General features: G+C 45.8%; 2 protein-coding genes and 1 long non-coding RNA gene across 4 annotated transcripts; 2 read left to right on the top strand and 1 right to left on the bottom strand.

The window, feature by feature from the left end:
- Positions 1-9709: 9709 nt before the first annotated feature.
- On the bottom strand, positions 9710-24302 carry LOC109734670 (uncharacterized). 2 transcript variants are annotated; one of them, XR_002225894.4, is made up of 3 exons: positions 23818-24302; positions 22745-22856; positions 9710-10672 (listed from the first exon to the last, which is right to left on the bottom strand). It is a non-coding gene; the product is annotated as an uncharacterized lncRNA (long non-coding RNA). The 2 variants fall into 2 exon arrangements; XR_005759523.3 differs by lacking the exon at positions 9710-10672 and having other exon boundaries at positions 22599-22856.
- A 17011-nt stretch (positions 24303-41313) lies between these two features.
- Positions 41314-42333, top strand: LOC109734679 (protein FAR1-RELATED SEQUENCE 5-like). Its single transcript, XM_020293878.3, has one exon. It carries the CDS (start codon positions 41314-41316, stop codon positions 42331-42333), a length of 1020 nt encoding a protein of 339 aa, XP_020149467.3.
- Positions 42334-42468: 135 nt separating this feature from the next.
- Positions 42469-43410, top strand: LOC120966874 (protein FAR1-RELATED SEQUENCE 9-like). Its single transcript, XM_040393453.1, has one exon. It carries the CDS (start codon positions 42469-42471, stop codon positions 43408-43410), a length of 942 nt encoding a protein of 313 aa, XP_040249387.1.
- Positions 43411-52848: the final 9438 nt, after the last annotated feature.

Genomic DNA, 52848 nt, shown 5'->3' with positions numbered 1-52848 from the left:
CTAGGCTCAACAGAGAGGTCAGCACGCCGGTCTAAATCCTATGCGCGCAGGGGTCTGGGCCCATCGTCCATTGCACACCTGCACGTTGCGTACGCGGCCGGAAGCAGACCTAGCCCCCTTAATACAAGCGCGAGCTTACGGTCCAATGCGGCGGGCGCCGCTCAGTCGCTGACGTCAAAAAGAGCTTCGGCTGATACCACGATGCCGGTTGCCCATATCTTGTCCCACGTGGCGGTTAGTGCGTATAAGGTCAACGACCCAACTCAGATCAAATACCAAGATCTCGTTAAACGTGTTATTATGATGTAACCGCGGACGCCGACCAGGGCCAGGCCCACCTCTCTCCTAGGTGGTCTCAACCTGCCCTGTCGCTCCGCCACAAAGTAACAGTCGGGGGCCGTCGGGAACCCAGGCCCACCTCTAGCGGGATGGAGCCACCTGCCCCTTCAGCCCCCATCTCCAAACAGTATCATAAGTAATGTAACAGTATAAAGTATATAGCGTATGCCCGTGATCACCTCCCGAGGTGATCACGGCCCAGTAGTATAGCATGGCAGATGGACAAGAGTGTAGGGCCACAGATGGAATACTAGCATCCTATACTAAGCATGTAGGATTGCAGGTAAGGGTAACAACAGTAGTAGCAAGGACAGGCTATGCATCAGGATAGGATTAACGGAAAGCAGTAACATGCTACACTACTCTAATGCAAGCAGTAGAGAGAAGAATAGGCGATATCTAGTGATCAAGGGGGGGGGCTTTCCTGGTTGCTCTGGCAAGGAGGGGTCATAACACCGTAGTCGATCGGGGCAGCATCAGCGTCAGTCTCATAGTCTACCGGAGAGAAGAGGGGGAAGAAACAATGAATACAACACAAAGAGATGCATTAAGATGCATGACATGACATTTAGCGGTGCTAGGGTGAGCTAACGCAGTATTAGGCGCTACCGGTGAAGGGGGGAAACATCCGGGAAAGTATTCCCGGTGTTTGACGTTTTTGGGAAGATGAAACGGAGGAGGATTGTTGCATGTTCGTTATGCTAGGGACGTGTGGCTAACAAACGGGCTTCGGATTCGTCGCGTCGTTCTGAGCAACCTTCATGTACAAAGTATTTTCATCCAAGTTACGGTTTATTTTCTATGATTTATCAAAGTTTTAATGATTTTCTAGCATTTCTGAAATTGTTTAATTCGAATAATAAGCAGAATAAAGTTTTGTCACCTAGTGTTGAAATAGCCAGAGTGTATGACAGTGGGCCAGGGGGTCCAGTTAGCATGCACACTCAGCAGTTGACCAGTCAACATTGGCTGGTCAAAAGGGTCAGCGGGGCCTACTTGTCATTGACACAATGACTTGTCCTTTATTTTAACAAGGTATTTAAGTGAGGGGGGCCACTGTCATAGGGTAGTTACTAATTATCCTAAATAATTAGTTAACTAAACTAATTAATTATTTCACTAATATTTTCTTTTATTTACTTTTTTTAAGGGCCGACCCCACTTGTCAAGGGGGGTTCACAGCCGGCCTCCGGTGGCTGGGCAGCATGCACGGCCTCGCAGAGGAGGACCGGCGGCCATGGCCAGAAGCGGGCGGGGCCGGGCTCGGGCGGCAGCCAGCGGCGCCGGCGCTGGCGGGGCGCGGCAGGGGAGGCCGGAGGTGGTAGGCGGCGGCAGCCAGGCAGAGCAGCGGCGGCAGTTGCCGGTGCGGGGGCGCGCGGGCCTGCGGGCGGTAGCGAAGGCGGCCACCGACGCGGAGGCCTGCATGCTGCAGTGGAGGCGAGCTGCAGCTTCAGGCAGTAGTGGGGGAGGGTGGAGTACGACGGCAGCAGGCGGAGGCGAGGCGCGGGGCTGGAGCATGGCGAGGCAGGCGTAGGGTGTGACCGGGCGCGGTGCAGCGCGTGCAGAGGAGCGGTCGAGGCACGTGGCGTGGGCGCGGGTCACCGCCGACGAGCGAGCGGCAGGCAGCAGAGATGGGCGGAGCGGGCGCGGTCGGGGGCCGTGGCTGCGGGTGTGGGCGGCCGCGGCCGGTGCTGGGCGCAACCGCAACGTCGAGCTCCGCGGCGGTCGAAGCAGAGCTCGAGGAATTCCTCGCCTCGCGACGGGTTTGAGCCAACGAAATGTGGAGGCAACACCTACGGGTCACCTGGAGCTCATCGGCGCAATGCAAATGAGCAGAGAAGCTCAGAAGCGTGGAGCTATTCGGCCATAGCGGCGGTCGGAGCACGGAGCTCTTGGAACTGCGGCCAGAGGATGGAAGCGACACTTAGAGGAAAAGGGGATCGACACGGAGCTCACATTGATGCTTGGGGAAGGCTCGAGGGTGCCGGGGACGGTCGGAGCGAGTAGATCGACGCAATGACCGAGGAGGACGCCGGCAAAGGGAACGGATGCGGGCGGCGCCGCAGGTGTTCCCCGGCTTCGATCCGGTGATGTGGTCGATAGAGAAGAACCCGCCGGGGCTCCTGGACGCCTCGAAACAGCGTGCGGTGGCCGGTGGCCACATCTACGATTGCGGCGCGGTCATGGACGCGTGCGGGCGAGCTTGGGTTCGAGCGTGGGAGGCGATGGAAAGGAGGAAAGTGGCTAGGGTTGCGGGAGGGTCTCGCGGGTGATGTCCTTAACCACCCAGGGGACCGCGGGATGGCCGACGTGTGTCCATCGGTGCCATGGACGGCGTGCAGGCGTCCACCCCGCCTCTGATGAACAGAGGAAAGGGAAGGAGCCAGGGTGGACTGGGTCGCCTATTGCCAGCAGGCCATAAGTGCAAAGCAGTACTGCTCATTTTCCCTTTACCTCTTTTGTTTATTTATTTCTCCTCTGTTTGGCATTTAGATTAAGTCGCAAATGAATTTTGGTGAACAAGAAACTTGGCACATAAATATTGGGTCATATAATGGAGCTGCACACCAAGTTTCAAGTCATTTTGGAAAGGATAAATATTTGTTTATTTTAAATGGTTAAATTAAATGTTGTTTGACCCTGTTTTAATTATCTTAGGGAATATAAACATTCCCAAAAATGTTGGTTGATGTTTGTTAATTAGTTAGTGAATATTTGCAACCCAATGAACATTTTTAATTTACCTTTTTATGAAACTATAATTTCACTTGTTATTTGAATTTGTATTTGAACTTACTTTGAAGCAAGTGAGGTTTAGCAAAATTTTAATTATGATGACCCGACATGATTAGCAGAGGGTTGCTGTAGCTTAATTACCCGGGCGTCACAATTCTCCTCCACTACAAGAAATCTCGTCCCGAGATTTAGGAGCGAGAGTAAGGGGGAAGGGATTTGGTTACGAAATTCTAACTGGTTTTCTCGGTGTTGGTTTCTCTTCTCGATGAGGCCGATCCATTACATTGACGTCTTCATTCGTCTGCTTCAGGTCATCCTGATGAAGTCGTCATCCTTCCTTCAGGATCTCCATCGTACTTACGGAAAGCTAAGGGGGGAAAACTCGGGAAGGACGGAGCTCAACATATGTTAGGTAACTGGGGGCTATCTCAATGAATGTGGCATAGATGCATCTCTCGAGTTGAAATTCAAGAAAGTTATCGAGAGCAAGGTAAGGATGGGCAACAAGAAGCTCCAAGAGGTTAGGCAACCGTCCGTTGCCTGGAACAGAGGGTGAAAGGGGTTCAGAGCAATGGGAATAAGTATTGTGTCTGATACCAGTATAGATCACTAGGAAGGTGGCTCACGAATTACCTACGAAACCAAGAGTAAGGGATAACTTTGTCAACAAGGTGTACAGGAGAGTCAGTTTTCGATCCTGTGGGACTGTGGGTTATGGGCCCACCATGTGGGTTAAAAGTATGAAGGGCGATGACATCTTGCACGATCATGTGAGCAAGGCATGTCAGAGGATAGTCTGTCGGTTATGTCGCAACAACATCGGTACCAAGGGCGAGGGACGAAGAGAACCATTTTCCTGCTCGTTGAACGAGGCGGACCAGTAGGCAAAGTTCTCGTCCATCGGTGGTTACCGGAATGTCATCAACAAAAGTAACAGGGTCTTTCTGACAGAATTGTACACCGAGGTGTTTACAAAAGCAGGAGAATATTACTGCTTAGATCATATAGATCACATGAAAGGTTAAACCAAACAATGGAAAGGAAATTGTGATCAACAGATTAAACAGAACAACGAAAAGGAAATTGTGTTTAAACACATATTTAAGGGGTATATCCTTCCCAAGGATAAGTAGAGCATGATATCTGTGACAAGACATAATGCAGAAAACCCTTTAGGTAAGTGGAGAGAAATTTCATGACATTACCCCTACAACGGTGTTTAGATAATTGAGCAAGAAGCATTTAGCATTGGGCTTCAAATGTTCTTGTTGAAAATCGGAGTACCACAGACATGTTTTGAGATAGCATTGACATGGTCTTCGAGCAAGGTCGGACGTTGGAATACAAGGGATCCATCAGGAAAAATTTATAAAACAAGTCATCCAATTTTGTCATGGAAGAAAAAAAAGGTTAACCTTGTTAAAAAGGAAACTATAACACTAGGTCCTCCGGTCAGGTGTGCTAGGCATGACATCACCTTACCGGGTCTTATGAGGATCAATGTTATAATTCTTGAAAATATGTTCCAACCATCATATCTGACCGAGATTCAGATCTGATTGGTGTCAGGATACCTCAGACTTAGGGTGCCTGAGAAGAAAAGGTGCGACACAAATTGACGAGATGACATTGTAATATTCTCGGGAAATGAACTATGGAAGCGAGTTCCGAAACAAGAGTTCATCAGTAAACCAAGGAGAGGATGAGGAGGTAGCTGATGGACTCCAACAATTCATCAAGAATTTCAAAGGATGGATTTCCACAATTACGTGAACAAGGAGATAACATTTGTCAGATCAAATGATATAATGAGATATGCTCGAGGAAAACATACCCAATTAAACATCAGTTGAAAGGTGCACCCGAAATATGGGCTTATGTAGCATGACCGATGTTAGAATGGTGATTCGATAACCAATGGTCTAAAAATGAAATGTCGACCATTAACTTCAACGCAATAGGGTTACTAGAAGTGTTGAATTCACACCTCATAGTTCAATGGTTGGTAATCTAGTTAGAAACAACACGGGACCAAGATATGAACGGAGATGGCGAGAAGTATTACTGCATCAAGAATTTCCTAAGAGGTGGTGAAACTCTCACAACATTCTTGATATAGAAGATAGTAATACTACAAGGTAGAACATAACCTAAGCTAGATAGCAAGGAAATCAAGGTACAACACAAAACATGAACAAGTTTGTGTTGGGGGAAGGCAAGAATGTTGCCGATGATAACACAAATCAGCGAGGGGCAAGGATGGTATTTCTCATCATGAATTCAACTGATATCCTGGAAGAACTCAGAATGTCGATGATGATCATGAAAAATTTTGTCGAGAGGTTTCATGAAGATGTAATCGGTCGGCGATGACATCAAGTCAAAGGAATGATGAAGCGAAAGGTTACTGGCACCATGGGTACGACACAAACTTGAAATCAAGTTTGCTGTTCGAGGAGAAATGGTATGACGAGGAAGATCGGCGTAAGCTTAGCTCATCATCGAAAGTTGTGCTCCGGGGTTAAGGACCAGGTAGCACAGTTAAAACCGGCACGACAATGATATAGCCGAGCAGGCTAGGACTTACGTGATTGAGTTCAAATTCATAAGTAATGAAGGTTACCAAGAGTTGTTTAATAATGGCGAGAGCTCGATTCAGTTATCGGTGTCTTTGAGTGTTTAATAACTCAGAGCCCGTGAAAAGATTGGAATCAGTGAGAATGTAGTGCTTGATGAAGAACTCATAAGAAGTTATGCAGTTCCGTGATAATCCTGAGATACCAGGGGGTAATACTCGACGACAGATCAAAGTAGAGGTTGGACTGGGGTATTGCTCTGCAGAAGTCAAGTGCTTAAACTTGCATGAGAAATGGTATTTAAAGGAGAACATGGTCGGAACCACGATTGCAAAAGACCAGATCCCAGATATAAGATGAACTTATACCAAAGGAATAATTAATTTAAGAGAAGCTTTAATGATAAGATCTACATCGTGTCCATGGGCATGAACACAAAGGTTCGAGGTCGACTCCCACTTCTCTAATGCATAACCTTTCATTCACTTCTCGCCTTCGACGAAGTTCTGTTGAAATTTTATCTGACATAACGACTGTAGAGTATGACCCGTAGTTTACGGGTTTGCACAGATTAGAAAAAGGCATAGCTTCAACCCATCGGGGCATCTTAGAAACATATACCACAACTTCAGGAGTAATTTATACAAGCTCGAAAGCAGAGCATGGTTGAGAAAGCAGAGGATAAAATTTACCAGAGGCATTATGTATCCAAGGGAAGGCTCACAAAGTTATTGAATATGAAGGACGTTGTCAGATAAAATCCATTAAAGGATCTGACGGTCCATAACGGAGTTGATGTGAGCATCGGCACAAACCCAGAGGAAGTAACAATGCAAAGGCATTGGATTATAGAAACAACTGACTAATCCAGAGCTCAAATGCAAAGGAATTATGATTTTCAAATCAAGGGATCAGAAGCAATGTTCTGATTAGGGATGGATAAGTTGAATAGCCTTAGGGGTACAATCGACGACAATTGGATTGGTTGAGAACCAGCTCATGTTTAAAATGACGTCTGAGCCGGAAAGATAATTTTCAGGGAATAACTGATGATTGCGTGCATTCGCACTCATGTTGAATCAATAGGATCAAAATGACGGTGACAAAGGTGACTAATGAATATTTCCAGACATATGGGAAGCATCCATAATGCAAGCAGACAAGTATTTGCAGAGCAATAAGCTGCTACGGTATCGGAGGATCAAATAGTATTTCGAAGACTTTTGTGAAACACCTGAACAACTGGGAATGAGCGGATACTCGGTAAGTGCGAGGAATTATCCATAGGGGTACTCATGTGGTAAGAACTGCAAGGCAGTAAGCTCAAAGGATTTTTGAAACAACGGAGAGAATATCGGGGTATCTTGTAATAACAAGATCAACTGGGAAACATTGTATGAATGGCGAGTATATGTGGTTATCCATATGGATATAACAGTGGTAGGGAATTTGCAAAGGCGATGGGCTCAAGTGTCTCGGGAGAACATCGTAGAGTATCTTCGAAATCTTCTAGCGCAGCAGGCGATCATTTGTAACAAGGGCTCTCCGGGAGGAAGTAGTTACGAGAACCTAGAGTCAGATTTAGTAAAATCATTTAACCCGAATAGAAGAGAGATCAGAGTCCCAGAGTATAGGTCGAGGAATAAAAGATCCTACTACCACCCAATGGCGACGTGGGCCCGTAAGGCACACAGCCATGTTAGTAAAAGTTTTTTTTCGAGGACTAGACTCAACTTTGGCCAAGGAGTTGGAAAGGGGGGTTCCTACAGGCAGTCGGCTCTGATACCAACTTGTGACGCCCCCGATTCAATCGTACACTAATCATACACGCAAATGTGTACGATTAAGATCAGGGACTCACGGGAAGATATCACAACACAACTCTAAAATAAAATAAGTCATACAAGCATCATAATACAATGCAGGGGCCTCGAGGGCTCGAATACAAGTGCTCGATCATAGACGCGTCAGCGGAAGCAACAATATCTGAGTACAGACATAAGTTAAACAAGTTGCCATAAGATGGCTAGCACAAACTGGGATACAGATCGAAAGAGGCGCAGGCCTCCTGCCTGGGATCCTCCTAAACTACTCCTGGTCGTCGTCAGCGGCCTGCACGTAGTAGTAGGCACCTCTAGTGTAGTAGGAGTCATCGTCGACGGTGGCGTCTGGCTCCTGGGCTCCAGCATCTGGTTGCGACAACCAGGTAGAAGGGAAAGGGGGAAAAGAGGGAGAAAAGCAACCGTGAGTACTCATCCAAAGTACTCGCAAGCACGGAGCTACACTACATATGCATGGGTATACGTGTAAAGGGCCATATCGGTGGACTGAACTGCAGAATGCCAGAATAAGAGGGGGATAGCTAATCCTGTCGAAGACTACGCTTCTGGCCACCTCCATCTTGCAGCATGTAGAAGAGAGTAGATGGTAAGTTCACCAAGTAGCATCGCATAGCATAATCCTACCCGGCGATCCCCTCCTCGTCGCGCTGTTAGAGAGCAATCACCGGGTTATATCTGGCACTTGAAAGGGTGTGTTTTATTAAGTATCTAGTTCTAGTTGTCATAAGGTCAAGGTACAACTCCAGGTCGCCTGTTACCGTGGACACGGCTATTCGAATAGATCAACTTCCCTGCAGGGGTGCACCACATTACCTGACACGCTCGATCCCTCTGGCCGGGCACACTTTCCTGGGTCATGTCCGGCCTTGGGAGATCAACACGTCGCAGCCCTACCTAGGCTCAACAGAGAGGTCAGCACGCCGGTCTAAATCCTATGCGCGCAGGGGTCTGGGCCCATCGTCCATTGCACACCTGCACGTTGCGTACGCGGCCGGAAGCAGACCTAGCCCCCTTAATACAAGCGCGAGCTTACGGTCCAATGCGGCGGGCGCCGCTCAGTCGCTGACGTCAAAAAGAGCTTCGGCTGATACCACGATGCCGGTTGCCCATATCTTGTCCCACGTGGCGGTTAGTGCGTATAAGGTCAACGACCCAACTCAGATCAAATACCAAGATCTCGTTAAACGTGTTATTATGATGTAACCGCGGACGCCGACCAGGGCCAGGCCCACCTCTCTCCTAGGTGGTCTCAACCTGCCCTGTCGCTCCGCCACAAAGTAACAGTCGGGGGCCGTCGGGAACCCAGGCCCACCTCTAGCGGGATGGAGCCACCTGCCCCTTCAGCCCCCATCTCCAAACAGTATCATAAGTAATGTAACAGTATAAAGTATATAGCGTATGCCTGTGATCACCTCCCGAGGTGATCATGGCCCAGTAGTATAGCATGGCAGACGGACAAGAGTGTAGGGCCATAGATGGAACACTAGCATCCTATACTAAGCATGTAGGATTGCAGGTAAGGGTAACAACAGTAGTAGCAAGGACAGGCTATGCATCAGGATAGGATTAACGGAAAGTAGTAACATGCTACACTACTCTAATGCAAGCACTAGAGAGAAGAATAGGCGATATATAGTGATCAAGGGGGGGGGCTTGCCTGGTTGCTCTGGCAAGGAGGGGTCGTCAACACCGTAGTCGATCGGGGCAGCATCAGCGTCAGTCTCATAGTCTACTGGAGAGAAGAGGGGGAAGAAACAATGAATACAATACAAAGAGATGCATTAAGATGCATGACATGACATTTAGCGGTGCTAGGGTGAGCTAACGCAGTATTAGGCGCTACCGGTGAAGGGGGGAAACATCCGGGAAAGTATTCCCGGTGTTTGACGTTTTCGGGCAGATGAAACGGAGGAGGATTGTTGCATGTTCATTATGCTAGGGACGTGTGGCTAACAAACGGGCTACATATTCGGATTCGTCTCGTCGTTCTGAGCAACTTTCATGTACAAAGTATTTTCATCCGAGTTACGGTTTATTTTCTATGATTTATGAAAGTTTTAATAATTTTCTAGAATTTCTAAAATTGTTTAATTCGAATAATAAGTAGAATAAAGTTTTGTCACCTAGTGCTGAAATAGCCAGAGTGTATGACAGTGGGCTAGGGGGTCCAGTCAGCATGCACACTCAGCAGTTGACCAGTCAACATTGACTGGTCAAAAGGGTCAGCGGGGCCTACATGTCATTGACAAGACTTGTCCTTTATTTTAACAGGGTATTTAAGTGAGGGGGGCCACTGTCATAGGGTAGTTACTAATTATCCTAAATAATTAATTAACTAAACTAATTAATTACTCCCTTTGTTCCGACATAGTTGTCGTTGGGGAACTTCTCCGACCAGGTGAAAACAGGAAAAAGTACCAAACTACCCTCAATTTGAAATTCTTGTCGCCGGGGATCTTCGTCTTCCTCCATCGCTCCTCCCCTCCGCCAGGCTCCACCCCACTGCTGCAGCTCCGGCGTCCGTCCGCGCCGGCCGCAGCTCCCTCGCCGGCCGCCTTCCTCTGCTCCAATCAAGAGCCCAAACTCGTACGGAGCTCCCTCGCCGTCCGCCACAGCCTCCAGCCGCCCGCGACTCCTGGCCGTCGCGCCACCCGCGACTCCTGGCCTTCGCGCTGCCCGTGCTCCTCCCTGCACCGACCAGCAGCAGCGCCGCCCGTGCTCCTCCTCCTCCTGCCTGAGCCTTCCAGCTCCTCGATTCAGGCACTGGAGCTCCGGATCCGGCCAATTGACCTCCGTCCGTGCTCCTCCCCGCACTGACCAACAGCAGCAGCAGCGCAGCCTGTGCTCCTCCTCCTCCTGCCTTAGCCTTCCAGCTCCTCGATTCAGGCACTGGAGCTCCGGATCCGGCCAATTGACCTCCGCCCATGCTCCTTCCCGCATTGACCAACAGCAGCAGTAGCGCTGCCTGTGTTGCTGTTTGAATTGATCAAAATTGTTAATCGCCCAAGAAATTGATCGCCGGAGTTGTACCACTTCTTCTCGCCACAGACATAAATTGATCAGATGTGGTGATTGACCAGGACGTCTTCTCGCCAGTCACATCAAGCTTGAATTGGTCGCCAGAGCAATTTTGAATTGATCAGCAAGGAGCAGCCACTGTCCATCTGTCACCTGTCAAAACTAGCAGATCGACAGTAGGAGCAAGGATCAACAAGGATCAGCAAGGAGCAAGGAGCAGCAAGGATCAGCAAGGAGCAGAAAATTGACAAATTAGCAGATCAACAGTAGGTGAGCTACTCCATTTTTATGTGCTCCATCTGCTACAAGAAATTCAGTGTACTCATGCTTGTAATTGTACTCTTGCAAAAAATTTACTCCATGCTAGTACTCCAGATCATGATTAAGTACGCAAGAAAACAATGTTAGTTCTAGCACTAACTGTGGCTCTGCATCTGTGAGATCACTTCTGGTGTTAGTATTGGGTCATGCAACTTCGGCTAGGATGTTCTTGGTTGCTACTGCTACTGCTACTGCTACCGCTGCCGCTGCCACTGCGACTGCGACTGCGACTACTACTGCGACTCCTACTACTACTGCAACTCCTACTGCTACTCCTACTACTGCGACTCCTACTGCTACTGCTGCTCCTCCTGCTGCTCCTCCTGCTGCTACTGCTACTACTATGCAAGACATTTAATGATTTCTTTGTTGTATGTCTTGGTGCAGGTGCTGGGCAAGTTGGTAGAAAAAATAAAACCCTCAATGACCAGCAAAAATTTGCTGCTTATGTAGCATTGCATACATTGTGTATGAGTAGAGGAGGCACTTTTAAGAAAACTGATACGCAAGACATTGCAATTTTTTTTGGAGTGGGTGTTTGGAATATACAAAGAATTTGGAGGAAAGCAATGTTGCAAATTCAACAAGGTCAAGAGGTAGATGTTGCCGATCAGAGAAAAGGAAATTCTGGAAGAAAGCCTAAGGACATTAACCTAGAAAAATCCTAACAATCCCATTAAACAGGAGGTCTACTATTAGGTCACTAGCCTGGCAACTGGGATGTAGCCCTACCACACTTCATAGAAAGTTCATGCTAAATTTGATTAGGAGGCATACAAACTGTGTGAAGCCGGCTTTAAAGGAAAAGAATAAGATGGATAGGATGAAATTTTGTTTGTCGATGCTTGATGAGGCAACAACATCAACTACGAGGCCTAAGTTCAAGACTATGCATAATGTTGTCCATATTGACGAGAAGTGGTTTAACATGACAAAGAAGAATAGAACATATTATCTGCTGGATGGGGGGGAAGAGCCTACGAGGCCTATACACGGCAACTGTATTGGCAAGGTGATGTTTTTAACGGCCGTTGCTAGGCCAAGGTGGGACAACAAAGGAAACGTGACCTTCTCTGGGAAAATCGGTATCTGGCCATTCGTGAAAGAAGTTCCTGCTCAGAGGAGAAGCGACAACAGGCCCAGAGGTACAATAGAGACAAAGTCAATAAAGGTCGACAGAAAAGTGATGAGGGAGTTCCTGATAGAGAAGGTCTTACCAGCGATACAAGCTGTTTGGCCGGAAAGTGATGCTGGACAGACCATCTACATTCAACAGGATAATGCTAAGCCCCATATCTTGCCAGATGACCAGGAATTTCTAGCAGCTGTCGCAAAAACTGGACTTGACATTAGATTAGTACAACAGCATGCCAACAGTCCTGATTTGAATGTGCTTGACCTTGGGTTTTTCGACTCGCTGCAATCGCTGACAGATTGTCTGAGTCCTAAAACACTACAAGACCTTATTGCAGGTGTTTTGGAGGAATTTGAAGGCTATGATGTTTACAAGCTCAACAGAATTTTCCTAACTCTACAAATGTGCATGACTAAGATCATGAACCATGCGGTGGGAAATGGGTATAAAATACCACATGTTAACAAGGAAAGGCTTGACGGTCTTGGGCAGCTACCTCCAAGACTAACATGCCCGAAAGAGGTTTACACGAATGCCCTATACAACTTAGAGGTAATGGGGAGGGTTCAGTGATGAGGCTTGTGCTGCTTGAGATGAGGCTTGTTTAGGTGCTTGAGACGAGGCTTGTTCCGATGCTTGACATGAGGCTTGTTCAGATGCTTGACATGAGGCTTGTTCAGATGCTTGAGATGAGGCTTGTTCAGATGCTTGAGATGAGGCTTGTTCAGATGCTTGAGATGAGGCTTGTTCAGATGCTTGACATGAGGCTTGTTCGGATGCTTGAGATGAGGCTTGTTCGGATGCTTGAGATGAGGCTTGTTCGGATGCTTGAGATGAGGCTTGTTCGGATGCTTGACATGAGGCTTGTTCAGATGCTTGACATGAGGCTTGTTCAGATGCTTGAGATGGGAGATGCTTGACATGAGGCTTGTTCAGATGCTTGACATGAGGCTTGTTCTGATGCTTGAGATGAGGCTTGTTCGGATGCTTGACATGAGGCTTGTTCGGATGCTTGACATGAGGCTTGTTCAGATGCTTGACATGAGGCTTGTTCAGATGCTTGACATGAGGCTTGTTCAGATGCTTGAGATGGGAGATGCTTGACATGAGGCTTGTTCGGATGCTTGAGATGAGGCTTGTTCAGATGTGGGGTATGTGTAGTTCCTTGAGATTAGTCTTGTGCGGAGTGCATCCCATGTGAAATTACTCCATATGTGTAATACTCCATTTTGTGAGACTTGTATGTGTAACTCCATTTTGTGATCATTTTTACTCCATATATTTTTTCTCCATTTAGTGAGACTTGTATGTGTAATTCTTTAGTTTTCAGTTTAATTAATTAAAGGAAAGGTTTCAGTTTAATTAATTAAAGGAAAGGTTTCGGTTTAATTAATTAAATTAAGGAAAGGTTTCATTTAATTCTAGAGTAGAAGGACCTGTTGTTGTTGCTGCTGCTTTTAAGTTTCAGAAGACAAGATAAGAGAAGAGAGCAAGAAGAGAAGAGAAATCACTTTTGTTTCAAAAGTTACATTTGCTTGTGTGGAGTACTGTTGGGGAACGTAGCAGAAATTCAAAATTTTCTACGCATCACCAAGATCAATCTATGGAGTAATCTAGCAACGAGGGAAGGGGAGTGCATCTACATACCATTGTAGATCGCGATGCGGAAGCGTTGCAAGAACGCGGATGAAGGATTCGTACTCGTAGCGATTCAGATCGCGGTTGATTCCGATCTAAGCGCCGAACCACGGCGCCTCCGCGCTCAACACACGTGCAGCCCGGTGACGTCTCCCACGCCTTGATCCAGCAAGGAGAGAGGGAGAGGTTGGGGAAGACTCCATCCAGCAGCAGCACAACGGCATGGTGGTGATGGAGGAGCGTGGCAATCCTGCAGGGCTTCGCCAAGCACCGCAGGAGAGGAGGAGGACATGGAAGAGGGGGAGGGCTGCGCCAAAACTTGGGTTGCTGCTGCCCTCCCACCCCCACATATATATAGGGGCAAGGGAGAGGGGGGGCCGGCCCCCTCAGATCCAATCTGAGGAGGGGGTGGCGGCCAGGGGGGTTGCCTTGCCCCCCAAGGCAAGGGGGGCGCCTCCCCTTAGGGTTCCCCCAAACCCCCAGGCGCATGGGCCCTGGGAGGGAAGGCGCCCAGCCCACTAAGGGGCTGGTCCCTCTCCACATACAGTCCATAGGGCCCTCCGGGGCTGGTGGCCCCTCCCGGTGGACCCCCGGAACCCGCCGGTGGTCCCGGTACATTACCGGTGACGCCCGAAACTCTTCCGGTGGCCAAAACGGGACTTCCCATATATATATCTTTACCTCCGGACCATTCCGGAACTCCTCGTGACATCCGGGATCTCATACGGGACTCCGAACAACATTCGGTAACCACGTATATCTGTTCCCTATAACCCTAGCGTCATCGAACCTTAAGTGTGTAGACCCTACGGGTTCGGGAACCATGCAGACATGACCGAGACGTTCTCCGGTCAATAACCAACAGCGGGATCTGGATACCCATGTTGGCTCCCACATGTTCCATGATGATCTCATTGGATGAACCACGATGTCGGGGATTCAATCAATCCCGTATTCAATTCCCTTTGTCTATCGGTATGTTACTTGCCCGAGATTCGATCATCGGTATCCCGATACCTTGTTCAATCTCGTTACCGGCAAGTCTCTTTACTCGTTCCGTAACACATCATCCCGTGATCAACTCCTTGGTCACATTGTGCACATTATGATGATGTCCTACCGAGTGGGCCCAGAGATACCTCTCCGTTTACACGGAGTGACAAATCCCAGTCTCGATTCGTGCCAACCCAACAGACACTTTCGGAGATACCTGTAGTGCACCTTTATAGTCACCTAGTTACGTTGTGACGTTTGGTACACCCAAAGCATTCCTACGGTATCCGGGAGTTGCACAATCTCATGGTCTAAGGAAATGATACTTGACATTAGAAAAGCTCTTAGCAAACGAACTACACGATCTTGTGCTAGGTTTAGGATTGGGTCTTGTCCATCACATCATTCTCCTAATGATGTGATCCCGTTATCAACGACATCCAATGTCCATGGTCAGGAAACCGTAACCATCTATTGATCAACGAGCTAGTCAACTAGAGGCTTACTAGGGACATGGTGTTGTCTATTTATCCACACATGTATCTGAGTTTCCTATCAATACAATTCTAGCATGGATAATAAACGATTATCATGAACAAGGAAATATAATAATAACCAATTTATTATTGCCTCTAGGGAATATTTCCAACAGTCTCCCACTTGCACTAGAGTCAATAATCTAGTTCACATCACCATGTGATTAACACTCACAGGTCACATCACCATGTGACCAACATCCAAAGAGTTTACTAGAGTCAACAATCTAGTTCACATCACTATGTGATTAATACTCAATGAGTTCTGGTTTGATCATGTTATGCTTGTGAGAGAGGTTATTAGTCAACGGGTCTGAACCTTTCAGATCCGTGTGTGCTTTACGAATATCTATGTCATCTTGTGGATGCTACCGCGCGCTACTTGGAGCCATTTCAAATAACTGCTCTACTATACGAATCCGGTTTACTACTCAGAGTCATCCGGATTAGTGTCAAAGTTCGCATCGACGTAACCCTTTACGACGAACTCCTTTTCACCTCCATAATCGAGAAAATTCCTTAGTCCACTAGATACTAAGGATAAGTTCGACCACTGTCATGTGATCCATTCCCGGATCACTGTTGTACCCCTTGACCAACTCATGGCAAGGCACACTTCAAGTGCGGTACACAGCATAGCATACTGTAGAGCCTACGTCTAAAGCATAGGGGACGACCTTCGTCCTTTCTTTCTCTTCTGCTGTGGTCAGGTCTTGAGTCTTACTCAATACTCACACCTTGTAACACAGCCAAGAACTCCTTCTTTGCTGATCTATTTTGAACTCTTTCAAAATCATGTCAAGGTGTGCGTTCTTTGAAAGTATCATCAGGCGTCTTGATCTATCTCTATAGATCTTGATGCCCAATATGTAAGCAGCTTTATCCAGGTCTTCCTTTGAAAAACTCCTTTCAAACAACCCTTTATGCTTTCCAGAAATTTTATATCATTTCGGATCAACAATATGTCATTCACATATACTTATCAGAAATGTTGTAGCGCTCCCACTCACTTTATTGTAAATACAAGTTTCTAACAAACTTTGTATAAACCCAAAAACTTTGATCACTCCATAAAAGCGTATATTCTGACTCCGAGATGCTTGCTCTAATCCATGGAAGGATCGCTGGAGCTAGCATACCTTTCAGCATCCTTAGGATCGACAAAACCTTTCTGATTGTATCACATACAACCTTTCCTTACGAAAACTGGTAAGGAAACTTGTTTTGACATCCATCTGCCAGATTTCATAAATGCAGCTAATGCTAACATGATTCCGACGGACTTAAGCATCGCTACGGATGAGAAAACCTCATCGTAGTCAACTCTTTGAACTTGTGAAAATACTCTTTGCCACAAGTCGAGCTTCATAGACGGTAACATTACCGTCCACGTCCGTCTTCTTCTTAAAGATCCATTTATCTCAATGGCTTTCCGATCATCGGGCAAGTTCACCAAAGTCCAGTCTTTGTTCCGATACATGGATCCTATCTCGGATTTCATGGCTTCTAACCATTTGTCGGAATATGGGCCCACCATTGCTTCTCCATAGCTCGTAGGTTCATTGTTGTCTAGCAACATGACTTCCCAGATAGGATCCCTTACCACTCTGAAGTAGTACGCATCCTCGTCGTCCTACGAGGTTTGGTAGTGACTTGATCCGAAGTTTCATGATCACTATCATAAGCTTCCACTTCAATTGGTGTAGGTGCCACAGGAACAACTTCCTGTGCCCTGCTACACACTAGTTGAAGTTATGGTTCAATAACCTCATCAAGTCTCCACCATCCTCCCACTCAATTCTTTCGAGAGAAACTTTTCCTCGAGAAAGGACCCGTTCCTAGAAGCAATTACTTTTGCTTCCAGATCTGAAATAGGAGGTATACCCAACTGTTTTGGGTATTCTATGAAGATGCATTTATCCTCTTTGGGTTCGAGCTTATCGTCCTGAAACTTTTTCACATAAGCATCGCAGCCCCAAACTTTTAAGAAACGACAACTTAGGTTAATCTAAACGGTGTCGTCTCAACGGAATTGCGTGGTGCCCTATTTAAAGTGAATGCGGTTGTCTCTAATGCCTAACCCATAAACGATAGTGGTAATTCGATAAGAGACATCATGGTATGCACCATATCCAATAGGGTGCAGTTATGATGTTCGGACACACCATCGCACTGTGGTGTTCCAGGCGGTATTAATTGCGAAACACTTTCCACAATGTCTTAATTGTGCGCTAAACTCGTAACTCAAATACTCATCTCTATGATCATATCACAGACATTTTATCCTCTTGTCACGACGATCTTCAACTTCACTCTGAAATTACTTGAACCTTTCAATAATTCAGACTTGTGTTTCATCAAGTAAACATTCTCAGCATCTACTCAAATCATCTGCGAAGTAAGAACACATCGATATCCACTGCGTGCCTCAGCACTCATTGGACTGCACACATCAAATGTATTACTTCCAACAAGTTGCTCTCTTGTTCCATCTTACTGAAAACGAGGCCTTTCAGTCATCTCGCCCATGTGGTATGATTTGCATGTCTCAAGTGATTCAAAATCAAGTGAGTCCAAACGATCCATCTGCATGGAGTTTCTTCATGCATATATATACCAATAGACATGGTTCGCATGTCTCAATCTTTTCAAAAACGAGTGAGTCCAAAGATCCATCTACATGGAGCTTCTTCATGCGTTCTATACCAATATGACTCAAATGGCAGTGCCACAAGTATGTGGTACTATCATTACTATTTTATATCTCTTGGCACGAACATGTGTATCACTGCAATCGAGATTCATTTTAGGTGCAAGACCATTGAAGGTGTTATTCAAATAAACAGAGTAACCATTATTCTCCTTAAATGAATTGCGACAAACATAATCCAATCATGTTTATGCTCAACGCAAACACCAATCTCGATGGTAGAGGGAGCATGCGATGCTTGATCACATCAACCTTGGAAACATTTCCAACACACATCTTCATCTCACCTTTAGCTAGTCTCCATTTATTCCGCAGCTTTTATTTCGAGTTACTAACACTTAGCAACCGAACCGGTATCTAATACCCTCGTGCTGCTAGGAGTACTAGTAAAGTACACATTCATATAATGTATATCCAATATACTTCTGTCGACCTTGCCTGCCTTCTCATCTACCAAGTATCTAGGGTAGTACTGCTTCAGTGACCGTTCCCCTCATAACAGAAGCACTTAGTCTTGGGTTTGGGTTCAACCTTGGGATTCTTTATTAGAGCAGCAAATGATTTGCTGTTTCATGAAGTATCCATTTTGCCCTTGCCCTTCTTGAAACTAGTGGTTTTACTAACCATCAACAATTGATGCTCCTATTTGATTTCTACTTTCGCGGTGTCAAACATCGCGAATAGCTCAAGGATCATCATATCTATCCCTGATATGTTATAGTTCATCACGAAGCTCTAATAGCTTAGTGGTCGTGACTATGGAGAACCATCACTATCTCATCTGGAAGATTAACTCCCACTCGATTCAAGCGATTGTGGCACTCAGACAATCTGAGCACATGCTCAACGATTGAGCTTTTCTCCCTTAGTCTGCAGGCTTAAGAAACTTGTCAGAGGTCTCATACCTCTTGACGTGGGCACTAGTCTGAAATCCCAATTTCAGTCTTCGGAACATCTCATATGTTCTGCGACGTTTCAAAACGTCTTTGGTGCCACAATTCTAAACCGTTAGCATTACGCACTGAACTATCACGTAGTCATCAAAACGTGTATGTCAGATGTTTCGCAACATCTACAGATGACGCTGAGGTTCAGCACACCGAGCGGTGCATTAAGGACATAAGTCTTCTGTGCAGCAATGAGGACAATCCTCAGTTTACGGACCCAGTCCGCATAATTGCTACTACCAACTTTCAACTAAATTTTCTCTAGGAACATATCTTAAACAGTAGAACTAAAGCGTAAGATATGACATAATTTGCAAAGACCTTTTGACTATGTTCATGATAATGAAGTTCATCTGATTATTTAATGAACTCCCACTCAGATAGACATCCCTCTAGTCATCTAAGTGATACATGATCCGAGTCAAACTAGGCCGTGTCCGATCATCACGTGAGACGGACTAGTCATCATCGGTGAACATCTCCATGTTGATCGTATCTACTATACGACTCATGTTCGACCTTTCGATCTCTCGTGTTCCGAGGCCATGTCTTTACATGCTAGGCTCGTCAAGTCAACCTAAGTGTTTCGCATGTGTTCCGAGGCCATGTCTATACATGCTAGGCTCGTCAACACCCGTTGTATTCGAACGTTAGAATCTATCACACCCGATCATCACGTGGTGCTTCAAAACAACGAACCTTCGCAACGGTGCACAGTTAGGGGGAACACGTCTCTTGAAATTTTAGTGAGGGATCATCTTATTTATGCTACCGTCGTTCTAAGCAAATAAGATGTAAACATGACAAACATCACATGCAAATCATAAAGTGACATGATATGGCCAATATCATCTTGCGCCTTTTGATCTCCATCTTCGAGGCACGGCATGATCACCTTTGTCACTGGCATGACACCATGATCTCCATCATCATGATCTCCATCATCGTGTCTTCATGAAGTTGTCTCGCCAACTATTACTTCTACTACTATGGCTAACGGTTAGCAATAAAGTAAAGTAATTACATGGCATTTTCATTGACACACAGGTCATACAATAAATTAAGACAACTCCTATGGCTCCTGTCGGTTGTCATACTCATCGACATGCAAGTCGTGATTCCTATTACAAGAACATGATCAATCTCATACATCACATATATCATTCATCACATCCTTTTGGCCATATCACATCACACAGCATACCCTGCAAAAACAAGTTAGACGTCCTCTAATTGTTGTTGCATGTTTTACGTGGCTGCTATGGGATTCTAGCAAGAATGTTTCTTACCTACGCAAAAGCCACAACGTGATATGCCAATTTCTATTTACCCTTCATAAGGACCCTTTTCATCGAATCCGATCCGACTAAAGTGGGAGAGACAGACACCCGCTAGCCACCTTATGCAACTAGTGCATGTCAGTCGGTGGAACCTGTCTCACGTAAGTGTACGTGTAAAGTCGGTCCGGGCCGCTTCATCCCACGTTGCCGCCGAATCAAGATAAGACTAGTAACAGCAAGTAAATTGACAAAATCAACGCCCACAACTACTTTGTGTTCTACTCGTGCATAGAAACTACGCATAGACCTAGCTCATGATGCCACTGTTGGGGAACGTAGCAGAAATTCAAAATTTTCTACGCATCACCAAGATCAATCTATGGAGTAATCTAGCAACGAGGGAAGGGGAGTGCATCGACATACCATTTTAGATCGCGATGCGGAAGCGTTGCAAGAACGCGGATGAAGGAGTCGTACTCGTAGCGATTCAGATCGCGGTTGATTCCGATCTAAGCGCCGAACCACGGCGCCTCCGCGTTCAACACACGTGCAGCCCGGTGACGTCTCCCACGCCTTGATCCAGCAAGGAGAGAGGGAGAGGTTGGGGAAGACTCCATCCAGCAGCAGCACAACGACATGGTGGTGATGGAGGAGCGTGGCAATCCTGCAGGGCTTCGCCAAGCACCGCAGGAGAGGAGGAGGACATGGAAGAGGGGGAGGGCTGCGCCAAAACTTGGGTTGCTGCTGCCCTCCCACCCCCCACATATATATAGGGGCAGAAGAAAACTTAGGAGAGGGGGGGCCGGCCCCCTCAGATCCAATCTGAGGAGGGGGCGGCGGCCAGGGGGGTTGCCTTGCCCCCCAAGGCAAGGGGGGCGCCTCCCCTTAGGGTTCCCCCAAACCCCCAGGCGCATGGGCCCTGGGAGGGAAGGCGCCCAGCCCACTAAGGGGCTGGTCCCTCTCCACATACAGTCCATAGGGCCCTCCGGGGCTGGTGGCCCCTCCCGGTGGACCCCCGGAACCCTCCGGTGGTCCCGGTACATTATCGGTGACGCCCGAAACTCTTCCGGTGGCCAAAACGGGACTTCCCATATATAAATCTTTACCTCCGGACCATTCCGGAACTCCTCGTGACGTCCGAGATCTCATCTGGGACTCCGAACATCATTCGGTAACCACGTATATCTATTCCCTATAACCCTAGCGTCATCAAACCTTAAGTGTGTAGACCCTACGGGTTCGGGAACCATGCAGACATGACCGAGACGTTCTCCGGTCAATAACCAACAGCGGGATCTGGATACCCATGTTGACTCCCACATGTTCCATGATGATCTCATCGGATGAACCACGATGTCGGGGATTCAATCAATCCCGTATTCAATTCCCTTTGTCTATCGGTATGTTACTTGCCCGAGATTCGATCGTCGGTATCCCGGTACCCCTTTCAATCTCGTTACCGGCAAGTCTCTTTACTCATTCCGTAACACATCATCCCGTGATCAACTCCTTGGTCACATTGTGAACATTATGATGATGTCCTACCGAGTGGGCCCAGAGATACCTCTCCGTTTACACGGAGTGACAAATCCCAGTCTCGATTCGTGCCAACCCAACAGACACTTTCGGAGATACCTGTAGTGCACCTTTATAGTCACCCAGTTACGTTGTGACGTTTGGTACACCCAAAGCATTCCTACAGTATCCGGGAGTTGCACAATCTCATGGTCTAAGGAAATGATACTTGACATTAGAAAAGCTCTTAGCAAATGAACTACACGATCTTGTGCTAGGCTTAGGATTGGGTCTTGTCCATCACATCATTCTCCTAATGATGTGATCCCGTTATCAACGACATCCAATGTCCATGGTCAGGAAACCGTAACCATCTATTGATCAACGAGCTAGTCAACTAGAGGCTTACTAGGGACATGGTGTTGTCTATGTATCCACACATGTATCTGAGTTTCCTATCAATACAATTCTAGCATGGATAATAAACGATTATCCTGAACAAGGAAATATAATAATAACCAATTTATTATTGCCTCTAGGGCATATTTCCAACAAGTACTCCATTTAAATGAAAGAGAAGAGAAGAGGGTAGTAGGAGAGAAGATGAGTGGATTTAGAGATGAGAAGATAATTTAGAGAAGAAGAGAACAAGAAAAGTAGCAGGAGAGGAAAGGAGTGGGAGAGGAGAGGAGTATGGAGGGCACACGAGAAGGACACTAAACTACAGATGCAAGAAGAGAAAGAGAAGAGAGAAGAAGAGAGAAGAGAAGTCCTACTGTAACTGAAAAAGTTTCAGTTAAGTAACTGAAAAAATCCAGTTAATGAACTGAAACTTACACACTAAACTACTGTTGTCCTACACTACTGCTGTCCTACACTAAACTCCTACTATCCTACACTACTGCAGGTGCTATACTACTGCAACTGTTAAATTAACAGAAAAAGTTTTATTTAGTTTTACTTAAAGGAAAAGAATCATTTTAAGCTAATGTACCAAGTCAACAGAAGATTCATGACAAGATTAACAGTAGCAGAAGCTTCATGTGCTAAAATCTGAAGCTTCATGGGCAAAATTACAGAAGCTTCATGTGCAAAATTACAGAATTTGCCTATGGTTCTGTTAGGAAACCCATTTTGAGCAGGAGAGAGCAAAGCTTACCCTGCAGACCCAATTCCATCAATTTCAGGTAGCCTCCAGGTTGTAACAATTCACCCACAATTCTATCAGGCTCTGTCAGGTCTCTCTCTATGACATGCACCCATCGACCATCCTGTGCCACCAACAAATAAAGCAGGATATAAGCAAAAAATATCCAAGATAACAGTAATGCACCATTCGATCATGATGAGCAGCAGAATTGCATTTTTGGAGTAGATGAAACTTTTGTACTGTATCACTATTGGCTGGTACACAACCTCTGACAATTATAAAAAGGAACTTTTCTTCCTTAATTTGTTGTCTGAACTACTCCAAAAAATGATCAGCAGGAGTATGATTCACTGTGTGGAGTTATTATGAACAAAACCAAAAAAATCAAGTCAATAACCCGTTCAAGATTTTCCTATTGATGATATATCATTGTCGGAGTTGCTGTAAGCCACAGAAGAAAACAAAGTGGGTCCTCAAAGTAGTTGGGCATCTCATTAATTGTGCAAAGCTAGAGGACATCAAGTCTCTGTTGGAGCACGTTGAACGAGAGGGCATGGAAAAGACTAGAGAAAGAGATTACTCTTCCTCCTCTTTGCCCATTTATGAGTAATTTACAGTTCTGTCACCCATATGTTCTCCTTAATTTAGCCAGAAAGAAAATAAGTAATTTCGGCAAAACTTGCAGGGCAGCCCTGGCATGATTTTTGCAAGGCAAATAACAAACTTATCAAAACAAATTTCTTGCAGTTGCATAATCAGCCATGCATAGAAGAACTCTAGCCATCGATCGCAATGCAAGGCCTCGTGTTCTTTTAGTACTTGAACAAACCTTCAGTAAGACTCTCTACAGTCTACACACTACAAATCGAACAGCCCCGCTAACGCGGCCCTGCTTGGGAGCTGTATTACCAAGTTTAACTGAAACTACAACTACCAGCGCAGGTATACTGAAACTTAATTTCAATTAATCTGCCCCTCCCTCTCACTCTCCCTTTTAACTGTTGGTTTCCAACCAACCAGCAACAGAGAAGCGGCGTTGGGCAGGGAGGAAAGACTCCGGCGTTGGGCACGGGATTACTTACGTTGGGCAGGGGAGGAAGCAGCTACTCCGGCGAAGACGACGACGTGGGCACCGTGAGGACGAAGACTCTGCTCCAGATCCGCCGCTCCACTGCTCCGGCATTGCTCCAGATCCGCCGCTCGGGTGCCGCTCCACATCCATGCCTCCGCCGCCCAGATCCAGCGCTGGTGCTCCACATCCATGCCTCCATTGCATATTCCAGAGTAGAAGCTCGTCGCCGGCTCAAAAGATTGATTTTTTTACCTCCGTGGTGTGAGTGGAGGCAGGGTGGTGGAAAGGGAGAGGGAGAGGGAGAGGGAGAGTGAGGCCGGCGATGGGGAGAGGGGAGGGTGAGGCCGGCGATGGGGAGAGGGGAGGGTGAGGCCGGCGAGCGACGGGGAGAGGGGAGGCAGGCGAGAAGGGGAAGGCCTGCGAGCGGCGAGAAGCGCGAGAGAGCACGAGCGACTGAGTGCGGCTGGGCGAGTGAGTGAGCGAGCGAGTGCGAAGGCCGGCGAGGGCAAAATTGGAAAGTGAGGATATTTCTGTACTACGCAAAAGTTGAACTAGAAACCTCCAGCGACAACTATTTCGGAACAGAGGGAGTATTTCACTAATATTTTCTTTTATTTACTTTTTTTAAGAGCCGACCCCACTTGTCAAGGGGGGTTCACGGCCGGCCTCCGGTGGCTGGGCAGCACGCACGGCCTCGCAGAGGAGGACCGGCGGCCATGGCCAGAAGCAGGCGGGGCCGGGCTCGGGCGGCAGCCGGCGGCGCCGGCGCTGGCGGGGGGAGGCCGGAGGTGGTAGGCGGCGGCAGCCAGGCAGAGCGGCGGCGGCGGGTGCCAGCGCGGGGGCGCGCGGGCCTGCGGGCGGTAACGAAGGCGGCCACCGGCGCGGAGGCCTACAGGCGGCAGTGGAGGCGAGCTGCAGCTTCAGGCAGTAGTGGGGGAGGGGGGAGTACGACGGCAGCAGGCGAAGGCGAGGCGCGTGGGCTAGGCGTGGGGCCGGAGCATGGCGAGGCAGGCGTGGGGCCGGAGCATGGCGAGGCAGGCGTAGGGTGTGACCGGGGGCGGTGCAGCGCGTGCAGAGGAACGGCCGAGGCATGTGGAGTGGGCGCGGGTCGCCGCCGACGAGCGAGCTGCAGGCAGTGGAGATGGGCGGAGCGGGCGCGATCGGGGGCCGTGGCTACGGGTGTGGGCGGCCGCGGCCGGTGCTGGGCGCAACCGCAATGTCGAGCGCCGTGGCGGTCGAAGCAGAGCTCGAGGAATTCCTCGCCTCGCGACGGGTTCGAGCCAACGAAATGTGCAGGCAACACCTACGGGTCACCAGGAGCTCATCGGCGCAATGCAAATGAGCAGAGAAGCTCAGAAGCGTGGAGCTATTCGGCCGTAGCGGCGGCCGGAGCACGGAGCTCGTGGAACTGCGGCCAGAGGATGGGAGCGACGCCTAGAGGAAAAGGGATCGACGCGGAGCTCACATTGATGCTCGGGGAAGGCTCGAGGGTGCCGGGGACGGTCGGAGCGAGTAGATCGACGCAGTGGCCGAGGAGGACGCCGGCGAAGGGAACGGATGCGGGCGGCGTCGCGGGTGCTCCCCGGCTTCGATCCGGTGATGTGGTCGACGGAGAAGAACCCGCCGGGGCTCCTGGACAGCTCGGAACAACGTGCGGTGGCCGGTGGCCACATCTACGATTGCGACGCGGCCATGGACGCGTGCGGACGAGCTTGGGTTCGAGCGTGGGAGGCGATGGAAAGGAGGAAAGTGTCTAGGGTTGCGGGAGGGTCTCGCGGGTGATGTCCTTAACCACCCAGGGGACCGCAGGATGGCCGACGTGTGTCCAGCGGCGCCATGGACGGCGTGCAGGCGTCCACCCCACCTCTGATGAACAGAGGAAAGGGAAGGAGTCGGGGTGGGCTGGGCCGCCTATTGCCAGCAGGCCATACGTGCAAACCAGTGCTGCTCATTTTCCCTTTACCTCTTTTGTTTATTTATTTCTCCTCTGTTTGGCATTTAGATTAAGTAGCACATGAATTTTGATGAAGAAGAAACTTGGCACATAAATATTCGGTCATATAATGGAGCTGCACACCAAGTTTCAAGTCATTTTGGAAAGGTTAAATATTTGTTTATTTTAAATGGTTAAATTAAATGTTGTTTGACCCTGTTTTAATTATCTTAGAGGACTATAAACATTCCCAAAAATGTTGGTTGATGTTTGTTAATTAGTTAGTGAATATTTGCAACCCAATGAACATTTTTAATTTACCTTTTTATGAAAGTATAATTTGAGTTGTTATTTGAATTTGTATTTGAACTTACTTTGAAGCAAGTGAGGTTTAGCAAAATTTTAATTATGATGACGCGACATGATTAGCAGAGGGTTGCTGTAGCTTAATTACCCGGGCGTTACATAAAACTTCTACCTTTCAAAGGAATCTCAAGTAGGGCCAGTTGACTGATTGCAGCATTGAAATCCATCATATTATTAATGTCACCAGTGCCAACATTCCTGTTAGAGGGATATCTGATATAATTGAAATCTCCTGTGATGATCCAATCAGATTCAACAGGCATCTGGATGTTTCTGAACCAATCCAGAAAGTTGTGTCTACCTTCATTATCACAAGGTCCATAAATATTTGTTAGGATCCAAGAATCTCCTGTGTGGACTGAAATAAATCTAATGGAGATGGAGAAATCATTTTTGAACAGACACTCTCCATGAAACATATTATCATTCCATGCCACAAGCAATCCCCCAAAAGCTCCCACAGAAGGCAGGTAATCAAATTTGTTTATTCTTTTGGGGCAAAATTTTCTTAGATAGGAACTGTCAAAGACTTGTTTTTTGGTCTCTTGCAGACAAATGACTGAACATTGGGCCTCATCAATCTTATTTGAAATGGCTAGCCACTTATCACTTGAATTTATGCCTCTCACATTCCAATTCAATATACTCCAGGATTTATTCATTTCAGATTAAGCAAACACAGATCTAGGGTAAAGATCACTGCTCAAAAACTTAATGTAAAGCAGACAATCAACACTGATATAGTCCCATAACAAGTAGCATCTTTGACAGGCCAATAGTGCATAAAGGAGTTTCATTACAAAAGTGACCAGAAGCAAATAACTTTTGTATAGATTGCTAATCATTGCCAAAATTGGACCTACTACTAGGTCAACCCTCCTTGATCTCAACATCTTCATTCCTTTCCTGCTGGTGGCTTTCCTCCTCTCTTGACCTTCTTTTGCAGGAGGTTCTCTTCAGTGAAGACTTTTGGGTCCACCTTGCAGTAAGAGGAATTAAGATTCTTAATTACTTTGGAGTTGCAGACAGGAGGTTTAGCAGAGCAGGCCATACAGTTATTATCATGACAAGATTTCTTCCTATAGCCCTTATTTAAATGCTGCAATCTTTCACTTCTTCTTACCTCAGATTCAACTAGTGGCACTCTGTCTTTTCTTTTTCCTTTGGCAGCAGCAGGACTGCAGAAGCTAGCATCTTCAGCCACAGGTGGAGGTTGGACTTCCTCCAAGCCAAGATTCTGCAACTGAGAGCATGAAGGAGCCATAGTTACAGGACAAGTAGAAGTAATGAAGAATACAAGATGATGAGATTGTTGAAACTCTTCACAGATGATATGCCACATAGGGGATTGCAAGAACCCTTTTGCCCAATCAAATTTATCAGGGGTCAATAAAGTAGAGCAAATGAAATCCATCCAATCTAAGGGTACCTTGACTGCTGTGGTGCCTTCTGTGGTGACAGAAAAATGTTGCTCCCAAGCAGAGTAAAAAGCCATTTCATGTATGTCAGAATTTGCAGTAGAGCCAGCAGGGACATAATTAGCTAAATACTTTCCTTTGATATTAAAACTTGGGGGTGCTGAACAAGTTGAGGATGAGGTGCAGGTGACATTAATACTTTCTAAGGTCGAATCTGGTTTGGAAGAAACATCTGAAGAATAGTCCAGGATTTCAATTTCCTCATCAACATAGGAGCTCTGGTCATCTTCTCTGATCATAGTAGCCAGGATTTCAGAAGGAGAAGCTAGCTGAATCATAGGATCTTCACCCTCAGCAAGATTCAGGTAGAAAAGAGATCCATCCTCTTCCACCAAATTCATGTCAACTGTTAGCTCATTTTCAACCCTGGGAGAAATAACTTGGGCTTGGATGTTAAGACCAACAAGAGATGACTGAGGTAACACTTGGTTAAGATCAAGATCAAGTCTGACATTTGTTCCCACAGAAGGCAGCAGGTTTATAAAGTCCAGGGGAGTAGCCACGGCAGGTTGAGCAAAAGCAGGCTGAGCATGTGGCTGAAAGGCTTCCTGTGGCAAAGCTGGCATGGGCCCAAGGGCCAAATTGAGGTCTGGAATACCAACTTGGGCCTGGCCCATTAAGTTCAAAATCTCATTTCCCTCCAAATTTGGCTGTGCATGGGCTTCAAGCATGTCAATGTCCACCCCATTGGATCCCACAGAGAGTGTTAAATCACTGTTCATATCCATATCAGGAAGATTATTTTGGTGCTGCTCATCCAAAGGCTGAAACAGATCAGCAAGATCCATGAATTCCCCCTCTTCCAGCTCCTGGTCAATGAGATCATCATTTTCTGCTGGCATTGCCCAATGCCCCCAGCCAGGAAGCTCCTCATCATCCTCCTCTTGATCTACATCCTCTGCATCATTCTGCATAGCTTGGTGATGGAAATTTTGAGGATCACCTCCCATAACATCTTGAGCCTGGTGTTGCTGAATAGGCCCAACAAAATGGTTAAGCTGATTGGGATGGAAAAATTGTTAACAGGCTGAGGATGAGGATTGCCATCAACAGGTACTAGATCTTCATCAGGTGGGCCTCCACCCAATGGCTCTTGCTGGATAATGGCAACAGGTACGGTCCAAGATTCTGCATTGGGATCATCAGATTCACCCACAACAATACTTATAGGAACATCACTCATGTTTTCAACTCTAATCTTAACCATCAGGGCTGCTTGAGTGCTCCTAGCCCTGTCCCATAGCAGCAGCTTACCAAAACTTCTAATAGAGTTTGCTAGTTCATGCATTTCCCTCTTATCAAATGGGAAGCCAACCAACAAAGCCCAAATATCTCTATTCAGCTCAAGGTTTCTCCAGTTAAGGCCCTGATTATGCCTCTGTAATATAATATGAACATCACCATGCACATGAGGGCTTTGCAGAACCAGAGCATCACGATCAAAAGGCGATCTTAATCTAACATAAGCTTGACCAAAGGGGCACTGGCAGATCTCATGAAACCCTAGGTGCTTGACTTGAGTAAGAAACTCACCAAGGATCTGCCTCACATTAGGAAAATGAACTTGCTGGTTGGGCATAAGAACAATGGTAGCTATAGCCCAATCTTCATGCCGAGGCAGAGCAGGGTCAGAAATTACCCTCACTCTAGCAGGTCGCCCCTCCACTTGGATTGCTTGATGATGCGAAGGAAGAAACGGAGTCGGATCAAACGGGAAGTTGGCCATGGCGCGCAAAACTAGCTCTCCCTCCTGCTCTGAAGATTGCAGTAACCTGCTGATGGTTAGCGGCGGTGGAGGTGGAAGAGGGGAGGAGCGAGCAAGATGAGGCTCAGAAGCAGAGGAATTGGTAGGTGGGGGAATAATATTGGGATCTTGATTGTCGGGGCGATCGATAGCATTCCTCGATTGAGGCACTGGAATCGCACCATTAACGAGGGCTGCAGCGGCAGTAGCAGATACTGAGGTAGTCAATTGATTTGACAAAGCGAGGGAGCGGAAGCCCGAGCGGCAGTCACTGGCAACATGGCCCCACCTTTTGCAATTATGACACCAGATTTTATTCTTGCAACCCGATCTCTCATGGCCCTTTAGCAAACAACGGACACATAATAAGTTGGGCCAGGCCTCGCCAGAAGAATGGGCCGCCAAAAAACTAGAGCCAACTGCTGGGCCAGTTTGAATTCGCTGATTTGCCGCCTCATTATTGCCCGTTTCCGGAAATTGAAGCCGATCAAAGACCGTAGTAACTGCCACCATTGATTGAGCGGGGCGAGATCTACGGTTCTGAGGTTGAATTGAAGCTTGGTTGAAGAATCTTGGTGCACGAATTGCATCAGCAAAAGAATTCACATTTCTTGATCTCGAGACTAAGGTCCACCCATTGTCTTGATCAGGATCAGTAAGGGAATGAAATTTAGGACCATTGGAACCCCAAAGGAGAAAACCAAGATTGAATTCAGGCAAAGAAACATTCCCTCCATTATAGATCGCAAAGCCCACATTGATCGAAGAGACAGAGAACTTGAAAAGATGCTCACGCAGCTTGCGGACCTTGTATAGAGAAGCTCGACCACCAAAGCACGAAAGAAGAATGGTACCTACCGATTCCTCTGTGAGATGAATCTTTGATCTGGTAAATTCTGTCACCAGAAAGAATTCCCTCTGACCATGCTCTGCCGTGAAGTTGATCGGCAGATTCATGGAGGAGCGGATGCGGTCCTCGAAGGCATGCCCTCGCTCAAAGCAAAGGTCAGACAGCGGCATGGCTAAACTGGAGAGAATTTAGATAGGGATTGTGGTGGCCGTCGCAACCGGAGTGGAGAATGACGGGAGATGATGCGGTGGCCGTTGTGGCCGGAGTGGCCAGCGACGGGAAGGCTAGGCGGTGGCTGCCGAAGGCTGTCTCTCGGACTCTCGGTGAAGACGCATTGTGCCTCAGGTTTCCCTGGGAGAAGGAATCGGAAAGAGTTGGCAAGTCCGGGGTTAAGATTGTGAAGCTAGGAGACATCGATCTTGAAGCCTACACTTTAGCCATGGAGAAGTTGAGAGATGTTAAAGTACTGTTTGAACCAGTGTCCACCGTGCGAATGGTACGGGATTGGCTGACAGAGAGCTCGTTGCGGATTATGTTGAAAACCCCCTTTTAACGCATTTTGCGTCAAACCGTCGATGAAATGCAAATATAAGCGACTCGAGCAAGCGATTTGGGACATCTGTACTATAGTACAAGTTTCACGTTCCGGTTTTGAGAACCTTCTAGAGGGTTCCCGACCAGTTTTTTTTTGCAGGTTTTGGGAACCTTTTATAAGGTTCCTAAACCGGATTTTTATTTTTATTTTTCTTTCCCTTTTTGTTTTTTCTGCTTCCTTTCACGTTCCGGTTTCGAGAACCTTCTTGAGGATTCCCGGCCAGTATTTTGCAGGTTTTTGGGAACCTTTTATAAGGTTCCTGAACCGGATTGTTTATTTGTTTCCTTTTTCTTTTTCTTTTTTCTGTTTCCTTTCATGTTCCAGTTCCCCATCAGTTTTTTTTTCTGGTTTTGGGAACCTTCTTAACTGGATTTATTTTTCTTTTCCTTCAACAAGGTTCCTGAACCGGATTTTGCTTTTGCTTTTTTTCTGTTTCCTTTCACGTTCCGGCTCCCCGCCAGTTTTTTTTCTTGTTTTGGGAACCTTCTTAACCGGATTTTTCCTTTTCTTTTTATTTTCCTTCAAGAAGGTTCCTGAACCGGATTTTCCTTTTCTTTTTTTCAGTTACCTTTTTTTCTTTTTCTTTTTCTGTATCCGTTTTTTTCCCTTTTTGATTTTCCTGTTTTTCAAGTTTATTTTTTACCAAAATTTGTTCAGAATGCTTTACAAAAAACTTGATTTTCGAAAAAATTCCACCTTTTAAAAACAATTGTTCATAAAAATAAAATTTCCTTTTTTCAAAATATCTTCACGTATTAAAAAAATAATCATTTTTTCATAAATTTGTTCGCTTTTTCAAATTTTGCTGGGTAGGTATAAAAATGTTGGCATGTTAAAAAATGTTCATATGTTGAGAAAATGGTTGCATTTTCGGAAATTGTGCGTGCTTTTGAGTTTTGCTCGGTTGTTTAAAAATTGTTCCCGTTTTCAAGAAAAACTCACATATTCAAAAAAAATTGCCTTTTCATACATTGTTCGAATATCGAAATTTTGCTCGGGAGTTGAAAAAATGTTCGCACTTTCAAATTTCATTCAAAATTTCAAAAATTCCCCGTATTCAAATTTTTCATAGATCCAAAAAATATTTGTGGTTCCGAATTTCTTGGTGTTTTGAAAAAAAATCTAGCTTTTTGAAAAAGTTTCAATGATTCAAATTTCCATGCTTTCAAAAAATATTTGAGACTTAAAAAAATGTTTGTATTTTCAAAAACAGTTTGTGTTTTAAAAAGGTATTCACATTTTGAAAATGTTCGTGTTTAAAACAAAATCATTCTTTTCAAAACAAAATTGCGTTTTGAAGTTTAAAAAATGTCTGAGCTTCATGCTGCTGATAATTCTTAAAGCTCCACCCTGCCTATTAACCAACAACACTTATCAGTTCAAGTGGCTAGCCATCGTTCGCTCGGAAGCACCAGGTTCCCTCGTGCGCTCTCTTATTTTTTGGATTGTTTTTCGCTGTCCGAACTGCTAATGGGTCGGCTCAGTTGAGGGGGCGCCCAGTGTGAAGGAGCGCTATCTGCCGCAGCAAGCGGCATATAGGAGCTCCCATTCTGTTGGGCCCGAGATCGGTCATAAGCAACATTTTGGTCCTGCAAACTCTGGACATAGTGTTTCGCAAGGATCAGTTGTCCTGGGGGAGCCGTCGATGAAACAACCAGCCGGTCGGCCTACGACCAGCCGAGGTAAAGTGACGTGTGGAAAACCCTACTAAGAGAATTAGGTTTTGGTTCTATATGCAAGGGTCAAGGTCACAAGAGCACCACCTGTCCATGAAGGGGTGATGCCCAAAAAGCACCAAGGAAGTCGCCCCGTTGCTCACAATATGGTTTGGTAGGACACAGAAAGAACACCTACATCAACCGGGAGGGTAGCTTCGCGAGACGACATCCCATCATGTGTGGCTTGCCGGATCAGCAATTGTTCGTTTATGTTTGTTCCTATTCCTTTACTCGCAAACTTGATAAGCATTGCGATGTGTCGTGAAAGACCGTGGCACATTTTATTTTCCAAATCCGTGTATGTTGATGCATGTGGGCTTGTCTAGACCGTCGCATGTTTGTTGTTTGCCGATTGGTTGTAAAATTTGAGACTTTGAGATTGCATGCGACTAATGTGACTGCCATTGTGTTTTCTATTTTGTTTTGTTTTCATATGTGCCGGTGCGGTCATGTTCTCCCCAGTCTAAATTTGCCTGTTTCTAGAACGGGCAGAAGATGATGAGGAGGCTTGGCAACGATGGAGTTTTTGCGTATATATGCAGGTTGGGAGAGTAAATAGCATAAAAGTACCACAATTTAGGTTAGGGTTTCAAAAGACTACGAGATTTTGAGAAGTTCCAAAAACCATTTATATGGTTCACTGTTTCAAAAAACACTAATTGTTCTCTGGTTAAAATTTAACCATATTTATGATAGTTGTGGCCTACATGTAACTGATGATGTGGCATAAAAGTCAATTCCGTTAGCTTTGGCTGTTGGGCTCGACGTCTGACAGGTGGGCCCATTTCTTCTTTTTTTTTTACAAAATGGGAGATAGAGAGAAATCCATATGCCTCGTTCGTTCCAGCAAGATGCACTCAGCCGCCTGCCGGAATCTCCGTCGGCGACAAGACCCGTCGTTGCCATCTCTGCACCTCTACCTCCTCTCTCTCCTCCGTGCTTCTCTACGCCTGTCGCTCTGGGCAGCTCCCCATGGCACACAGGCATGGCTAGCCTCGTGTTGTGCTCGGCCTCGCGTGGACCCCGGACTCCAATGGCGTGCGGCGACGACTCCCCATGGCGCGTGGGGATGGCCGAACTCGTGCTGCGCTCGGCCATGCGTGATTTCCATGTAGCGGCGACCCTTGGCGGCTCCAGTGGCTCGTGGCGGCGGCGACCCCTGACGGCTCCAATGGCGCACGGCGGCGGCCATGCCTGGCGGCTGCAATGGCGCGCGGCAGCGACTCCAAGCATCTCCCATGGCTCGCGCGGGGATGATTGGCCTTGGCGTTGGGAATTATTTTTTAATGTTTATAGGGACCCGATTACTTTTAAAAAATGTTTGCAAGGGTTATTTTGTAAGGAGGAAGTATTTGTAAATTTGTAAAAGAACTAGGGGATTGAAGAATTTTTTGTAGACGAGAAATTTTATGGAGACTGACATGTGGGCCACACCATTCATAACGGTCAAGGTAAGACTTTTGTGCCACGTCGTCACTTACATGTGGGCCACAACTGTCGTAAACATGATCAAATTTTAACCGGACATCAATTAGTGTTTTCTGAAATAGCGAACCACAGAAATGGTAGGTTTTAGGAGCTTTCTAAATGCCATAGTTTTTCGAACCCTAACATGAATTGTGGTAGTTTTATGCTAACGTTCGATTGGTGGCCACTAGGCAACGTTCTGCTAAACGGCTAGTAAGTTTGGACAAGCACATCAAGCCACATGGAAGCCTATGTTCCTACAGCTCATGGTTCTCATTTGAACATGTTGGATTGTATGAAGGTATGTGTGCCTGCGCTGGTATGACGCATTGATTGACATGGGATTGCATTGTTGATAAAAGAATAATATAGTGGCTGGTAAATGGCTATAGGATGAAATACAAGTAAATAATACGGTCTGCCATTGATCGCTACCTAGCCTAAGGCGCAGGATAAAGAGCGCCAGTCAGCTCAGCCTTCAAACAACATTTTTGTCAAAACAATAACCTCTACGTATGAGTGAATGCCTAACGTGACCTGCCCTGGGTTTTTCTCTTGTAGCTCCATCACTGTGAAGCGTAATCCATTTAACAAAATGCCAACTTGCGGGTGCTACGGAGTAGATGGCCAACTTCGTGATATGCAGGTGTACCTGAATCTATTGGATGCTGCCATGATGCAACTCTTGCACTGCTGTCAGGAACCGACAAGATATCATCAAATTCATTCAAGGCAATAAATTGGAAGCCTTTTTGCACCCAAAAGCAGTTGGAACAAAATTGTACACCCTACCATTACTTATGGTCATATAAAGAAGATATACTATGGCTGGACAGTGCTACTGAATTCCGAAAAGCTAAAATGTGGTGAAGCACCTCTCCTGCGTGCTTGCCCACACAAAAGATAAATAGAAAGAATGTCTGGGAAGTAGTGCGGAGTGGTCACCCGTGTGTGTGTGTGTGGTGCATGAGCTTGAGCTCGACGTGCTTCATAGACACGCAACAATGTAGGAGTTGGAGGCACCGGAAAATTTGCTACTAACACATACCACGGAATTCTTGCTCATCTTCAGGCATGTGCTGGCTTCGGGTGAATACAAACTTCTTAGGTCTGGATATGTGCCACACATAGTGGTATGTGCTCGATTAAGTACATCGCAGAGACCTAGAGTTTTCGCATTTAGTTAGCTCATGCTTATCATGGTGGTCGTCGGATTATACTTCTGTGCCACCCTATATCTACGGATGGGTCTTCGAGGCAGGAACGGTCATACTAGTTCTCACATTTAGGCCGGCCGACAAACTACCTAATAACTTTTTTTTTTATAACCGAGGTTCCCTCCTATCCACCTCTGACCCACTCCCGGACGAAAGTCCAAAATCCGTCTTGGATTGGGCGGCGGCGGCGCCCTTAGCGTCGTGTCCTCCATGGAGGCGCCGTCTTGGGAGGCTTGGGTGTTCGGGGGAGAGGTACCGTGGGTGGTGGGCTCTACATGGCAGTTCCTGCAGCGGCGATGGTGTGGAGGTCGGCAGGTGGAGCGGCGTTGGATCTACCGCGTCGACGACGACGAGTATTGGCGGCATGGTGTAGCTGATTCTCGACGACGGATGTGTCTGGATGGACGTGCGCAGGAGGAGGAAGCTGTCTGGCGTCATGGTGGCGCTGATGGCAGACAGGCCTAGCAAGGGCGGTACATCATTTTTGCTCTGAGGATGGACCGAGGGATGATGGAGGTGACGGCCCTTGCAGCGTGCGGTGCTCACTGGGAGTGTGCCAGACCGGGGTGGGACCCAATCCAGGTAGTGGCTTGGATGGGACACCCGGCTTTAGATGTTAGGCTTTGGTGCGATGTATGTTTGGTATTAGGCCCGGACATTCGGCACACCTTCATCAAGGGGATAGGAGTAGCAACAGAGTTGCCTAGATGGTGGCTTCAGGCTTATTGATGTAGCATCTTGTATGGTCTTTGTGAATAATTAATAATATGGCTGCACGCATCGTCCAGATGCAGAGGCCGGGGGTACATCCTCCTTTTCTTAAAATAAAAACTACCTAATAACTAGTTCATCCGATAGTCCTTGTAGTCCGGTGTAAAATCTTGAATGATCCTTTGGACTTAGTTTGCTTGACTCATTATGGCGGATTTACCGTACCTACAATTAGGGCATGTTTCCGGTCTATGTGCTCCCGCGTGCTAGTCTGCTTGAGCTCTGGTGAACATTTTTTTTACACGTCAACGACGGGCTTACGCCGGCCTGAACTTATATTGCCAAACCAAGGTTGGAGAGAGAGAGAGAGAGAGAGAGCGCTAGCTAGCTAGCTATAGAAAGGGAGGGAAGAGAACGACAGAAGAAAAGAAGAACTAGAAACAAGATTACATTGGTCTAAATTCTCGCGGCCAGGTGAGACAACATAGTACTTCAATCCCAGAGGAATGCTTGATGTTGGGTGTTGCCACATTGGTGATACCAGAGAGCCAGGTCGTCTGCCGCGACCATGCCAATGTGGTGGGTTCCCAGAGTTTCATTGAGAAAGACTTTTGCATTGTAAGCCTTCCAGGCGTTCCAAAGGATAGCAATTATCACTGTCGAGCGCACCTTATCATTCAGTGTGCCTCCCCAGACGCCTGCAGGTCGTTCGGAGGCCCAACGCAAAGGCTGTCCAGCTTGTCCCGGAGAGGTCGGAGAAGCGAGCAACTAAGGAGAAGGTGGGTGATGCTCTCACAACCCCCACAAAATGGGCAAGCATCAGAGGTTGCAATTGATCTGCTGAGCCGTCTCTCGTTGGTGTAGACGCAGTCCTTGCGAGCGAGCCAGAGGGAGGTTCTGCATTTATTTGGAGCGTAATTCCTCCATATATCCGCAGCCATCGTGTCAGACAGTGTGTCCTGCCAGACGGCCCGGTGAACATTTGTCATGCAATCTTTGGACAATTCAGCCGGTAAGTAGCGCTCCTCAACGCGTTGCTGGGAGCCAAGACCAATATGTCCATTGTCATACATTTTTTTCTAGAGACACTTATATTTCTTCAACAAATAACATGGTTTTGAACCAGATCTCTCCAAATGCCAATTCTCGAAATATAAAAATCCCATTATCATTCAGTCCACATGCATAACTAGGGGTTCCCAATTAGGACACTCATCACATAGTCGCTGCGATGGTCCCAAATGTGTTTCCATTTTAATGCATTATTATAGTATGATTTAAATTCTATGTTCGAAATTTCAGTGTTGACGCATCAAAAGTTTGATACCATAGCTAGTATTTTCACATTGCTAGTCTCCAAAGGACAAGATTTGTCAAATTTTCACTTTTTTAATGTTTTTGTTATCCTATCTCTTGTCATAACTCTATGAAATATTATGGTGCTTAACTTACACATTGTGTAACTGAAATATCTATTACGTGTGGTTCTCAACAAACAACATGAGGTAATGAAAATTTGATGTGGGCAGGTTTCGACAAACTACTCCTCCAGTAGACTCAACCAATAACATCAGACTATATTTGCAAAAAAATGAAGAAGCAGAACTAAGGTTGTTATGGTCCCATAAGAAAAACTATGTACCACCAATTAAACCATACTAGGCAGTTCAGAATTCTAGGTCCGCGGAAGAGATGATCATGTTAATTAAGAGAAAAGACAATGAAGTTACCTACCCCTCCATTGCACCATGGCGGCTCTAGTCATCGGATGGATTGTTCTATCTGACGCTCACGCTCTAGAACCGTCGGTCATCCGATTGTTCATGTCGCATGCTTTGCGCAGCATCACCGGCGTGACCTACTCAACCCTATAGCCGGCTTGCTACTACTCTGTAGGCTGACTTGGACACTATGTCCTTAATTGGGTTGACCAGCCTTGAAAAGTGTAGATAGGCCCAGATAGTGCGTAAACGAGGCCCATTTTGTGTTCTTCCCATGTTGCACGCGTGTGGAAGGGGGGCAGGGGCACGCAACCCGTCTGCTATATAGACTATCCCATTGGCTTCTTCCTTTCTTTTATCACCGGTTTTAGGAAGGTTCTAAAACCTTGTTTCAACATTATTGTTTTTTCTCTAATTTCTCTGCGGTTCAGTCCATTTTTATCATATTTTCTTTGTTCTTTTTTAGTTTATTGTTCTTTTTTATTCATTTGTTCATGGGTTTAAATTTACTTTAACATTTTAAAATTCATGAAATTATTTCAAAAAATGTGAACATGTTTTAAAATTCGTGACAATTTATAAAATTTGGGGCAAAAATTTCAAATCATGAACATTTTTAGAAATTTGGAAAAACATTTTTTAATTTGCCCACATTTTCAAATTCCTACAAAATTTCTTTAAAACATAGAAAGTATGTTTCATAGATAACTGGCCAAAATAAGTTTGCTTGTGCAGTAGGTTGCATCTTGGTCTCACCTTGTGCCATAATAGACAAACGATCACCTCAAGGGATGTTCTAGTGGGCTGGTGCAGTCGAGAGCTCTTGCTTTGCTTCGTTTGTTGTTTTTCATTCTTCTTTACTTTTGTTTTTGTATATACTAGGTTCTGCTGGCTATATCCTCCACATGTCGCCACGGTGAACGGCGAGTGTACTAAGTTCTCTGGCTGAGGCTCCTCTGTTTCGACGCGACGATGGCTTCGAGGGGAATTAGCGCCTTTGGACGTCCTTGCTCAAGCTCAGATCAGGAAATCGAGGAGATTAGCGTGGTGCGAACGTATGAAAGACTAGACACGGGCAATGACAGACGAACGAGGGGATTGTGGGTTGATTCTCACAAATATCAAGGGATTTCTGTAGAATATACATGACGGACCAAACCAAAAGTATCACTTTCTTTTATTAGTAGGTATAGATTTCATCTTAACTTGCATTTTTTAAAGTTCAACGTGCATTAAAAATGTGCATGTAATGTACAAAATGTGTTCCTTTAATTTGTAAAAAAATCATATCATTCAGAAAATATTGTTCATCACATTTTTGAAAAATGATCACATGTTTAAGAAATGTCCAGGCAGTGTAAAAAAAATGTGTTCGCCAAATACTTAATAAATATTTGTAAAATTTAAAGAATAAATTCACATGTATCCAAAAAATGTTTGACATGTATTTACAAAAAGATGTCTAAAATCTATTCGAAAAACAATGTTAAACACTTACTTATTCAAAAAATGTTCATCATATAGTTTGAAAATGTTCAATGTGTACACAAAACTGTAAACTATGTATATAATAAATTTTCAATGTGTATTTGAAAATTATTTATCATGTATTTTTAAAATTGTTTAATGTGTATCTGAAAAACGTTTCAAATCAAATGTATAAAAAAAATCAAGGTGTATTTGAAAAATATTTATAATTATTCAAAAAAATATTTAAACATGTATTAAAATGTTTATCATGTAATTGGAAAATGTTCATTGCTATGAAAAGTACACGTATTAAGAAAAATATAACATGCATTTGGAAGAGATAAAAAAAATGTAAAAGAAAAAAATACAATGAATCTTACCAAAATTGGCGGAAGGTTCCATGGACGGGTGCAAAACCACCCACTAAACGCATTATATTTGGGCCGCCCATCCTATCGTCTGCATCACAGTAGGCGAGATATAGCTATCGCGTGCGCAATACTTATTATATTGGTAGTGCTGGCTATTCCAAATATGGGCCGGCCCTAACGAGAGTGACCGCGCGGAGCAGGAGGACCACGTCCATGCTCAGAAAAACCTCCATGCTCCATCCTACACGTCCTCTCCACTTCCGCGTGACATGAAACCGCCGACGGAGCAGCAACGATGGTGATAAAAGTCTACCGTGTGTACCGATGACGATTGGTTTCCTCCAGCGCTACGTTACTGCCCATGTTCGTTCAGTTGCTCGAACATCCACGTACGCTACACACGATCATCCTCCTTTCTGCCACCCGTCTGGTCTTCCACGTTCCACCTCCCAATGTTAGCCAACCATTGTTCCTTGCTTGGTTTTGTGTTTGCCGGCCATCCCTCTTCGTCCCTGTTGAGTGTATCCGCTGCTTATAAACACACGGTTGATGCAATTCGAGAGAAGTTAGTAGTAGAGTCGTACGGTCATGGACTACATACCATTCAATTTTTACATCCCCTGGAGGCTGGAGCTGAACTAGACAGCAACATCGACGACGGTCGTGGCCGCCACCTCGCAGTCACTGTCCAAAGACACGCACGGTCCGGTCCGCCTGCCCTGAGTGTGGGGAGTCTTGCTCGACCAGGAGTGCGAGAGCGCGGACGCCGTCGAGCACAGGTACCCCGCAGCCGCCGTCGGCGACGGTCGCATGTGTGTGTGCCGCGCGCTTCCTGGCAATGGAAATGAGAAGAGGAATAGTTACGTGGTAGGTACGTACCACTTGGACAGTTATTTGTCTCTTTATTATTGAGCTTTTTTACGGTACCCTATACTGCTGAAGTAGGAGGGACCAGTATAACTAAATCTGACCATTGATTTCCTGAGGGTAGGATAGGCATCAAAATTAAGGGTGACATGTTTTCTTTTTGCCACGGGCCTAGGTTTCAGCCCATTTTGTACGCACATGGCACACCCAGTCGCGCCACTCGATTGATTCGCCTCCTTCTCCCTGCCGCCGCCGCCAGTCGCCGCCGCTCGCCTCCTTCTCCCTGCCGTGGGCGTCGCCGCCACTCTCCCACGCACAGCCCTGCTCCTGCGGCCGCGCCACCCTAGTCGAAGTAGCTGCTTCCGCCCTTGTATATCCACGCTCAACGTCGTGGACCTCCGCGGCGCGTCCCTGTATCTCGACGTGGTAAGGATTACTCTTGTGAACACTACACTAGAATTGGCATGTCTTCAGTTCATGGACAAATCATGTTGAGTACTGCTGCAGGATGGAAAAAATCATAGTTAATTAGATCCTGCATGATGGGGAAAATCAGAGTTAATTAGATCCTGCAGTGCACGCTCGTCAAAAGAAATGTTCTTACGGAATGCATTGTCGTCTGGTACATGGTGTTTATGAGTGAGTAATTTGTGCTGGACAGTGGGGGGAGTAGCCACGGTTTATTAAGTGTAATGTTGTTTTGTGCTATAATTCTTATGCATCTGTACTGCTGTCTATGAACGTCAAAACATAATGGCTCAGTTTCGGACGATAACAAAAATAGTACCAAATGTTGTTCAATGGCATACTGGAGTATATGTAATGTTCTGTTTGATTATATACGCAAGCATTGTTACTGATGCATTTTGATCTTACTGTTCATACTTTTAGCTCGACATACTAAGGCTATCTTATTCTTCGTACTGAAACGAGTTTCAGTTTCACAAGTGGAATTCAAATAAGTTAGATTTGATTCTTTATTAATTGCAGTGTTTGACATGGAATATGGGAGTGCCACCCTGGAGGACATTGCAGAATATGACACGGTGATCAGTCAAATTTTTGGCAGCGAGGAAGAAGGTTACAATTACTATAATGCATATGCTCGGTCAAAGGGTTTTGGTGTTAGAAAGGAAGAACTGACTAGGAAGTCGGACACGAACATAGCTTTTCGGCGCCTCTATGTCTGCTCTAAAGAAGGATATTGGGCGAGGAAGCACTTTGAGAAAACTAAACGGGTGCGAACTCCTAGGCCGCTGTCACGTTGTGGATGTGGCGCTCAGATGGAGATCGACCTTCGTATGGATAATGGTGAATGGTTTGTAAAAGATTTTTTGGACGAACATAACCATCCACTCGCTAAGCCTGAGCAGACAACTTACATAAGGTCACATCGTGGGCTGAGTGACGTGCAAAAGGCTGATGTCATTGAGTATGGAATTGGTGGCCTTCGAACACATCAAATAATGGAAGTAATGGAGAAGGATAGTGGTGGTTTCAGCAAGGTAGGCTTTATACCTCGGGACCTGTATAATTTTGTTGCCAAGTACAAGAAGGAAAGGATAGAAGGCCGTGATGCCGAATTTGTGCTCCGTTATATGGCAGCCCGAAAGGACATGGATGGCGAATTTTTTTACAAGTACACCACTGATAGTGAAGGGCATCTGCTGAACATCTTTTGGGCAGACGCACAGTCTCGGATTGACTACGATGCCTTTGGTGGCGTCGTGATCTTTGATAGCACTTACCGTGTGAACAAATACAACCTGCCATTTGTCCCCTTCATAGGAGTGAATCACCATCGCAGCACGACCGTGTTTGGCTTCGGTATTGTCTCAGCTGAGACCGAGGCATCTTTTGTGTGGTTGCTTGAAGCATTTTTGGAGTCAACTCAGCAGAAACATCCTAGATCAGTAATCACAGATGGTGACCATGCAATGGCGAAGGCAATAGCGGCGGGTTTTCCCAATACAGATCACCGATTGTGCAGCTGGCACATCGAGCAAAACATGATATGACACCTACGGAAGCAAAAGCTCAAGGATTTTAGGAAATTTGTTTATCACATCTGGGATGTCGATGAGTTTGAGAGACGTTGGGTTGAGTTTATGGTGGATTATGATATCTCTGAAAAAGATGCTTGGATTATGACGATGTACGAGCTGAGGAAGAAGTGGTCTAGGGCCTATACGAAAGGTAGATATTTCCTTGGCATGCAGAGCAATCAGCGTAGCGAAAGCCTAAACTCTAGGCTTCATAAGAATCTGGATAGGAGAATGTCACTTGTTGATTTGCTAGAGCACTCAGATCACTGTTTATCGCGTATCCGCAAGAATGAGGCCGAGTTGGATGCTACAGCTTCACTGACAGTACCTTTTACTGAATTAACAGCTGATCCACTTGAGAGAAGTGCTGCTCTCATTTATACTCCAGTGATGTTCAAGAAGGTAAAACATCAAATCATGCAGTTGTCAAAATGGGAAGTAGCAGAAGTGACCAAGAATGATGCTTTTGTTCTGTATACAGTTGCTCGCAAAGGGAGTAGGCATGTGACGTATGATGTGAGGTTTGTCATGGCAGGCCCGTTGCTTCAGAGTGTGAATTGCCGTTGTCTGAAGATGGAATCGGAGGAGATCCCGTGCGCTCACATTTTTTCTGTTCTAAAATACCTTGGCTTAGTCAGCATTCCTAGGTGTTGTGTCTCAACAAGATGGACGATGGCAGGCAAGTCCGCATTTGACTCAGAGAGGAATGGTAATATGCATGAATGGTTTGAGCGGATGGATCGTTACCATGAACTCCGCAACATTTGTAGTCCGTATTTATTCAAAGCTTCAAACAGCCAGGAGACATCACAGAAGGTGGTGGATTTTCTCAAGGGTATTATAGCTGAAGGCGGCGAAGATGATGGGAAAAATGAGGCGGCATCACTGGGCCCTCTTCCAGCATATTTTTCAGGGTCAAGCCAAGCATGTCCAGGAAATGTCCGGAATCCAAAAATAATTAAACCGAAAGGTGCTCCATCCAAGACATCCAACAAGAGGTGGAAACCGTTTAACGAGATTTGGAATGAAAAAAATGTTCTGAAGAAGTGAATTTTATTTTTATAATGCCTGACTTTTATAATGCCAGACTTGTATGAATTGATTTTTTTAGTGGTGGTGCCGCTCATGTACTCGTCTACTCATGCTATTGATGCATCTCCTGAAACCATTATTTTGTTGCGTTGTGTGGCAGAAGATTTATTGTGTTGGTGTTTCCTGAATGATTTATCTTATCGCATGAAGGTCATTTTATTGGGATTAGGAAGTGCATAGTAAGCGTGTTCATATGATCTCGCGAGTCAATTTCTAATTTCTTGGGTGAGTTATTTATTCTGTTCTTGAGCTGAAAAGTTGGCTATGGCGGTATCTGGACGGATGGTTGCACATGTATGCAAAGTATACACTGAAAAGGAGGCAATAGGTGAAAATCACAAAATGAATTATCGTTTTGAGCTACAGATAATCAAAAATAATTACAAGCAAAATATAAATAATGTCCATAATGGGATTCGAACCCGTGACCTTGAGGATACACAACCTAACCAGATGAATAAATATTTTTTATGTAAATTTTCAGATATATAGTTATTTATGTCACTTCAGATAGCTCGCAATAAAAAAAAGGAAAATATTATAACTAGGCTCGCAAATTATTTTGTACAGATAATTGGAGTCACCTAATATCCCTCTGTACATCCTAAAAATTGGAAAAAGTTTGGACTCATTTGGTTGAGTTGGAAAAGAAAATGCCTTTGAGACTTGGCCTCCGGCAGATCCGAACGGTCCTGGTTGCACATAATGTACGTGATGGCATGCATGAAATGACACCAAATTTTGCCAGCATGTGTGCATGCCCTATCTATACCCCCACGCAAAATTTGGACGAAGGCGGACACCGAACGCACGTTGCGTCACGTCCAAGCAGTGTTTTAGGGTTTTTTTCACTAGAAAACCCTAGAAAATGCATCGAACGAAAGTTGGCATGCATTCTTCCCATGGTGCTGTGAGGGTGTGGAAAAAGTTTGGGCTCATTTGGTTGAGTTTAAAAAGAAAATGCCTTTGAGACTTGACCTCCGGCAGATCCGAACGGTCCTGGTTGCACATGATGTACGTGATGGCATGCATGAAATGACACCAAATTTTGCCAGCATGTGTGCATGCCCTATCTATAACCCCACGCAAAATTTGGACGAAGCCGGACACTAAACGCACGTTGCGTCACGTCCGGACAGTGTTTTAGGGGTTTTTCACCGGGAAAACCCTAGAAAATGCATCAAACGTCGGGAATCAACGAAAATTGGCATGCTTTCTTGCCATGGTGCTGTGAGGGTGTGGAAAAAGTTTGGGCTCATTTGGTTGAGTTGGAAAAGAAAATGCCTTTGAGACTTGACCTCCGGCAGATCCGAACGGTCCTGGTTGCACAAGATGTACGTGATGGCATGCATGAAATGACACGAAATTTTGCCAGCATGTGTGCATGCCCTATCTATAACCCCACGCAAAATTTGGACGAAGCCGGACACTAAACGCACGTTGCGTCACGTCCGGGCAGTGTTTTAGGGGTTTTTCACCGAGAAAACCCTAGAAAATGCATCAAACGTCGGGAATCAACGAAAATTGGCATGCTTTCTTGCCATGGTGCTGTGAGGGTGTGGAAAAAGTTTGGGCTCATTTGGTTGAGTTGGAAAAGAAAATGCCTTTGAGACTTGACCTCTGGCAGATCCGAACGGTCCTGGTTGCACATGATGTACGTGATGGCATGCATGAAATGACACCAAATTTTGCCAGCATGTGTGCATGCCCTATCTATAACCCCACGCAAAATTTGGACGAAGCCGGACACTAAACGCACGTTGCGTCACGTCCAGACAGTGCTTTAGGGGTTTTTCACCGGGAAAACCCTAGAAAATGCATCAAAAGTCGGGAATCAACGAAAATTAGCATGCATGCTTGCCATGATGCTGTGAGGGCGTGGAAAAAGATTGAGCTCATTTGATTGAGTTGGAAAAGAAAACGCCTTTCAAACTTCATCTCCGGCAGACCCGAACGGTCTTAGTTGCACATGATGTACGTGTTGGAATTGTTGAATGAAAATTTCGTAAGAAATAAAAAAATACTCGAGATATGAAAAAAAATTCAGGGGTACTCGAGATACGAAATTGGTTAGTACGTAAACCCGATTTGCTACCACAGTGAGGGGATATATTGTTGGGGAACGTAGCAGAAATTCAAAATTTTCTACGCATCACCAAGATCAATCTATGGAGTAATCTAGCAACGAGGGGAAGGGGAGTGCATCTACATACCCTTGTAGATCGCGAGCGGAAGCGTTCAAGAGAACGGGGTTGATGGAGTCGTACTCGTCGTGATCCAAATCACCGATGATCCTAGCGCCGAACGGACGGCACCTCCGCGTTCAACACACGTACGGAGCAGCGACGTCTCCTCCTTCTTGATCCAGCAAGGGGGGAGGAGAGGTTGATGGAGATCCAGCAGCACGACGGCGTGGTGGTGGAAGTAGCGGGGATCCCGGTAGGGCTTCGCCAAGCACTAACAGGAGGGAGAGGTGTCACGGGAGGGAGAGGGAGGCGCCAGGGGCTTGGATATTGCTGCCCTCCCTTCCCCCCACTATATATAGGGCCAAGGGAGAGGGGGGGGGCGCAGCCTTGTCCCTTCCTCCAAGGAAGGGTGCGGCCAGGGAGGAGTCCTTCCTCCCCAAGGCACCTCGGAGGTGCCTTCCCCCTTTAGGACTCTTCGTTTTTCTTATCTCTTGGCGCATGGGCCTCTTGGGGCTGGTGCCCTTGGCCCATATAGGCCAAGGCGCACCCCCTACAGCCCATGTGGCCCCCCCGGGGCTGGTGGAGCCCTTTGGTGGACCCCCGGACCCCTTTCGGCACTCCCGGTACAATACCGATAAAGTGCGGAACTTTTCCGGCGACCAAAACAAGACTTCCCATATATAAATCTTTACCTCCGGACCATTCCGGAACTCCTCGTGACGTCTGGGATCTCATCCGGGACTCCGAACAACTTTCGGGTTACCGCATACTAATATCTCTACAAACCTAGCGTCACCGAACCTTAAGTGTGTAGACCCTACGGGTTCGGGAGACACGCAGACATGACCGAGACGACTCTCCAGTCAATAACCAACAGTGGGATCTGGATACCCATGTTGGCTCCCACATGCTCCTCGATGATCTCATCGGATGAACCACGATGTTGAGGATTCAATCAATCCCGTATACAATTCCCTTTGTCTATCGATATGTTACTTGCCCGAGATTCGATCGTCGGTATCCCTATACCTTGTTCAATCTCGTTACCGGCAAGTCTCTTTACTCGTTCCGTAACTCACATCATCCCGTGATCAACTCCTTGGTCACATTGTGCACATTATGATGTGTCCTACCGAGTGGGCCCAGAGATACCTCCCCGTTTACACGGAGTGACAAATCCCAGTCTCGATTCGTGCCAACCCAACAGACACTTTCGGAGATACCCGTAGTGCACCTTTATAGCCACCCAGTTACGTTGTGACGTTTGGCACACCCAAAGCATTCCTACGGTATCCGGGAGTTGCACAATCTCATGGTCTAAGGAAATGATACTTGACATTAGAAAAGCTCTAAGCAAACGAACTACACGATCTTGTGCTAGGCTTAGGATTGGGTCTTGTCCATCACATCATTCTCCTAATGATGTGATCCCGTTATCAACGACATCCAATGTCCATGGTCAGGAAACCGTAACCATCTATTGATCAACGAGCTAGTCTCCTAGAGGCTTACTAGGGACATGGTGTTGTCTATGTATCCACACATGCATCTGAGTTTCCTATCAATACAATTCTAGCATGGATAATAAACGATTATCATGAACAAGGAAATATAATAATAACCTATTTATTATTGCCTCTAGGGCATATTTCCAACAGTCTCCCACTTGCACTAGAGTCAATAATCTAGTTCACATCACCATGTGATTAACACTGACAGGTCACATCACCATGTGACCAACATCCAAAGAGTTTACTAGAGTCAACAATCTAGTTCACATCACTATGTGATTAACACTCAATGAGTTCTGGTTTGTTCATGTTATGCTTGTGAGAGAGGTTATTAATCAACCGGTCTGAACCTTTCAGATCCGTGTGTGCTTTACGAATATCTATGTCATCTTGTGGATGCTACCACACGCTACTTGGAGCCATTTCAAGTAATTGCTCTACTATACGAATCCGGTTTACTACTCAGAGTCATCCGGATTAGTGTCAAAGTTCGCATCGACGTAACCCTTTACGACGAACTCCTTTTCACCTCCATAATCGAGAAAATTCCTTAGTCCACTAGATACTAAGGATAAGTTCGACCGCTGTCATGTGATCCATTCCCGGATCACTGTTGTACCCCTTGACCAACTCATGGCAAGGCACACTTCATGTGCGGTACACAGCATAGCATACTGTAGAGCCTACGTCTAAAGCATAGGGGACGACCTTCGTCCTTTCTCTCTCTTCTGCTGTGGTCAGGTCTTGAGTCTTACTCAATACTCACACCTTGTAACATAGCCAAGAACTCCTTCTTTGCTGATCTATTTTGAACTCTTTCAAAATCATGTCAAGGTGTGCGTTCTTTGAAAGTATCATCAGGCGTTTTGATCTATCTCTATAGATCTTGATGCCCAATACGTAAGCAGCTTTATCCAGGTCTTCCTTTGAAAAACTCCTTTCAAACAACCCTTTATGCTTTCCAGAAATTTCACATCATTTCGGATCAACAATATGTCATTCACATATACTTATCAGAAATGTTGTAGCGCTCCCACTCACTTTATTGTAAATACAAGTTTCTAACAAACTTTGTATAAACCCAAAAAAACTTTGATCACTCCATCAAAGCGTATATTCTGACTCCGAGATGCTTGCTCTAGTCCTGGAAGGATCGCTGGAGCTAGCATACCTTTTAGCATCCTTAGGATCGACAAAACCTTTCTGATTGTATCACATACAACCTTTCCTTACGAAAACTGGTAAGGAAACTTGTTTTGACATCCATCTGCCAGATTTCATAAATGCAGCTAATGCTAACATGATTCCGACGGACTTAAGCATCGCTACGGATGAGAAAATCTCATCGTAGTCAACTCCTTGAACTTGTGGAAATACTCTTTGCCACAAGTCGAGCTTCATAGACGGTAACATTACCGTCCACGTCCGTCTTCTTCTCCATTTATCTCGGATTTCATGGCTTCTAACCATTTCTCGGAATATGGGCCCACCATCGCTTCTCCATAGCTCGTAGGTTCATTGTTGTCTAACAACATGACTTTCAAGACAGGATCACGTACCACTCTGAAGTAGCACGCATCCTCGTCGTCCTACGAGGTTTGGTAGTGACTTGATCCGAAGTTTCATGATCACTATCATAAGCTTCCACTTCAATTGGTGTAGGTGCCACAGGAACAACTTCCTGTGCCCTGCTACACACTAGTTGAAGTTATGGTTCAATAACCTCATCAAGTCTCCACCATCCTCCCACTCAATTCTTTCGAGAGAAACTTTTCCTCGAGAAAGGACTCGTTTCTAGAAGCAATTACTTTTGCTTCCAGATCTGAAATAGGAGGTATACCCAACTGTTTTGGGTTTTCTATAAACATGCATTTATCCGCTTTGGGTTCGAGCTTATCAGCTTGAAACTTTTTCACATAAGCATCACAGCCCCAAACTTTTAAGAAACGACAACTTAGGTTTCTCTAAACGGTGTCGTCTCAACGGAATTGCATGGTGCCCCTTTTCAAGTGAATGCGGTTGTCTCTAATGCCTAACCCATAAACGATAGTGGTAATTCGATAAGAGACATCATGGTCTGCACCATATCCAATAGGGTGCAGTTATGATGTTCGGACACACCATCACACTGTGGTGTTCCAGGCGGTATTAGTTGTGAAACACTTTCCACAATGTCTTAATTGTGTGCCAAACTCGTAACTCAGATACTCATCTCTATGATCATATCACAAACATTTTATCCTCTTGTCACGGCGATCTTCAACTTCACTCTGAAATTACTTGAACCTTTCAATAATTCAGACTTGTGTTTCATCAAGTAAATACACTCAACATCTACTCAAATCATCTGTGAAGTAAGAACGCAACGATATCCACTACATGCCTCAGCACTCATTGGACTGCATACATCAAAATGTATTACTTCCAATAAGTTGCTCTCTTGTCCCATCTCACTGAAAACGAGGCCTTTCAGTCATCTTGCCCATGTGGTATGATTTGCATGTCTCAAGTGATTGAAAATCAAGTGAGTCCAAACGATCCATCTGCATGGAGTTTCTTCATGCATATATACCAATAGACATGGTTCGCATGTCTCAATCTTTTCAAAAACGAGTGAGTCCAAGATCCATCTACATGGAGCTTCTTCATGCGTTCTATACCAATATGACTCAAATGGTAGTACCACAAGTATGTGGAACTATCATTACTATTTTATATCTTTTGGCACGAACATGTGTATCAATACGATCGAGATTCATTTTAGGTGCATGACCATTGAAGGTATTATTCAAATAAACAGAGTAACCATTATTCTCCTTAAATGAATAATCGTATTGCGATAAACATAATCCAATCATGCTCAACGCAAACACCAAATCTCGATGGTAGAGGGAGCATGCGATGCTTGATCACATCAACCTTGGAAACACTTTCAACACATATCGTCATCTCACCTTTAGCTAGTCTCCATCTATTCCGCAGCTTTTATTTCGAGTTACTAACACTTAGCAACCGAACCGGTATCTAATACCCTGGTGCTGCTAGGAGTACTAGTAAAGTACACATTCATATAATGTATATCTAATATACTTCTGTCGACCTTGCCTGCCTTCTCATCTACCAAATATCTAGGGTAGTACTGCTTCAGTGACCGTTCCTCTCATTACAGAAGCACTTAGTCTCGGGTTTGGGTTCAACCTTGGGATTCTTCACTAGAGCAGCAAACGACATGTTGTTTCATGAAGTATCCCTTTTGCCCTTGCCCTTCTTAAACTAGTGGTTTTACTAACCATCAACAATTGATGCTCCTTCTTGATTTCTACTCTCGCGGTGTCAAACATCGCGAATAGCTCAAGGATCATCATAACTATCCCTGATATGTTATAGTTCATCACGAAGCTCTACTAGCTTGGTGGCAGTGACTATGCAGAACTATCGCTATCTCATCTGGGAGATTAACTCCCACTCGATTCAAGCGATTGTGGCACTCAAACAATCTGAGCACATGCTCAACGATTGAGCTTTTCTCCCTTAGTCTGCTGGCTTAAGAAACTTGTCAGAGGTCTCATACCTCTTGACGTGGGCACTAGTCTGAAATCCCAATTTCAGTCTTCGGAACATCTCATATGTTCTGCGACGTTTCAAAACCGTCTTTGGTGCCACAATTCTAAACCGTTAGCATTACGCACTGAACTATCATGTAGTCATCAAAACGTGTATGTCAGATGTTTCGCAACATCTACAGACGACGCTGAGGTTCAGCACACCGAGCGGTGCATTAAGGACATAAGCCTTCTGTGCAGCAATGAGGACAATCCTCAGTTCATGGACCCAGTCCGCATAATTGCTACTACCAACTTTGAACTAAATTTTCTCTAGGAACATATCTTAAATAGTAGAACTAAAGCGTATGACATAATTTGCAAAGACCTTTTGACTATGTTCATGATAATTGAGTTCATCTGATTAATGAACTCCCACTCAGATAGACATCCCTCTAGTCATCTAAGTGATACATGATCCGAGTCAAACTAGGCCATGTCCGATCATCACGTGAGACGGACTAGTCATCATCGGTGAACATCTCCATGTTGATCGTATCTGCTATACGACTCATGTTCGACCTTTCGGTCTCTTGTGTTCCGAGGCCATGTCTGTACATGCTAGGCTCGTCAAGTCAACCTAAGTGTTTTGCATGTGTTCCGAGGCCATGTCTGTACATGCTAGGCTCGTCAACACCCGTTGTATTCGAACGTTAGAATCTATCACACCCGATCATCACGTGGTGCTTCGAAACAACGAACCTTCGCAACGGTGCACAGTTAGGGGGAACACTTCTCTTGAAATTTTAGTGAGGGATCATCTTATTTATGCTACCGTCGTTCTAAGCAAATAAGATGCATAACATGATAAACATCACATGCAATCAAATAGTGACATGATATGGCCAATATCATTTTGCTCCTTTGATCTCCATCTTCGGGGCACCATGATCATCTTTGTCACCGGCATGACACCATGATCTCCATCATCATGATCTCCATCATTGTGTCTTCATGAAGTTGTCACGCCAACGATTACTTCTACTTCTATGGCTAACGCGGTTAGCAATAAAGTAAAGTAATTTACATGGCGTTATTCAATGACACGCAGGTCATACAAAAAATAAAGACAACTCCTATGGCTCCTGCCAGTTGTCATACTCATTGACATGCAAGTCGTGATTCCTATTACAAGAATATGATCAATCTCATACATCACATATATCATTCATCACATCTTCTGGCCATATCACATCACATAGCACATGCTGCAAAAACAAGTTAGACGTCCTCTAATTGTTGTTGCAAGTTTTTACGTGGCTTGTATAGGTTTCTAGCAAGAACGTTTCTTACCTACGTAAAACCACAACGTGATATGCCAATTTCTATTTACCCTTCATAAGGACCCTTTTCATCGAATCCGTTCCGACTAAAGTGGGAGAGACAGACACCCGCTAGCCACCTTATGCATCTAGTGCATGTCAGTCGGTGGAACCTGTCTCACGTAAGCGTACGTGTAAGGTCGGTCCGGGCCGCTTCATCCCACAATGCCGCCGAAACAAGATAAGACTAGTAGCGGCAAGAAGAATTGGCAACATCTACGCCCACAACTTCTTTGTGTTCTACTCGTGCATAGAAACTACGCATAGACCTAGCTCATGATGCCACTGTTGGGGAACGTAGCAGAAATTCAAAATTTTCTACGCATCACCAAGATCAATCTATGGAGTAATCTAGCAACGAGGGGAAGGGGAGTGCATCTACATACCCTTGTAGATCACGAGCGGAAGCGTTCAAGAGAACGGGGTTGATGGAGTCGTACTCGTCGTGATCCAAATCACCGATGATCCTAGCGCCGAACGGACGGCACCTCCGCGTTCAACACACGTACGGAGCAGCGACGTCTCCTCCTTCTTGATCCAGCAAGGGGGGAGGAGAGGTTGATGGAGATCCAGCAGCACGACGGCGTGGTGGTGGAAGTAGCGGGGATCCCGGTAGGGCTTCGCCAAGCACTAACGGGAGGGAGAGGTGTCACGGGAGGGAGAGGGAGGCGCCAGGGGCTTGGATATTGCTGCCCTCCCTTCCCCCCACTATATATAGGGCCAAGGGAGAGGGGGGGGGGGCGCAGCCTTGGCCCTTCCTCCAAGGAAGGGTGCG

This window comes from Aegilops tauschii, chromosome 6 (genome assembly GCF_002575655.3).
Source record: "Aegilops tauschii subsp. strangulata cultivar AL8/78 chromosome 6, Aet v6.0, whole genome shotgun sequence".
NCBI classification, from domain to species: domain Eukaryota; kingdom Viridiplantae; phylum Streptophyta; class Magnoliopsida; order Poales; family Poaceae; genus Aegilops; species Aegilops tauschii.
Note: the sequence above shows the minus strand (reverse complement) of the source record. Positions and strands in the feature narration are given on the sequence as shown.

Bases quoted from the DNA above. Each gene is read 5' to 3' on its own strand.
- LOC109734679 (XM_020293878.3), top strand. From the start codon at position 41,314: ATGGAATATGGGAGTGCCACCCTGGAGGACATTGCAGAATATGACACG.
- LOC120966874 (XM_040393453.1), top strand. From the start codon at position 42,469: ATGTACGAGCTGAGGAAGAAGTGGTCTAGGGCCTATACGAAAGGTAGA.